Source organism: Camelus bactrianus, chromosome 6 (genome assembly GCF_048773025.1).
Source record: "Camelus bactrianus isolate YW-2024 breed Bactrian camel chromosome 6, ASM4877302v1, whole genome shotgun sequence".
Taxonomy (NCBI): Eukaryota; Metazoa; Chordata; class Mammalia; order Artiodactyla; family Camelidae; genus Camelus; species Camelus bactrianus.
The window spans coordinates 14,417,248-14,489,336 of NC_133544.1; the positions used below are offsets into that span (position 1 = coordinate 14,417,248).

The following is a 72,089-nucleotide window of genomic DNA, read 5'->3' on the forward strand; positions in this document are numbered from 1 at the left end:
CTCTTCGCTAAAGTGCTCCAGTAGGTGAAGTGGGAAGAGACGCAGCGAAGTGATACCCGTGAAGGCTGGAGTCAGATCCTGACGTAGGGGCGTCTAGAAAAGGCTCGCTCGGCCCTCCCACAACACTACAGCGGCTGCGTCAGTGACCCGCGGCCCTCACTCAACATGGCGGCCGAGGCGCCAGCGGCCTCCTGCCCTTCCCCATCATGGCGGCGGCCGGACCCGCCTCCCTGGGCGCCGGAGTCATGTGACCCACACAATGGCTGAGCGCCTACTCCAGGCTTCCCGGCAACGCCGAGTGAAAGCCATGACGGCCGCCGCGGGTTCGGCGCGCCAAGCTGCAGTGCCCCTGCTTCTGTGCGCGCTGCTGGCGCCCGGCGGCGCGTACGTGCTCGACGACTCCGACGGGCTGGGCCGGGAGTTCGACGGCATCGGCGCAGTCAGCGGCGGGGGGGTGAGCTGAGGGCAGCGGGGCGCCCGGGGGGCGCCGGGGGTCCGCCCCCTCCCGCCCCACAAGCCCCCGCGGCGCAGCCCCGCGTTTCGACGCACTCCTGTCGCGGCCGCGCTCCCGGCGGGCGCCGGTCGTCCGGCTGTCAGGATGCTCCTGCTGTGGAGCTGGGATCTGCGGTTGTTCGCTTAAATGAACCTGTAGAGGCAGTTAGGTTTACCAGATGAGGATCCGGAGGTCCACCGAGTATGTCTTAGGTCTAGATAGTGACAAGGCTGGGGCTCAGATCCTCCCTTAACCTTAGCGACGGGGCCTGGGGCCTCGGGCCTTTTCGCCGCGGAGAGGGCAATTTTGGGAGGGTCGCTCCAGAGATGGCCAGGGACCCGGGGAGCATCTGTTTGCCTAGAGGATTCCCAGTGGGATGCTTTGGCTGTGCCTCTTTTAAGGAAAGGAGGTCAGCGTGCGGTTGCGCTCTTTCAAAGGGGCAAGTGGCGGATAGGTTTCTGTTTGGAGGCACAGCAGATGCCCCCAAGGCCTCTGTAGGAAGGTGAGAGGACTGAAACTAGGATCCTCCCTCCCTCCCTTTTCTTTCTTTTCTTTTTTCTGGCCTGCCTGCCTGCCTGCCTTCTTTCCTTCCTTCCGGCAGGCTACACTAGTATCAGCTGATAGTCTGGGATTGTTTACTGTTGGGGGACTGTTTTTCTCTTTGATGATCAAGGCCCAAAGGGTGAGTTGCCATCTGGAAGGGTTAGTGCCTCATTGGTGGATTTCTGTATGCGAGGAGAGGGAAATGTTGGGTCACCAACCAAAACAGTGACTCACCACCGTTAGAGGGCATAAGAATCACGTGGTGTGCTTGTTTAAATGCAGACTCTGGGCTCCCTCCAGCCCCCTGACTTTGTAGTTCCGAAGTGGGGTCTGAGAATCTGTTTTTTAACAGATGCACCAGTTGATTCGCATACTAACTATTGAGAGAACTTTTTTCCCTGATCCAAGGATCTCTGGAGGTAGGGATGAGCTCTTTGTGTGTTTGTATGTGATAAATTTTTAATTTTAGAGTTTCAGATTAACAGGGAAGTTGCCAAGACAGTACAGAGTTCTCATATACCCTGCAGCCAGTTTTTCCCTATTATCAGCATCCCACATTAGTAAGATACATTTGTCCCAACCAATATTGTTAACATTAATGAAAGTCCATACTTCCTTTCATATTTCCTTTGTTGTTACCTATTGCTCTTTTTCTGTTGCAGGATCCTGTCCAGGATACTAATTACATTTAATTGACATGTCTCAGTCATTTCTAGGCTGTGTCAGTTGGGATTAGTTCCTGTTATGTGGGTATTCTAAAACACTTACGTTAAGGGAGACAGGAGGGTTGTTTCGGCTTAATGCAAAATTTTTATTGGCACAGCTAGTAATTTCCTTGGTTCTCTAGTCATGAGGACAGGTGGCTCCTAGGCCTGGGAGCTTGCTACAGTAGCGTGATTATTCTTGGCTCTTAACAGTTTACTTGGCCCTGTCCCTTCCTGTTTGACCTTTGTCTTGTCTTTGTTTTATCCCCTTCTGTTTATTGCCTTTGGATCCGTGGGGTTTATTATGGTGGCTGACCTTTGGGTGAGAGGGGTTTTCCATTTTGTACCACAGATCATAGCTAGAGCTGATTTTATTTGACAGTGGTAAGGCTGAGCTCTTGAATGGGTTGTTCGTTGGGTTGAGTCAGATGGCGCTTGTATCCTTAGATGCAGTTCAAAATTAGCTTGAGTGCTTGCTTTGCTGGGTAGGTGGTTCAGGCTGATCTCAGCTTATCAATAACCAGTGTTGTGGCTGCACCCGCCCTTGTGGTTCTTGTTATGATTGCAAGATGCCCTCAGCCATAACCATCAGAAAACTTTGGGGAAAAAAAAATTGTTACTCACAGATTCTGGAATGCACATGGCACACCTGGGGCCACACAGGGAGATTGCAGGGTCGGGGAGTCTGAAATTCTGCTTTCATTAGGGTCCACAGTGAGGGCCTAGGGTTTTGTGGGCTTACTTTTTATTGGTGAGTTAAAACTTAAGAGTGGAAATTTAAAGTGGAGGGAGAGAAAAAATAAGTGGCCCAAATGATGGTCAGCTAGCCAAATCAACCAAAAAACAGAGGTCTCTCCTCATCTGGGTCTTTACCTAGTTCTGTGGCTATCAACATGTTTGTGATAGCCGGCTCTGAAGTGGGGTACCTCTTTGAAGTGGATGCCTCGAAATCAAGGCTTAAGTCTTGCACTTACATTACAAAAAAAAGGAGAAACCAACTGCCAGGGATTACACTACAAACCACCCTTGATGGCTAGGCATTGGAGTCAATGGTGAAGACATTAACTGCCTGAGTAGCTGATTTGCTAAAAGTCAGGGATAAGGCATGTTATAACCTAGAAGTACACATCTAAATAGGATTATAGTAGCACCCTTATAATTACACAAGCAGTAGCCTGAAATCCAATTTGTAGACATTGTTCCAAGCTTAAAGGGCCCCACCTTGAAACCAGGTCAGTGATCTTGGGGCCCTAAGAATCTGTTCAGAGGTTAGCATAATACTGTGATTAACATCTTGGGCCAGTAGGTGTGAACCTATCCTGAGTTGGTGGATTGCATCGTATCTCATTTAACTACTCTCTTAGAATAGGTCAGTTCAATTTAAGGGTTGTGTTTCAAGAGGCAGTGATGTGGGTGTGCTTATAAAATTAGGCCTATATGGTGCAGATGTCTGATTTAGGCTATTTAATAAGAGGCATTTCTATGGAAAGAAAAGAAAAACAATGGTTAGGTTGTGCGGCAGATTATAAACCTAGTCTGAGTCTTGAGGGTAGCTAGTTGAGATTTCTAGTTGTAGGGCTTAAAGCATCTTCAGCCAGTGTGGAGATAGATGGTGACAATCAAAGATTTTCCTAATTTGCAGTTTGAGTATCTCCGGGGAGGGGTTTTTCTGAGTGTCCCACACAGCAATAGACATGAAGATTGTTCATGCGTGAACTGCTGTGGTGATTTCTTTGGCATTTATATCAGGTTGTCTCACTTCAGCTTGCATGGCTTCAGGAAAAGGGCAGTTTTAGTTCCTAATAATTCCAAGTCAGAAAAGTGAGAAAATGAAAACGTTAGTTTGTAGAGTTGTAGCCAGATATCATAGGAAGTGAGAAGAATTCAGTATTCAGTCCAGTTTATAGGTAGGAAACAAACTGTAAAGACAATTAACAGAACAAAAATCTGATATCCGTAGGATTTACCATAGTTTTCTATTGAAGCATAATTTTTCTCTCTACAGTCACCCCTTTGCCCCAGTTTTTATCAGAGATAATCAAAATAAAGCTAATTTGCTCGCAAAGTAAGTCTAGTCTCATTCAGCCTGGCCCGGTTATATAAGTACAGCAAGAATAGTGATTGACCAAATGGGCTCTCTTGAGTGTGCTCTGCTAGACCTTTGAGCAAGGAATCTCAGATTGGGCTCTTAAATAAAAGTCTCTCTGAAGGCAAGGAAACCAAGCCATGAACTTACCATCAGATTTCACCTGCAATACTGATAGATCTGGGTGAATTTCTTTCTTCTCGAGGTCCCCAAAATATCCTGAGATTCCTGCATCTGCCAGGAAGTGACCTTCCTTACTTATCTGGTAAGGTTTCTGGGAACCCTGTAAGCAAGTTACCAGGCTGATTTTTTCCAAAGGGCTTTATTGACTCCGTTAGTCAACCTTAGTTCCTTAAATCTGTCTGGTCATATTGAATCTGTGTACATTTCTCTCAAGTAGACATTCCAGTGCTTCCAGTTGTGTCCTGTTGCAGGGAGGACAGATTCTTGCTGAACTTATGCAAATAACTATATTACTGTGAAAATAAGAATTCTCACTAAGAGTTTCTGAGTTCTGGAGGGATCATGGTGGTGGTGGGGGAGATTTTTTATTTTTGTTTACAAGGATACACTTTACCAAATTGCTGTAAATCATAGTCAACTTAGGAAAAAAGATTTCCTTAAGTCTGGAAAAAATAAAACATTAAAGAACCACAATGTTTCAAGTAAAAAGTCGTAAGAAATTATAATGATCCTCATCAGTTCATTCAGTCCAGTGTAATTAATTCCTGTTAATCTTGATCTTTTGATAGCAGCTTTATGAATCTTGTTTTACCTTTACAGAGTTCTGTAAATTCTTACCCTGTTCATCAGTATGATCTGAAAGGTACCAGAACCTGTACTTGTTAGAGTCCTTTCTACAAGTCTCCTTGAAGATGAAGCACTTTTGGAAGAACACTTTTGCAAAAACATCAGAGTAAAATCACTGTAAATGACAAAAAGACTTAAAAACCACCATGTTAAAGATTGGCTGGAAGTTTATGGTAATGCAATCGACAAGGACATTTGGTTATTTCTTTGACATTCAACATTTTAAGATAACTAGAATTACAAGTGGTAACATACGGAACATAGCAGATATCTACGAATGTCATATAATTTCTGAAATACGTATAACTACGTATGTCCATACAAGTATAGCCTAGAGCAAGTTTAGCATTACATCTTATTTGACAATGCTTCCCATGAAATTTAACATACCAAATAGGCCTAATTAGTTTAATGTCTCGCTTTTTATAAGGAGAAAGAACAAATCTTTTAGGTGTTTCAGGGCCCCTCTGGAAAATCTCCAAATTAGTTTGAGGTCAAAAGACTTCATTTAGAATTTTACTTTGGGAATTTTGTCAAGAATACCAAAAGATGTTTAAACACTTGATTAAATAGGATCACAGGTCACTGTAAAATAATACTTGGTTATCCATTTAACCAAAATGACAAGGACTTTGTAGGCAAGTACAGAAAGTTACCTATTTTAACCCAACTTAACCCCTCTCCCCCTACCCACAGCTTTTGCTCTTTTAATAGAGAAGACTTAGGTTTTTAAGTAATTAAAGATCTGATAAAGATAATGTGAAGCATAGACTATTATTTTGATAAAACACAGACTCTTTGTTTCCTAGGCAGATTACTTGAAAGGTAAAGAAAAACCTTTCACAATCTTATCAAGATATACCCATAGTCCAATAAAAATTTATCTTTTTAGCAGTTGAAAGAAGATTAAGTTTTAGTTTTACATAAGTACACTATTTATTAAAATTTATTTTAAAAGCTCCTTATAATAAATTTATTTCAACTAGGTTGACTACACAAAGTAAAATTCTCTCTCCCCCTTTCTTTTCCCAGCTTTCTATACCCACTCATCTTGCCTACTTTAGGGCAAAATTACTTTAATTTCCATTAACAAAAATATATCTCCATACCTCATACCTTTTCTTACCCAAAATGCATCCTGCTTTCATTGCGTAGAGTTGCTTCTCATATTATTTCCAGTATTTTTAATTACATATATTAATGAGATTGCTTAACTCTTAGAAACCTTAATTTGTACTGAAGATTAGGAAGTAAGCAGTTGTGAACTGTGTTATACCAGCATCTATAGATTGGCAAATTTATGAATGTATTTTATAATTTCTAGAAGCATATGCTTCTTTTTCTGTAGTACAGTTTTCCAGTATAGCACAGGACATGTTTACTACCAGATCTAAATATCTTTAGTTTCTCTGTAATAAGAAACCAAAAGTAGGTAAACCTATGTTCAGTAATTAATGTTTCAGCATTGTATATTATTTGGAAATAATCTATATAGATAATGAGTGTTCATCATTTAACTTAGTAATACTCTAATATTGCAAGTTACCAAAGAGACTTGGGTGATTATTTTTAAATAGACATACCGTAAAACATAATTATAAAAGTGGGTGCCACAGCCATCAAAGCTTAAGTTAGGCACTTGCATTACAAAATGAAAAAGCCAGTGGGTAACTTGGTCTGTAGTCTGATCACAGATCTGACCTGCAGCAGGGAAAAAACCCCCAAAAACAAAACCAAAAAACCCCTATTCCCTAACCCAACTGATTCTTCTTGATTTTTAAACTTTTATTTCCTAATGTTGCAACCTCACTCATAGGTGCTGGTGTATATTTCAAGGTAAACAGTAGACTAATGAGCTAATGTATTAATTTCTTACTACTACCTTTCTCCTTTTTATTTTTGTGGTTTAAACCTGGAATTGCCAGTATTTCATAAAATGAGGACCCATGTGTCCTAGTATCTTTACTTTGATATTAAATCCATTGTTTAACTTGCTGAAAAATGGAAACCTTTCATTATTTTATGTTTATTAACTCAGTTTTTAAATTATTAAAATGAGAAGAATTGTTTTGTAACTCAGAGTGGGAAACTCTTATCTGTTATGATAGTGTATGTATGTGAAACACATTATTCATCCTAGAAGTTCAGTAAATGCTGATTGAATGAAAATGACTCAACAGTATATTTGCACACCATTTTTAACTTCTTTCTGGAGACCCTGGTACCTAGCACAGTTTGTGGTAGTAAATTTTGGAATGTCCTCACTTAATTTTCATACCTGATATGGAAGGCAGTATGTTACACGCAGACTTAGAGCAGATTGCTAGGGGTCTTTTCCAGGTCCTCCCATTCACTGTATGGCCTTGGGCAGGTTATTTAACCTTTCTGTATCTCAGGTATTTTTCCGAGATATGGTGACACCTGCCTGGTAGGAACATTGTGAGGATAGATGTCAAGACACATAGGATGGCATCTGCCACGTGATTAATTTTGGTTAATATCATTCTGTTTCATAGATTAGGGGAGAGGAAGTTATCCCAAGGACTTTAGATGAAAAACTTGTTCCAGTTTGGGTATACAATGCCTGCCATTTATTGAGAGCTTACTGTTTTCCCAGTACTGTGCTAAGACTTCTTCTTGAACTGCTTGTAAACAGCTCCAGGCCTCATTCAGGGAGCATGATGAGCAATTTGGTAATTTGTTATTGCTTCATGGTACATTTCAACGTTTTGCTATACTTTTCCTAACTGACTATTGCCATTGACTCATGCTTTTGCATTAGGCATGACATAGGCTTGTGATAGCATAATGATGTGGTGTGTTTGCTGAAAGTTGGCACTTTCAATGTTAAGGACAGGAAAGCGTAGAGGATGAAATAACTCCAAAACAGCAAAACACACTGTTCTAACAATAATATATATTGTTAACGTAATGTGGGGAAGGAAGTGTTGTTTACCTTGGGTCAAGGGTAGGTTAGTGTGCACATACAGCATTCATTCACTGAAGAGTGCTGACTTCAGTATCTGAGCCTCTGTTGGTCTGTAAACAGTGACTATATTTTAAAAAACAATTTGTGTGTACAGAGCCTGTCATTTCTTGAGAACTTACCGTGTGCCAGCTACTGTGATAAGTCCTTTACGTATTTCTTATTTTAGCCTTAGGACAGCTGAATGAGTAACATAACCCACTTTATGATAATTTGCTCTTGGTCACATTGTTTGTTTTACGTAATCATGATGCAAGTGCCATCTGACTCAAAGCCTGTATTATGTGCAACAAATGATAACATAAAAGATATTAAATAAATACTTACTGAATAAGGGAGTAAGTCGTGTTATGAACTTGAATAAGACACAGTCCCTGTCCTTGAGAAACTTAGAGGAGAGACAGGGAAGTAAAGCAGTGAGCAGGCTGCAGGGTTAGAAGAGTTATGGTAGAGATGTGCACCTGGTGCCGAGGGAGTCCACAGTCCGCAGGAGAGGCTCCTGCAGTGGGGAGGAACAGGAGGGATCCTTCCTTGAAGAGATGGAGTTTGACCCAAAAGGTGAAAGATGAATTGGAATTGGCCAAATGAGGGTGTGGAATGCATTCCAGACAGAAGAAAGAAAACTAGTTTGCTATAGCTAGATAGAAGGTGTGAGCATAATAAGGGATAAAATGTCAGAGTTAGAATCCAAATAATTAAGGGATTTGAGTATAAAACTGAACAATCTGAACTTTATCCTGAAAGCTCTTGGGGGAGAGGAGGCCTTGGCAGGTTTAAACAGAGTAGTTTCATGGTTAGATTTGTGTTTTGGGAAGATTAATCTGGTAAGTAGTTTGGAGGATAGAATACTGGGAGGCAGGTGGGAGACCCTGAAACCATTTAGGCTGTTCTAATAATTGAGGAGGGCCTAGATGGAGGTAGTGGGCTTGAAGATGAGTGGGTGGATTTGAGAGAGATTAAGGAGGTCTTGGTGACTGAAGATGGATGGAAAGTTCGGTGAAAGGGTGATCCTATGTTTTTGATTCGGGCAGATGCTCTTTTCCTAAGATAGCAGATACATTAGAGGGAAACAAATTTAGGGGAAAATGCTATGGCTGGGGCTCTGCTGAGCTTGAGGTGGCTGGAGAGCAGCTCCACGGGCCTGCTTCTCAGTGCCGGGGGCTGGGAGGGGCTGGGTGTGAGGGGGAGAACAGGGGGCCACCAGCACGTCAGTGGTAGCATGTATGAGAGCGTAATACCGAACGGCAGCCCCGTGAGCGCCAGGTCTGGCCCTTGCCATTGCCATGCACCTGGCGAGGTGTCAGTGGTTTGAACCTAGGGCTTGTCTGGCTTCCAAGCGTAGGGACATACCGTTGTGTCATATTAAGACCTATCTCTTTTATTCCCCTTACCTATATTGCTCCCTAAAGTATACATAATTGGTCAGTTGTTGGTTTTGGTGATTTCTTTGTTCAAGCAGTTATCAGTCATGGTTTGGGTGTGATCGAGTGTTGTTGCCTGGCTCTTCTATTACTCTCTGTCCATGCATTCTGATGCCAGTCTTGTGTGAGGTTTCCTTAGGACAGCTTGGCCTGGGGGGGGGGTCATTGTGTGGTCATTGTGAATAACAACAGATAGCACCCATAAATCTCTAATAAGGATGAGGAGAGAAAAGGATTCTTTAAGCATTACTGATTGCAGTACTTCTCTACAAGATGCTGAGGGGGGAAATTACCTGATATTAATGAATATCCTTGCCATCCTGTCAAGATACTGTATTTAACAAACAGCCTTAACATAGAGAAGCTAAGTTTCATTTCCTCTAATAACCACTGTCTGAGTCAAGGTCCTTAAGATAAACTTGTAACCATGAGATTCATCAATAGTCTTAGCAAGCTTACCTCCCAGCCAACCCTCATCTCAGTAGAGGAGTAACTTGGTTGTTGTTTGGAACCCATGTTTTAGCTGTTGGACAAACAACAGCCCTGTTTGCCTCATAATGGGCAAAACAAAGGCAGACAAACAAATAACCTGGGAAATGACTTTCCACAGCTCAGCTCTGCCCAAGAGCTGGCTGAATATGGGCATGCTAGATGGTGTGCATAAACACTGTGAAAAAGTATTCATGACTGGATTTGTTTTATTCATTCTTTTGAAAACTTTTTTTTTTAGGCAACCTCTCGACTTCTAGTAAATTACCCAGAGCCCTATCGTTCTCAAATATTGGATTATCTCTTTAAGGTAAAGAAAAAATAATTATTTAATGGTACCTGTGATTTTTTTTTAGAAACTGTGGTGAATTTCACCAATAGACCTTAATCACCTTCACCATTCTGGTCTTTAAAAAATTGACAAACTACTTTTGGAATAAGTTACTATTTATTTGAAGTTTTGCTTTGGTTTTCTCATCTGTAAAACCAAAGGCAGTGATTAGTAATTGTCTTGAAGTGTTTTGTCCTTCATACAATGAATCACAGTGTTAATACTGTTACTTCTTTCCCCAGCCGAACTTCGGTGCCTCTTTGCATATTCTAAAAGTTGAAATAGGTGGTGATGGGCAGACAACAGGTAGGAGTATTTGGGGAATGGGATTGTTTCTCCCCCAACCTTTGAATCTGTACCTAAACTTATGGACTGTGATTTCAGAATATAAATGATATCAGCACTTTTGATTTTGGTTATTGTTTAGATTGTTCCTTATTGTTCCTTTTTTATTCTAATTGTTAAAATATTCATTTTTCTATACAAAACAGGATTTGGACTTTAGATTACCTATTTAGTTGAAAAATCAGTAGTAAACACATCCGCAATTTTTTATGAACTAATATTCACTAGACAGCATTTAGGGACAGTTTGGAATTTTATTGAGAAGTTAAAAAAAGAAAGCTTTTAATGTATAAAACATGTAAGGTGTTACTCGCTTTAAATAAAATATGTGACAAAAATATAAGTAATCAGTATTTCAGAGATACAGCTTTTTTGTCTTTTAAAAATAAAATTTTTAACTACTAAATTTTCACTCTTCATTGTCACCATTTTGATTGGCTTTGTGGAGTCAGTTCAAAATTGATGGGCCTCTGGTTTTCAGGAAGAAGATCATTGTCTCAATGATTGTACATGGCTTATTATTTATAGGCCAGATTTCATCATAGTGAACTTTAGAGTATTATCTATATGCCTGTGTTCCTGTTAGTGACTTGCAAGTCACTAGATATGTCTGTATAGTGGTACTGGTATTTAATTTATACTGAAAGAAAAATTCAAATCAAAAACAAAACAAAACCCCATAACAAAAACTATCCCCAAGCTATTATAAGAAGTCATACATTTTATTGTCAAACCTTTTATGCAGAATTGATAATGACGGGTCATCTTCATTTGCTGAAGCTAAATTAGAGGCAGAGAAACAGAAGCAGGAAGTTCTTAGGAATTCTGATGTTTACCTTTTAAGAAGAAGAGGGCTAGGGCCCCTCTCCTTGTGAGGCCCTTCTTAACAAGGGCAGAAGTTTGTGAAATGTGGTAACACGTGGGGACTGACGTCAGTTACCTACCTTGGCACCCTGTGGAGGTTAGTATAGAATTTTCTTACAGTGGGAGTGTGTATTTATTCGTTTTTTCTCAAAATTCTGTTGTCTTGGTATAACAAGGCATGTTACAGCCTCAAGGCATAGGGTATGGGAACTGGGGCTTAGGAGCCCAGGATTCACATCTAGGATTTAGAAGCTGGAAGCTGAGGTGATCTGAACTGAAAGCTGGACACGGGGATTTGAAAACCCCAGTGAGACTAAATCCCGGCAGAATGTAGTCCTAGGAATTTTCAAGTATATGAGTTGATCACATTTCTCTTAACACTGCTTGTAATAGAAAGTTGTAGTTTTGTTATTTATGATGCTTAGGGTAATGAAAGATGAAATAATATGCTTTGATCATCCATCCTCAAGTTATTTAAGATTATTCTTATTTGCCCCACTTTAGGATTGGATCTGGAACACGACTTCCGTGAAATGTGTGGATGTGCAGAGGGGAGGGTGGTCCTCCAACGCTCCATTGATAGTTTCCCTTCTCTTTTGCTGTCTCCCATTCAGATGGCACCGAGCCCTCCCACATGCACTATGCATTAGATGAGGATTATTTCCGAGGATATGAGTGGTGGTTAATGAAGGAAGCGAAGAAGCGGAACTCTAATATTACACTCATGGGTAAGAAGTGATGTTTGCTACACTTTTGCAGTCTGTTTTCCTTTAACTTTTAAATTCTGAATCATGTATGTGGAGTGTCTATTAATCCTGAAGCACTAATAATGCTATTAATACTACCATTGTGGTACCAGAAGCAAAGCATGTGCCAGGCATGATTCTTTCTTTGTTCATGTGTATTATGTCTGATCTTCATCATACCTCTGGAGTAAGGCATTTCTTGTGCCATTTTGCTGCAGCAGTGGAGGCTTAGAGAGGTTATGCCACTGACATGAGGTCGGAGAATTAGTAAATGGCAAAATCAGATTTAGAACCTAATTCTATTCTAGTTTTTGTGTGTGTGATGCTAAACTAATTTTCTCAACAAAATTTCTCATCAAAATTTGTTAAAAGAGCAATTCTACTTATAAAAGTGTATGCTATATGCAGTAGTATATCCAACTATTTGCAAAATTGTATGTTACCTGCAGTAGTAGACCCCAATTCTAGAAGCAGTACATATAAAAGTGTTTGTTGATTTGTTTCCAACCTCAAGGATGTGGTAGTCACTCTTCTAGGCACTAGGGATGTGGAACAATTCAGCCCCAATTCCTGCCCTTGTGGACCTTAGGTTCCAGTGGCAGAATCACTGGATGGTTTCTCAAATGGGACTGCATTCCTTTCACTGCTCTCCTGTAGCAGCATACAGATCTGTTAAAGATTTCAGACACACACAGTGGTGGCATACTCTCATCATTTGAAATCTGATGAGTTTTTTTTTTTTTTTTGAAAAATGAGATTTTGAAATCTGATCTGATTTTCTTCAGACAGTTTTACACAGTCAGCCCAAGTTAAAGTGAGATTAATGAGATTCATTCTATAGACTTGATTTCAAGTTATTTTAAAAGTCATTTTCAATCATTAAATTAAAGGGCAAGCATGAGTTTTTCTAAATTAAAAAAAAAATGAGGGGTCAGTGTGTTCTTTCTAAATGGACTTTTGTAAGAGATTCCAGAACTGTTTTGAGCAATCAAAAGCATCATTGACTTCAGCACATACTCGCCCACTGTGTGGCTGCCCAGGTCAGTTCTTATTTTAAATGCAGAAAATCTGGCATGCTGAGCCCTGTTCTGACAGAGACTTACACATGGTAGGCCTTCAGAGTGTATCTGACATTTCATTGTTTTAAAAGTTTCCGTTATTTTAATGTCACATTTCTTATGTAGAAACACTTAGGCATTCCTCCTGAGTTTAGAAAAATAAGAATTTTGTCATTTTGATTTTGTACTTTTTTCAGTGGTGAACTAGATTGGTAATATATATATGTTAACAGTTAAGGAATTTAATGTTAAACTCATTTTAATATATTTGTAACAGAACTAGGGTTCTAATTAGTACTTCTCTATTCTCCTTAGTTTTTTAAACTTAAAAATAATAACTAGGGTATTATGAGAATGTGGATGTGGTTCTATATCATATAATGTATGTTTCCCTATTGAGTCATTGGCATTTATTTTGCTAACTTTGATAACCTGACTGATGAGCATTTTAAGTAGCCTCAAGTTGTAAGACGATGCGCTAGTGAAAGAAGAATTTGTATTATACTTACCTCCTCGAAGTAGTTAAGCATAAGCCTTTTAAAACTTTGATTTGACCTCAGAGCACAGAAACTGAATATTGAACATCCTTTTAGCAGGAGGTGGGGATGTTAAGTTGCATTGTATGTTACATTTCCTTTTATCGGTAAGTGAGTATTATTGGGGAGGTGTTTGTTTTTGTTGCTGTTTGTTTTTATTTATGTATTTTTCTTGAAAGCGCATTTGGAATTGTGGAGCCTGACTCTAGGGATCAATCAGGAGTTGCTGTGTTCATAGACTGGGAGAGAATTTGAGAATTTGTGCGTGGGTTACAGTCTTTCCTGTAGTCAGATCTGTACTGGCTTTTGCTTAGCCTGTGTTCATTCCTTTTGGCTTATTTTCCTTTGTTTCTAATAGTGCCAGCACCGTTCTGCCCACTCCAACTTTGCGTCTTCCTTTCCGCAGGGCTGCCGTGGTCCTTCCCGGGATGGCTGGGGAAAGGTTTCAACTGGCCTTATGTAAATCGTCAGCTGACTGCCTACTATGTCGTGACCTGGATTGTGGGCGCCAAGCATTATCATGACCTGGACATCGATTATATTGGGGTCAGTAATATATTTAGAACATGATTAACTTTTGGACATTTATTTGAAATTTTTAAAACCTAATTTGGCTCTGTGGTACTTTGCTAACTATTCTGTGTCTGTTAACTATTCAGTGCCTGCCGTAGCCCCTGGCACACACTGCCTTGTCAGTCTTTGTTGAATGATTGAATGGATATTTCATTTTTAGAAATCTCTGAAATCAGTAGCTTTTTGAAAACTACCCACCTAATATTTTAAGGTTTTTAAAAATAATCTTTTAATTAAAATTGTGTTGTCTTATAAATATCTATAAATTTAATAACAGGAAATTCCGTAAGGTAAGAAAAATGGCTTTTCAGATGATATGAAAGATGGTGAAAGAAGAGGCATCTTAATGATAATGTTCACTTTCTGACACAGAACTTTCCATTCTGACTTTTTGACTTTCTGTTCTGCAGATTTGGAATGAGAGGTCATTTGACATCAATTATATCAAGGTCTGTAAAACTTTAAAATCTTTTTATCTTTAAGTTATTAGTGAATAATTCCTTTATGGTTCCATGGAAGTTAGTAGTAGGAACACTGTATTTTTTTTTTTTACAGCACAGTTACTTGTTTTGCTGTTTGTGGCATAAAATTCAAGCAAAATTTTAATAATATTTTTATTCCTGATTACAGCATATGCAATTCCCTGTAAGCCCTGAATTGCCTTTGTCTGGAGTTGTGTTGAATTTTCCTTGATCCCTGTCATTGGAACACAAATGACAGTTGACCTTTTCAGGTGGAAATATTCTCTAGTTTACTTTTTAGTTATATTTGTCTTGTTTTATGTGTCTTTTCTCCAAGAAATATAATTTCGTGGTTATATTTTCTTTCAGTTTGAAAATTTTTTCTTTAAAATTGAGTGTCTTATGTTTTTAAGCAGGTAAGAGCTGCTAAATTTCTTTCATTTATTTATTCATTCAGTCAGCCAGGAAGCATTCACTCAACACCTAGTTTGTCGGGCATTGTGTACACGTGCTTGGACTATAAGGCTAAAAAGTACTGTTTCTGCCCCAAAGGAGTTTCACATTTGGGGGCTAGAGAGTCCCATCTGGACAACTAAAGTATCAGCCATAATTTCTCTAGCAGAGTAAAGCACATTCAGGGCTGTCAGAAGGTGCAGAGAGGAGATGACACCTCTGCCTGTGTGAATGAGGGGAGTCTATTAGAAGAGGTGACATGTAGTCGGAATCTTCAAGGTGGGATGGATGGGAACTCCCCAGGTTGCAAAGGCAGGGGTGTGACATTGGGAAGAAGTGAAGACTGAGAAAAGTGATTTGGGAGAAGAGCAAGTGATGAAAGATGGATTAGACAAGTGGGCTCTGAGTCATTAGTAGGCCAGTATGTTCACTGGAGTAATGGCACAATTTAATCACCAGCTGTGGGGTGGAGAGAGCATAAATTTGAGAGGATTGGTTGCAGGCAGAGCCAGAGCCAACTCAAAGTCAACTCCAGACTCCAGGGATTCCCAGTGAAGTGGTAGGAGTGTGGTGGTGGTGGTGGGGTGCATGGTTATGGGAGGTAGGGCAATGGAGCTCGTATGAGATTGATGCACAAGAGTTGTTACTGGAAAGTCCTGAGTGCTCTGAGTACAGGTCTGGTGAGAGCAGCAAGAGGACAAAGCAGGAGCCAAGTTCGTGCCTGTGGACTGTGTCACTGCAGGGTCTTACTTGTAAAAAGTAATGAACTTTGTATCTTCCCAAATTTGACATTTCCATTTTTTTTTCCCTTTGGGATTATATATCTGTCTCTCTTTGGCTGTGTTTATTTCATTTGAAGGAAACATTAGAAGCATTAGAATTTGGTTTCCTTTTCCTTTTAAAGTAATGATATGCAACTAAGTTGGTTGTTTTATATTATTTACTAATTTTTTTTACTATTTATTTTTTACTATTAAGACTCTGTTGCTGATTCCATTGCTTTCTAATTCATCTTACCTGATTTGAAAGATTAATTGCTGTACTAAGACTCATCATCAGTGTTTTAAACAATTTAGACTTCTTTTCGTTTTCTTTTAATCCTTAGTTTCCAGCAGTAAATATCTCAGGATAGATATAAAAACTTTTAGTTCGCATTTGCCATTTTTGTAGCAAGACTTTATTATTTATTTATTTATTTATTTTATTGAAGTATAGTTGATTTACAATGTTGTGTTAATTTCTGGTGTACAGCAGAGTGATTCAGTTATTTAATATATAGTTTTTCATTATAGGTTATTATAAGATATTGAATATAGTTCCCTGTGCTGTACAGTAGGACCTTGTTGTTTATCTACTTTATATGTAGTAGTTTGTATCTGCTAATTCTAAACTCCTAATTTATCCTTCCTCCCCCTTTCCCCTTTGGTAATCATAGGTTTGTTTTCAATGTCTGTGAATGTGTTTCTGTTTTGTAAATAAGTTAATTTGTGTCATTTTTTTTTTTTAGATTCCACATATAAGTGATGTCATATAATATTTGTCTTTCTGTGTCTGACTTTCTTCACTTAGTATGATAATCTCCAGGTCCATGCAAGATTTATTAGAATCTGTATTCTATTTATTAAAATACCTATTGGGAAGAGTTAAGTAATGGCAAATGCGTTGTTATTCAGATTTGGTAAGATTAATGAATATATATTTCACATACTATAATAAGGTGGCCCTGGGAATAATAAGGATTTGTTTTTAAGAGTAGGAATAAATACAGTGCAAATAAACAGTTTATGAAAAGATAGCAAGGCTGCTGTCTCTTTTATTTTTGCTATTTACATTGTATTTATGATTTACTCTGGATTTCAGTGATGTGGTTTGAAAATTGTGTCTGGAAGATCCCATGTAGTATCTGAGGGTTGTGGGTGGAAATGGATGTGTGAGTCTCTGGATACCCTAGTCAATTCAATCAGAACAGCTTCCCTTTGGTGTATCTTATAAGTTGGATTTCTATCTAATGTGTTTTTGAGAGGAAAGGGAAAGGTTCCTCAGCAAAAACATTTGAAATATATTAGATGCAACTTTGCTCAAAGAATGCTGCTAACTCATTACTGAGTTTGGGATGGTAACTTATTTATAAAACACAACTTACAGACTTGTATATTTTGGAGTATATTTGAATATACCATATAAAAAAGTTAACAGTCTTAGAGGTTATGGTCTAGGAATAGCCCTAGAAAAACTAGATATAGTGATAAATCCAACTGTGACTAAGGCGCTGTCCCTCCTTTCTGTAAGAACAAGAATTTCAGGATGATGAAACTGAAAGCTGGTCTCCTAATAGAGGAATAGGGATTCTCAGTCCTACTGAATCTTGAGAATTGGTCTCGATTTACTATTAAAGATCAGTTCATATTGCTTCCTGAGTAGAATTGATTTAGCACTTATATTATTTGCCTCCTAAAAGAGCACATTGTTGGAAATTTCTTTAGTTTAGAAAAGTTAGAATGTGAAAGAGAGCTTGTGAGTTTTTTTGTTCTTTCTTATCTTAATTAATTCAACCAATATTCATTTGAGCACCTACTGCTATGATCCAGACAGTTCCAAGTGCTTAGAGGTATAGCAGTGGGTTCATTCATCAGAATCTGGTTTGAAATCTGATCCTTCTGCTCCTGGGTGAAATGATGTTTACTTTTCTCTGCTCTTGTTTTACATATTGGCAATCCATACATTTCAGTATATACTATTCTCTGTTTTTTTAGTACATCCTGTTAGTTTTAGTGTTCTGGTGAGTGTGTTTTTCACCTGAGGGTAAGGACCCCATCTTGTGCTTCGTTTAGAGTCCTCATGGGGCCCAAGTACAGAGCTAAATATAAATACCAGAGTAGGTATTCTGAGCTTTGTTGATTTATCTATTAGAGCTTAGCTTGTTACTTTTAATTGTGTGGGTGGATAGTCCTATGGGCAGATTTTATTGCCTGTCCTGTCTACACCTATGAAAGATTTGATATTTCTTATTCTACTTCTAGTATGGTACAAAATATTAAGAACTTTAATATTTCAGTAATGGCAGATTATTTAAAGACATTGGAAAATACTCAAAATGAGACAATAGGTTAAAGCATTTTACCAAATGTTTTGTTTAATTTGATCCCAATTTATTGTATCTGCATAAGAAAATTCTGAAAGAATGCATACCAAAATAATAGTGGTTATTTTTAAAAAATTTCCACCCTGCCACCCAAATTTCTACGACTAAATATAATATTAAAGTCAGAGGGAAAATCCATATAAAACATCTTTACCTCTTGAGTATTTTTTTCTTTTTCCATTCCTGTGAAGTAGGTTATTTTAGTGATGAGGTGCCCCCCGCCCCCACTGAAAGCACGTTTCTACTGAGAAATAATATGGACGCTATTATCCAGAGTGCTGATTTTTGAAGACACTATAGCTCTCTTGGTCATAATTCAGCAGCTAAAAACTCACTTGCAAACTTCCCTGTGTTCTGCTTATCTCTCCGAAAGGTGTTAAGAAGAATGCTGAACTATCAAGGCCTCCAGCAAGTGAAAATCATAGCGAGCGATAACCTCTGGGAGCCCATTTCTGCTTCTATGCTGCATGACCCCGAGCTCTTGGAGGTGATTGATGTTATAGGGTAAGGAGCGATTTGCTTTGAAAACTAACAGTTTCTGATTGCTTGCTCTGGATACCGACTGTTCCTTGGTTTTTGACCTGTCCCCATTTGATTATATTTTTGGAAGGTGGGTTTCTCGTATTTACTTAACTAAAGCATGTATAAATTATATTTCATTCCTTTTTCTTGGAACTGTTATGTATTTTGGTATCTTTCTATGACAGTGTAATGTATTGGTAACTTTTAAAATATTGTGTTAATGTTTGGAGTAATAAAAGCATGGCTTTGTTTAGACCAAGGGATAGAGTAGTATTTACGTTTTAGAAATTATAAAGGCAGTGTCGTGAAATTAGTTCCCAACCCTCAGACTTCCTGTGCTTGGGAGTTCTCTCATGAACACTTACGTAAATGGTATGGTATGATCCCTGACCAGGGCTTCTGTCACATATCCTTAGCAGTATGGCTGTGACACTGCTGCTTAGTCTAATTCTGCCGTTCAGCCCTCTAGGCCTTGACCTTACTGAGTTCCAGTATTATTATTATTTTTTGAATGAGTTTGAATTTTACCTATCATGACAACATACATAAACAGACAGCATATATAAACATTTGAAAAATAGAAGACATGTATATGTGGAGTTTGTTCTTTATTTTGTGTGAAGACTGCTTGATCTACGTGTACGTTTATTTTTATGAAGAATTTTGAACATTCACAAAGTAGGCAGAGTAACATGGTGGATATCCATGTTCCCATCACTCAACCTCCATAACTGTGAGCCTGGAGACAGTTCTCCATCTACACGTCTGTGCAGTCCTCTCTTCTTCCTCCCCACATTATTTCTGAAGCAAATCCCAGACTTTATATTATTTCTTCTATAAAAATGTTTACCACGAATCTCTAAAGACAAGAACTCTTTCTTTTTACAATAACAAAACCATTATTATTCTAAAAATGAGATATTTTCTTGATATTATCAAACATCTGTTACTGTTATTTTATGGTTTTATTTGATTCAATTTGGATCCAATTTGGAATCATACACTGATTAGTTGATATTTAAGTCTCTTCTAATTTTTTGGTTCTTGCTCCATTTTTTTCTCTTTTATTTGTTGAAGAAACTGGATTGTCTGTCATGTAAAGCTTCTCACAGTCTGCATTTTACAGATTTCATCCTTGTAGTTTAGTTTAACATGCCTCTCTCTCTCCTGTTTCTTTTTGAAAATTGATAGAGGTGTGGTTAGACTGGATTCAGGCTTAACTTTTTTTTTTTTTTTGCAAGAAAAATAAAATATATTTAAACATCTCATACATTGAAATTAGTGTATAATTTTTGCCCTTATTGTTGAAAGTTTCATAAATAGCTCAAGTCTTGAAGGGAAAAAAGTTGTGTTGATCTTGAATATATATGACTAGGAAAAATATTTAAATGAAAGTATAAGTCTTACTGTATCTTCAGTAATAAGTTGGATGCTTAATTCATTTTATCTTTATTGATGTGGGTATCTTATGCAAACCAATAATATTTACTGATATAAGTGAAGGTTTTGTTTTCTACTCTACTATACTGTCTTTTGTTATTTAAAGATTTGTGCTGTATATACACAAATACAAAATCTTTTGCTATGTGATTTGTTTTCTTTGCTCTTTTTAAAGGAGATACTTTTTTTTTGTTATTTAGCAAGATTTGATTTTGGTTCTATTGATTACATTTATATTGATACCTTTATGCCAGTGGTTCCCAGCTGGGGATAGTTTTGCCTCCTATAAGACATTTGGCAATGTTGGAAATATTTCTGATTGTCACTGGTGTAGGTGCTACTGGCACCTGATGGACAGAGGCCAGGAATGCTTCTAAACATCCTCCAGTGCACAGGACAACTCCCCCACAACAAGGAATTATCCAGTCAAAATGTCAATAGTGCTGAAGTTGAGATCTGCTTTATGCTAGGACTTTTGTTTCCCTCTCTATTTACATATTGTCTGTTGGTTTACTATAATTAATACTAAGATTATTTTATAATGTCTTATTCCTCCCCTTCTCTCTCCTACAATGGAATTTTAATTACCAGAGTTTCTTAATCTTTGTACTTTTAACATGAGCTTAAGCTTGAACTATCTTGATTTGTCAGCTACAAGATGTAACCTTTTACTCCCAGCCAATTGGCAAACTCACCTTTCACTTTCCTCTTATTTTGTTTCAGCTCTGTTAGTTACACATTGTCAGAATATATAATATTTATACACTATTTAATTGCTCTTTTAGTCTAGTTCTACCATTAAGTGTATTCAGTGCTCACCTTCAAGTCTTTTGCTGAAGTATCTCCCTTAGTTTCTTGGGTCCCAGAAAGCTTACTATCTACTATATCAGGAAGTGCGAATGAAAACAGTATTTCTTGATCTTTCACATGTTTATTACTGTTTATCTGTGGCCTTTATACTTGAAGGACAGTTTGGCTTGATATAAAATCCTTAACTCACATTTTCTTAATTCTTGAGTATCATAAAATTTGCTCCACTGATTTCTTACATAAAATGTTGCTGTTGAGAATTCTGATACCAGACTTACTTTCCTTTGCTTATAAATGACTTGGCATAATTCCTGTATGGCCAACAGATATTTTTTTCTTAACTTCAAAGGCTAGTAGTTTTACATTATTTACCATTTCCTGATACATGGTATATGCCCTTTTAATATCTATATTTAAGTATTATTTCAAAAAGTTTTAGTTAAATTTTAATTTAAATAATTATCCTGCTCCATTACTTTGATTTTCTTTTTAGAAGCCCCAGTTACACATGTTGGATCTCCTTTGCATGTTGTCTTTATTCTGTATTTTTCTCAATTCTTTTTTATCTCTTTATTTCTGGTTGCTTTTACATAATTTTATCCTTACTATCCTCTGTTTCCTTTATTGTGCTTTCTACAGTGTTTATTCTGTTTTGTGTTCCTTCTACTTTAGTCTTCATTTCTAAAAAGCTTTTTCTTCTTTTTTAATAAATATTCTATAAGTCTCATATTTTAGTTTCATGTACCTCTGTTGTCTAATAATTCTGATTCGTTAAAAATTTTAATTGAATATTATACATACATATATACATAGATACTTGTTACTGAACCAGGTTTGTTTTGCACAGTATACAGCAAGCAGAAATGCTGAGATACTGAGGTTTGTTGCAAAGAGAGGCTTTATTTGCAAGGCAACCAAGTGAGGAGATGGGAAAACAAATCTCAGATCCACCTTTCTAAAGACAAGGGACTTAGGATATTTAAGGGGTAGAGAATAAAGAAGCAAGGCGGTTTGAGGTGTGGGGAGTGTGAGGGAAGGAGATTAGAAAAAGGTGCAGTAATTGTGGCTCTGCCTAGGTGTAACTACGGTATAGACCTTTGCACGTTCCAAAGGTCATCAAGGGGGCACTCATGAATGCCGAGTGGAAGGGTCAGTAGTCCCATCCATTCTTAACCAGCTCAGTTCGTATTAGACACAGCTGACTCTTGGCTCAGCTAAAAAAAGATGTAGCCAACTCCGAGTGCCTGGAAAACAACTTGGACATTCATCTGTTGTTCAGGCCACGTGCTGCTTGGGGGACGTGCAAGTCTTGGTAGCAAAAATTAAAATGACCTTGACTAGCGAAGGCAAGTGACAGAGCTTACTCATACCCCTAACATCTAGAGATCACTGGGAACATGACAGCTTGTTACTTTCCAGGCTTTTATTTATTTTTTTTAAAACAAATGTATTTTAGCCATAGACATACTGAACATATATTTAGGTGAGTGACTAGATGAATTTGAAAATTAGTATTTGCTTGAGGCATCAAAGCTTCATATCATGATTATGGAATGAAGTTCTGGGATATATGAATGAATCTAAAATGTAAAAATTTATTAAAATTATATAATTACAAAAATTAGTAGTCATAGTTTCCTAGTTGAGAATTATAGTGCTGGAATAATAATTTATTAATTCTGTTAGGTGCTAGCTTTCTCTTGAGGTCTCTGTGGTGTATTTTTATATTACTGAATAGATGCCTATTTTCAAATGAGTGTAGTGACTCAACAAAATCTTAATGGAACCTCATTTTTCTCTAATTCTTCATTTTATTTTGTTTACTGTACATTTTTTTCTTCCTCATGAAATCCTGGAATGCCAGACTAATGTGCCTCCTTAATTCATGTTTACCAGATATAATGAATTCCCAAATAGGGCTTTTTCTTAAAAGATTCATGACCTAAATAAAATTAAATAACTAAAAACTGAAACAGGTTCTTTACAATCTTTCTTTTAATGTTGTGAATACTGCTACACCAAACCAGGAAGATTAGAATTGTAATATAATGCAATCTCCGTTATTCTGCATATGTTATCATTAAATATCATTTTTGTAAATAATTCTTGGCCTAAACAGTATACGCTTTTGTCCCTAAAGTTACTTAGCTAATGTGCTGTCTTACTCTTGTATTAACTGTCAGTCTATTTTCTGTTTTACATTTGAAATCTCATAATTGTTTTTAGTCAATAATTAGCCTCCACAATCATCATTACAGCAATATTTTACTCTTGGAATAATAAATGTACATTTATACTTCAACTGACTGACTTCTAGCAAATGCTAGCTCCTTACTCTGGGACAGGGTTTCTCAGCCTCTGCACTGTTGATATTTTCGCTGGGTCATTCTTTGTTGTGGGGACCTGTCCTCGGTGTTGTAGGATGTTTAGCAGCATCTCTGGCCTTTGCTCACTGGATGCCGGTAGCAAATCCTGTCCTGCCCTGTCTTCTCCTCCAGGCAGAGTCACCCAGGTTGAGAACCACCAATGCTCTGGGATAATAACTTCTATTTTTTCCCAAAGTGGTTTATTCTTTTTAGTTAAGGAAGAATTCTCTGGGGGTTTTGTTGTTTTTGTTTTTGCCTGGGAATAACTGGAAGCTCTCTTTCTCTCTGTCTGCTAGGGGTGGGAGCAGGGGACGAGACACTACTTTATGTAAAAGACTCCTTGTCTTATTTTTGGCTTCCTTCTTACTCCTTCTTTTCTACTGTCCCAAGCTCTCTGCTTCCCCTGGGAAGTCTGAATTCTGTCTCCATTTCATTCATCTCGGAATGTTCTAGGTTTTGGCCTCCTCTGCTGCCTCCCCCGTCACTTCTTCCCGCCGTATTATGTTTCCAGAAGCAAATTCTCATCTACTGATGATCTTCCTTCCCATTCTGTGTGTTGTTATAGGCTTATCTCATTCTAAGGGCATCCTGAGACACAAGGACGGGAAGCAGAGGCTTATAGTCAGTCTGACATCCATCTGGAAGCTGCCTATTGTTTTAAAAAGAAAACATGTATTTTTTATTCACTCAACAAATAGATGTAAGTGCCATGTTCTGACCTTTTGACATTTCCTCCCACCCTTTCTTTTCTAGAGCTCACTACCCTGGGACCCATACAGTAAAGGATGCGAGGCTGACTAAGAAGAAGCTTTGGTCTTCTGAAGATTTTAGCACTTCAAATAATGATGTGGGTGCAGGCTGCTGGGGTCGCATACTGAATCAGAATTATATCAATGGTTACATGACTGCGTAAGTTTTTAAAAACTCTTAAAGGTTTTTATTTTGAAAAATTTCAAAAGACAGTAAGCAGAAAAAGAATACAATGAATTTACACATTCTCACAACCTAGATTCAGTGATTATAAACATTTGTCTTATTTTCTTCATCTATCCCGATATTGACACCTAAGCTGTATCAACCAAAAAAAAAAAAAAAAAAAATAAGCAGCACAAGTAAGAATAGAGCTTATTTGGGGTGTAAAGACTTGCAATTTGGGAGACACAGATTCTGGTAACCTTGAAAGAGTGTTTCAAGGAAGAGAGAGTCAGGGGCTTATAAGGACAAAAAGCCATGAGGCTGTTTAACGTTGCCTGGCAAGAATTGTGATTGACTCTGATATGAGTCAGAAAATATCTGTCCTTAAGGAATCACAGGTTTTAGGACAGGGGTCCCATAAGTAGTAGATGGACTGTCATGGTTAGTTTAGGGTAAATGCCCAGTAAGTATCTTGAGTTTCTGGCAGGTGTTCTGGATGATTTCACAGGTCAAAAGGTCAGATCCCATCCAGGCCTATATGTGTATAAGTCACACTTCCTTAGTGACCTTCTGGCTCCATTTTAGGGAGTCCTCTTGGCAACACCAACTCCATTTTGACTTTTCTTTCACGCTGTATCTATCTATTCTTCTATATTTCAATATAGTCTGTATTGAATGAAGTCCTACTTGTGAGATATTACTTATATAGAGTAAAATTCATGTAGTTCTGTTTAGACAAGCTGTATATATATTTATTTAGTGAATAATTATAAAGTAAATTATAGATAATTTGACACTTCACCTCTAAATATTTTAGGATGTGTCTCCGATTTTAGATTATCCAAAAGGATATTCACCTACATGATCACAATATCGCTTGAAATTTAAAAGCATAGGAGCATTTAAAAAATATTTCCAATACTCAGTCTATATTTAAATTTTCCTAAATGTCTCCAAAAATGTCATTTATAGTTTTTTTTTAAAGCTAAGTACCAGTACAGCACCATGCATCGCATTTAGATGTCATGCCCCACAAATCTCTTTTAATCTAGAATAATTGCCTTTCTTCTTCTTTCTTTATGACAGTGACCTTTTGAAAAGACAGGCAAATTGTCTTGTGCATTATCTACTTCCCAAGCTGCCTGATAACTCCTCACAGCATCACTTCATTTGTGTTACTGTCTATTTACAAAACAGAGGTTTTAAGGGAGAACACACTCTTTCTCAGGGAAGCATTTTTTAAATGCTTTGAGAAGCTTTAGTTGTAATTAGATTCAAATTACCTTTCTAAAACAATGATAAATAGAACAAAAGCAGCCAATACATACTTTTGTGATGTTAATGTGAGCTGACACATTCTTCTTACAGCCTTTGGTCTTTTTTTTTTCTTTTTTAAAGAAAAGATGCTTATTGTGGAGAGTCTGGTTCTCATCATTTAATTTGGTATTAAGAGTAATACATACTCATGGCAGAGAATTTAGTAACTGTGTATAGGTGCAAAAAAGGAAACAATATCACCGAAAATCTTGCCATGTGTGAAGTAATAGTCCTAAAAAATTTTGGTGTATGTCCTCCCATTTATATTGCTATGTGTAAAATTTTAATTCATAATTGACCCTGTACTACAAAATGTTTAGTTAGTAAGCTGTTTTTCACTTAACAAGGTATTATGAATTTTCTCCTCTTATTTTATAGATAAATATGTATACTTCCTCTATTTCATCATTTTTAATGCTTATATATATTTCATTACTTAAAGCAGAATTTCCCAGTTTGCCTTGTTTTAAGAAGTACCTGAGATACCTGTGTATACTGATTCCTTGGCAACTGCCCAGACCTATCAAATCTGAACCTCCAGGGAAGGATGCTTGGACTCTGTTTAGTCAGTGCCCCCAGTGATGCTGACGCCACGCGAATTTGGGAAACACTGATGTAGACATTACACCATACCTCGCTGATATCCTCCTCTTCCTGGAGATGGAAGTTGTTCTGTTTTAATGAACAGCTTTGCATACCCTGAAATGATTGATATATACAAATATCTCTGTGTACATCTATGATTATTTCCTTAGGGTACATTCTTAGAAATAGAATGAATGTCTGGGTCAGGAGTATATAGACTTTATGGGGGAAATCATTAGGTCTATTTAATTATTTATTACTAGTTTTCTTTTTGTTTTGAATGGAGATACTGGGGGTTGAACCCAGGACCTCGTGCATGCTAAGCATGTGCTCTACCATTTCAGCTATACCCTTCCCTCTGTCTATAGGTATATAGACTTTAAAGGCTTTTGTATTACTGCAAAATGCTCTCTAGATATTTTGTTTTAATTTATACTTCTATCAATAGCCAGAGTAGACACCATGCATCTTCCAATCCATGGCTAAAATCATGAGAACTTTAAAATTTTTCACTGGTGGTAAGGATTTTTGAAAATTGGGTTTATGTTTTGTGTTGACAGAATTAGAAGGCTTTGATTTTCTAAGAATGCCAGTCTGTCATTTTATGCTGGGTGAGGACTTATAAGATAAGAAAAATTAAATTCTATAGGTAAACTCTGTTTTTTTTTTTCTTCAAACTTTGAGGAACTCTGCAGTGCCAGGATCCAGAGCTTACCTTTTGCCCTTGGATTTTCCTGAGAACCAGAGAGTCACAATCTTAGGGTTCAGCACCAGCTGTGCACACTTGAAAGAATGGACCAAAATTCAGAGCAGCAGGCTGATCCAATTAGCACTTGTAGGTGAAACAGAATCACAGCAGTGCTACAGCCCAGACCTTGTTCTGCCCTCTTCATGTGCACAGTACATTTCATCCTCACAGCAGTCACATGAGATAGGTACAGTTACTACTCTCATTTTACAGATGAGGAAACTGAGGTCCAGAGAGATTAAGTGGTGGAACCATTGTTACCCGAAAACTGGATTCGCTTCTTGGTGGGTGTCAAGTCACAAGACACAACCAAGCCAAGCCAAAGAGTGGGAGAAAGAAGGATTTATTACTTTTAGCAAGTATGGAGAACACCAGGGATCTTTTCCCAGGCAGTGTCTCACCAAACAGCAAAATTGGGGAAGTTTAAACTAAAGGTTCATGCATATTCATAAAGGGGTAAGAGTTCCTGCATATTCATGAAGGCGCTTGAGCAGAGGAGAATTTAGCATAGAATTGGGACCAATTGACAGAGTCCAGGTTTTAGTTAATTGAAGTCCTAAGGGTCAGCAAAGGTCAGCATCATAATTTCTTAGGTTCCAATTAGTCTGGTGGTTGAGTTTTCGAGAGAGTTTGGATCCTGCAAAACAGCTCAGGAATGTGCTTCAGGATAAGCTTTACCTTTGAAACAGAACTGGGAGTCTTCACAGCTAATATATTATCTCTGATACAGTTATTTCCCTGGCCTGATGATAGCTGTTTGTTCTTACATTCTTCTATTCCCTTAAAATCAGTAACTGCTGAGACCTGTTCTGCAAGGGCAGCATCGTGGCCAGGTGTAGGTCACAAAATGGCTTAGGCCTAAAATGGCTTCTCTTACGTCAAGAAAGTTATGTCTGATTCTCTTCCTCTGTGGAGCCCCTACCCTCCTACCCTATCTGCCTACACCATCATTCGAACCTAGGCAGTCAGACTCTAAGAGTTCTCAATTTTAAAACTTTGCAACTTCTCAGAGTCAGGTTCATAAAATTATGTCATGAAACTGGATCATTAAGAGGCTGACCATCAAAAAGGAAAGCAGGTGTGGATAAAGCCTTTATTTGTATTTGACTCACCTTTGTGACATGTCTGGTACTGCTCTGGCATGACTCGTCTTCTGGTTACACCATTCCTCAGTGCAAATTGTACAGTTCATATACATTTGTACTGTACTTATATAATTTACCATTAAAAATATTTAGATGCATCCAGCAGTTTTGGGTGGTCATTTTTTGATTATCTATCTATCCATCCATCCATCTATATTTGTATAGACTCTGATAAGGTCTATTTTACTATAGGCTTCTAGACATTCACATTTTTATTACAAGCTGCTTTGGTGTTTCTCTTTTATCATATGAATCTTTTAGCACAATTGCTTGGAATCTGGTAGCTAGTTACTATGAGCAGTTGCCATACGGACGTTGCGGATTGATGACTGCGCAGGAGCCGTGGAGCGGGCACTATGCTGTAGAAGCTCCTATCTGGATATCAGGTATGGTTAGGATTCCATCTCTCACTCCCTGAATTCCTCTCTAAGAGACAAAGCAGAAAACACTTAGAGGGGATTATACAAACAGTATGTGTGTGTGTGTGTGTGTGTGTGTGTGTGTGTGTGTGTATGTGTGTTTGTTTGTGTTTGTGGTGAGGTATGTGTTTAAAGTATGTCTCTAAGCAAGATTTTTCAGTGTTTTGTAAGTATATTTTGGGTAACTAGAGTACTTTCCGTATTCCATTCTTGATTATTCTAAGACCAGGCTCTTTTTTAGTTGATGTGTTTTTCTCAGAGATTTGTAGTCATGACATTAATCATATAATCATGACATTATTCTAAACTCCTTAAATTGTTCCTTGAAAAATATGGAAATATTAAGTTGGACTTACGTATCCTTGTTGGTTAACTCCTTAAATGTTGCAATAGATGGTCCCACATTGTTAGATGAACTAATGTACATTTGTAGTTCACTGGTTTTGGGGGTTAATTTTGTCACCTCTCAAAATGGGACATGGAATATTGCTCAGTACATTTCCAGGGCCAGCTTTGGAGGTGTCTGATAAGTACATATTGTGGAAATAAACTTGTTTGAAACCAGAAAGCATTTTTGAAATGCTTTGTTAACGTTTTTAAGCTCTATTTATTTGTAGTTAAATTAGGATGGGTTAAATAGAGATGAACAAGGATTGGGGTGGTATAACTTTATTTTAATCTTGGGAAAAAAAGTTTAATCATGAAAAAAAGGTTTAATCAATATTCTTGAACTGGTAGAGTATGGTTCATTTATTTTTATTGGTCATTCTAAGAATCTTCCCATAATTGTACCATTTAACTGGACTTATTATTCAAAAGTTGAAATATGAGGTTGGCAAGTATTTTTCTCCAAAACAGAAAATAGCTGTTAGACTCAATCAGATCTGGGGTGGAAAATTTGTCCTTCTACCCTTCTAGGTTCCTTGGCTGATCTAATAATTAAATTGACATAAAGAGCAACAGGAGAAAAACAAATTTGATTTTGTATGTATGGAACTTTCATAAAAATCTAAGACTCAAAGGCAGGCAGGCAATTGAGGCTTATAGCCTCCTGAGCTATGGAACGGGATAGAGGCCTAGGGCTTCCCAGGAAGAGAAGAGCAGATGTTTGCCTTGCCATGGAGGTGAGTCTGTCAGACAGAAAGTTATCTCTGGTAATAGCTCTCTTTCTAGGCCGGGTTTCCTGTCTAAATTCTTTTAGGCAGTTAAGGGAGAGATAAAAGTTTTCCTTTGGACTGCTGGGCCTTGGTTGTCATCAGCTCAAAATAATCCACATGCTAAAGCGGCATGTTTTGGGGTGGCATGTTCTGTTCTTTTTCAGACTCGAATCAGTAGACAGCTTTTTATTTTTTGAAGAAATTCTGTTAACCACCTACTTTAATCTTATTTTGGTCTTTCTCTGCTTTTCTGTAGCTCACACCACACAGTTTACTCAACCAGGTTGGTATTACCTGAAGACAGTGGGCCATTTAGAGAAAGGAGGAAGCTACGTAGCTCTGACAGATGGCTTAGGTAACCTTACCATCATCATTGAAACTATGGTAATTCTTTGTTGTTTTTATTGGATTAATTCACTTTGTCAGTGTTGGAAAAATGGCGTAAAACACAACTGAACACCTTTCTTAAAAAAACAGCTTTACTAAAATTTAATTAACATATAATAAAAAACATGGAAGGGAGGAAGAAACCTTTTCTTATACCCTCTTGGGTTCAGTAGCTGGGACCCCACAAATTAAACTGACAAAAAAAAGATTAACAGGGGGAAGAAAACAGTTTATTTGTGCTTGCAATATGCATACCTGTGGGAGAAACTCAGTGATGAGTAACTCAAAAGGATTAGAGTTTCGGTTTATATACCTAGCTTAGTGGGCAGGGGGGAAAAGGACACTTATGGGAAAGTAAATGACTTTATGGAATGATAAATGGGTTTTCAGGAGAACAAATAGGAGATAAAGTTTGTGGATAATGTTTGTCTATACCGGTATAAGTACTCTTCCCTCTCCTTCAGGGCCATAGACACCCCTGGAGATTTGGGGTAGGTTTTATTCCTGTTCCTCCTTTCTGGGAGTAGATCCACCCTGAAGAGGAATTTATGGCAGCCTTATTTCCCAGAAGTTGCTGCTTTTAGTCAGATAAGGGAAGCTCAGAGAAGACATCTTCTGCATCTATTGAGTCTCAAATATCTTCAACTTAAAATAATTTTTATACCAAAGTGGCATATTTGGGGGTGGCATATTCTAATCCCCTTCAAACATATACTAAAAATGCATAATTTTATAACTTTTAGCATATATATATATATATATATATATATATATATATATATATATATACAATAAACCATCATCACAATCAAGACAGTGAACATATCTATCACCTCACAAAAGAGTACTCATGTTCCTTTATAAACATTCCTTCTGTGCCACTCCTGCCCATATACTGTGACTTCCCTGATCATTGCTTTCTGTCACTATAGATTAGTTTGCATTTTCTAGAGTTTTATATCAATGGAATCATACAGTATATGCTTTTTTTTTTTTTTTTTTGTCTTGCTGCTTTTACTTAACCTTATTTTTGAGATTCATCTGTGTGGCGTGACTCTTGTCATTGCTGAGTAGTATTCCACTGTAAGGACATACCACAGTTTGTCCATTCAGTTTGTAGATGGACATTTGTGTTGTTTCTACTTTTTTGGTTATTATACTTAAAACTATGAACATTTGTGTCCAATTTTTATATGAACATGTATTTCTTTTCTCTTGGGTAAATACATAGGAGTGGGATGGCTGGATAATATGATATGTTTATGTTTATCTTTTTAGGAAGTCACCAAACTGTTCTCCTAAGTGATTGTATCATTTTAAATTCCCATCAGCAGCATAATAAGAGTCCCAGTTTTTCTTTATCATTGCCAACACTTGATGTGATCAGTTTTAAAATTTTAGCTATTAATAGGTATGATGTAGTATTTCATTTTGGTTCTAGTTTGCATTTCCCTAATGACTAATGATGTTGAGATTTTCATGTGCTGATTTGCCATTCATATATCTTCTTTGGCAAAGTGTCTATTCACATCTTTTGCCTATTTTTTATTGGATTGTTTTCTTATTGTTGAGTTTTGAAAATTCTTTACATATTATGGATACAAGTCCTTTATAGATATATGCTTTGTATAGATTTTCTACCAGTCTGTAGCTTTTGTTTTTATTTATTAATAGTTAATAGTGTCTTTGAAAGAGCAGGAATTCAAAATTTTTATGAAATCCAATTTATTCATTTTACTGTCATGGAACACGCTCTTGGTGTGGTATCTAAGAAGTGAATATCCTTTTTAGCATATGAGCATCCATTTGTTCTAGCACCATTTGTTGAAAAGGCTATATTTTCCTCTACTGTATTGACTTTGTACCTTTGTAAAAAAAAAATCAGTTGTCCGTATATAGGTAAGATTGTTTGTGGACTCTAATCTGTATTTATGTATCTTTACACCGACACCATGATTTGTGTGTGTGTGTGTGTAAAATAATTCCTAGAAACAGATAGTATTAGCCCTTGAACTATGTTCTTTTTCAAAGATGTTTGGCCCTTCTAGGTCATTTGCATTTTTACATGAACTTTAGAATCAGCTTGTCAGTTTCTACCAAAACAAACAAACAAAAAAAACCTGTTCAAATTTTGATTTGAGATTGCCTCAGATCTATAGCTTAATATGGAGACAATTGATATATGAACAACACTGAGTCTTCCAAACCACTAACAAAAGCATATCCTCAAATTCGTTTAGGTTTTCTTTAATTTCTCACAACCATATTTTACAGTTTTCAGTTCACAGGTCTTTCCTATCTTTTGTCAAAATTTTTGGTTAAATTTAACATTTTCAATTCTATTATAAAATGATATTTTAAAGAACTGTAATTCTTTTAGTTGCTAGTATTTAACAATACAGTAGAGTTTTGTATAATCTTGTTTTCTGCAGCTTTGCTAAACTCATCTATAGTTCTGGTTGCTTTTTTGTAATTTCCATTAGATATTTTTGTATATAATATGAAAGTAAAAATAATTGTATTCTTTCTTTCCAATTTGGATATCTTTTATTTCCTTTTCTTGCCTTATTGGACTGGCTAGAATTTCTGAGACAATGTTGAATAGAAGCAGTGAGAGCAGATATCCCTGTCTTGTCCTTGAACTTAGGAGGAAAGCATTGAGTCATTTACCACTAAATATGATGTTATTCATAGATAACCTTTATCAGGATGAAGTTAACTTCCCTTCCTAGCAATTTTTAAAGTCAGGAATAGATGTTGGATTTTGTCAAATGGTTTTTATGTATTTATGGAAAGCATCATGTGGTTTTTCTTTATTAAAATGATAAATTATATTAATTGATTTTTAATTGAAATTTAATTCACATAGTATAAAATGCAGTCTTTGAAGTGTATAATTCAGTGTTTTTTTTCAGTATATTCACTGAGTTATGCAACCATTACTACTGTCTAATTCCAGAACATTTGGGGAATTTCATTTCCCCCAAAGTAACCCCATACTCATTAGTAGTTACTCCATTTTCCCTCCTCCCACATCCCCTGGCAACCACTATTCTATATTTTGTCTCTGTGGATTTGCCTATTTTTGACATTTCATATGAATGAAATCATAGAATATGTGGCCTTTTGTGTCTGGCTTCCTCCACTTAGCTTAATGTCTTCATGGTTCTATGTCAGTACTTCATTATTTTTATGTCTGTATGATATTCAGTTGTATGAATATGCCACATTTTATTTATTAATTTCTCAGTTTATTTTCATGTGGGTTGTTTCCAGTGTGTCCCAATTAGGAATAAGGCTGAGATTGATTGGTGTGTAAGTTCTTCTGTGGACTGTATTTTTATTTCTCTTGGGTATATATCTAGCAGTGGAGTTACTGGGTGGAATGGTAGCTCTATGTTTAACGTTTTGAGGGACAAACTGCCAAATTGATTTTCAAAGGTGCTGTACCATTTTATATTTCTGTCAGCACTGTGTGACGCTTCTGATTTCTCCTCAGCCTCACCAACAGCTGTTACCATCTGTCTCTTTGATTATAGCCGTCCTAGTGGGTGTGAAATTGTATCTTATTTTAGTTTTGATTTGTATTTTCCTAGTAACTAATGATATTGGGCATCTTTTCATGTGTGTATTGTCCATCTGCATATCTTCTCTGGAGAAATGTCCATTTAAACCTTTTGTCCATTTAAAAATTGGGATGTATGTCTTTTTATTATTGAATTATAAGAGTTCTCTGTATAATTTGCAGACATTTTCTCCCATTCTTTGAATTTTTTTTTTACTTTCTTAATGGTGCCCTTTGAAGTACAAAAGTTTGATGAAGTCCAGTAGATCTATTTGTTCTTTTATTTCTTGGGCTTTTGGTGTCATATCTAAGAAATTATTGCCCAATCCAAGGTCATGAAAGTTTATACCTATCCTTTCTTCTAAGAGTTTTATAGTTTTAGCTCTTATATTTACATCTTTGATCCATTTTTTAAAAATATAGAGTTAGAAATGTGTCTAACTTTATCCTTTTGCATGTGGGTATCTAATTGTCCCTGCACCATTTGTTGACTATTCATTCCCTATTAAACTGTCTTGGCTCCTTTGTTGATAATCAACTGGCAATAACTGTAAGGTTTTTTTTTTCCCCCATTGGACACTCAATTCCATTCCATTGGCTTATGTATCTGTCCTCCTGTGAGCATCACATTGTCTTAATTACTGTAGCTCTGTAGTATATTTTGGCATCAGGAAGCATGTGTCCTCCAACTTTGTTACTTTTTCACATTGGCTATTCTTGGTCCCTTGTGTTTCCGTATGAATTTTAGGATCAGCTTGTCAATTTCTGTAGTGAGACCAGCTCAGATTTTGATAGGGATCATGTTTAATCTGTAGATCAATTTGGGGAGTATAGCCATTATAACAGTTTCAAATCTTCCAATCCATGAATGTGGGATATCTTTCCATTCATTTATATCTTATATAATTTCTTTCAAAGATGTTTGTAGTTTTCAGTGTACTAGTCTTGCACTTCTTTTTGTTAGTTATTCTTAAGTATATTTTGATACAACTCCAAATTGTTTTATTAATATCATACTTTCTTCTTAGGTGCATATATGTTTATAGTTCTTATATTTTTCTGCTGGACTGACCTTTGTCACTATGAAACGTCTTTCTCTGGAGACATTTTTTTTCTTGTTTTAAAATCTGTTTTGTCTATTACTACTCTGGACATTCTAGTTTTCTTGTGGGTTCTGTTAATATATCTTTCCCCCTCCTTTTACTTTCAGTCTATTTGTAGCTTTGTTTTAATTAATTAATTAATTGGTATATGGTTGATTTACAATATTGTGTTAGTTTCAGTCATACAGCATAGTGATTCTTTTTTTTTTGCAGATCATATTCCATTATAGGTTATTACAAGATACTGTGTATAATTCGCTGTGCTATACAGTAAATCCTTGTTGCTTATCCATTTTATGTATACTAGCTTGTATCTGTTAATCCAACTTATTTGCAGAGGTGGATTTTGACATCAGTGTTTTAGGTTTATTCTGACCTCCAGTGAGTTCTTCCTAGCTGTCTCTTTTTGTGGTTCTTCTTGTCAAACTAGCTGGGCAGGGGTTTGGCTTATGCATCTAATGAAGCTAATCATCTTTTTATTTGCATTTCACCAAAACCTTCATTATTTTTGAAAGCACCCCTACTCTTGAACTTCTCCATGCTCTGTTAAGTACAATCAGTTTCTTTGGGGAGACTTTCTGAGCTCTTTGTTTTATGACCTTTCTGTCCCCCTGGACAAAATCCCTGAGCTCAGACTTGAAGCTGGGTATGGTGCAAGGGTGTGTTTCTCTCCTAGTGACATCTCTGATTTAGGAGCAGGCTGCTGGGTGGAGGTTTGGGATCCCTGTATTCTCAGTGTGCCATGCTTAAGGTGAGTCCATGAATAGGAGCTGGGTAGAGGAAGGGAACTCCCAGCCTCTTGGCCACACTTTCAGGTGCTTAGCCTTGGCATCAAGTAACTGAGGGGAAGCGGGGTGAGAAATGCTGACATCCTGCTTCTCCCAGGAAGATACTGTCACCTTAAGTTGGGAGGTGGGAGGGAGGGAGCACTGTGTTCTGGGCTGCACCTACTTGGCATGGAGTTTCTGTCTCTCTGGCTAAGAGGGACAGGGAAGGAGTAGATTGAGGATTAAATGCTATAGACTCTTTCCTTTTAATTGAAGCCTAGTTGGTTTACAATATCTTGTTTTTTTCTGGTGTACAGCATAGTGATTCAGTTATACATACATATATATATTCTCTTTCATTATAGGTTATTACAAACTATTGAATATATATAGTTCCCTGTGCCATAACAGTAGGACCTTGTTTTTATCTGTTCTGTATACAGTAGTTTGTATCTGCTAATCCCAAACCCCTAATTTATCCCCCAAGCCCTACTCTTTGGTAGCCATGTTTGTTTTCTATGTCTGTAAGTCTGTTTCTGTTTTGTAAATAGTTCATTTGTATCATTTTTTTAGATTCCACATTTAAGTGATATCATATGATATTTGTCTTTCTCTGTCTGACTTCACTTAGTATGATCATGTGTAGGTTCATCCATGTTGCTGCAAATGCCATAAACTCTTGATATTCTTACTGAGTTTTGGTAGATTTTCTTGAATGTTTCTATATTTGCTGCATGCCCTTAGGATCATTTCCAGAGACTTTATTATTATTATTTAAATAATTTTCACCAGTTTTGCTGGGAGCAGTTTCATGGAGCTCCTCACATTGCCATTCTGGAAGCAGATCTCTCCTTAATTCTTTAGATGTGGTTTCCTTCAGTTCTTTGAACATATGTAAATACCTGATTTAAAGTCTTTATCTGTAAGTCTCCTGTCTAGAAAGTAATGCCTGGGCTTTCTCAGACACAGTTTCTTTCAACTGTTTTTATTCCTATATATGGACCATTCCTTCCTGTTTCTTTGCAAATCTCATGACGATTTGTTGAAAACTAGATATAGTACATGAAATAATATGGCGGCTCTGGAGATCAGATTCTTTTCACTCTCTAGCATTCCTGGTTGTTGCTCTTTGTCATGGTTGTTGCTGTTTATTTGCTGAGTGACTTTCCTGAACAAATTCTGTAGTTTTTAAGCTTTATCATATGTGACCACTGAAGCTTCTGCTCAGTTTTTTTAGTGGTCAGATCATGACTGTGCAGATTTCCTCATGTTTGGAACTGGCAGGTGTCCCAGCCTTTGCTGATGGGCTCTGTGTGCATCGTTGGGGCATTTCTCAATGCTGAGGCAGGCAGTTTACAACACTGCCTTAGCGTTTACTTCCTATTTGAGCAAAGCTCCAAGATTGACTTGAATTTCCCAGTAAAGCTGTCTGGGACTGTAATTTTCTTTGGGGGAAGGTTGTTAAGTACAACTTCAACTTTCTTTACAGATACAGGGATATTCAGATCGTCCATATCTTCTTCAGTGAGCTTTGGGTTTTTGTGTCATTCAAGAAATTTGTCCATTTCATTCACATTGTTAAATTTCTGGGCACAAAGTTATTGATATTATTCCCCATTATTCTTTTGGATATCTATATACTCTGTATTGAAGTCACCTTTCTTATTGTTGATAATTGCAATTTGTGTTTTCTTTCTTTTTATACTGATTTTCTGATTAGTCTGGCTAGAAGTTTATTCAGTTCTATCGATCTTCTCAAAGAACCAGCTTTTGGTTTCTTGTTTATTCTCTCTTGTTTTTCTGGGTTTTGTTTAATTGATCTATCCTTTCATTTTTATTATTTTCTTTCCTCTGCTTACTTTGGTTTTATTTTAAAATTAATTTTCTAATTGAAATATAATTGATTTATAATATTATATTAGTTTCAGTTGTATAGCATAGTGATTCAATATTTTTATAGATTATTATCCCTTTAAAGTTATTATAAAATAATGGCTATATTTCTCTGTGCTGTATCCTTGTTGCTTATCTATTTCATATGTAGTAGTTTGTATCTCTTAATCCCATACCCCATGCTTATTTTAGTTTTAATTTGCTCTTCTTTTCCTAGAAACTTAAGCTGAAGTCTCAGATCCTCTCATCTTTTCTAATCTAGGTGTTAATTGCTAGTTTCTTCTAACTACTGCTTTAGTGGCATCCCACAAGTCCTGATGTGTTGTGTTTTCATTTTTGTGCAGCTCAAAGTTCTTTCTAATTTCTTCTTTTATTTTTACTTTTCCTTTGAGCCAAGAATTATTTAGAAATTTGTTATTTATTTTCTAAATATTTTGGAATTTTCCCAGAGGTTTTTCTGTTGTTCATTTCTGATATAATTCTATTGTAGTCAGAGAACATACTTTGTGTAACTTGAATCTTTTTGAATTTATTGAGACATCTTTTATGACTAAGAATGTGGTGTACTTTGGTAAATGTTCCTTGTGCACTTGAAAACAATGTACATTCTGCAGTTGCTGGATGAAGTGATCTGTAGGTGTCAATCCAGGCACGTTACTTGGTAGTGTTCTTCAAATACCTATATCCTTGTTGATTTTCTGTCTGTTTGCTATCAATTCCTGAGGGTAGGGTATTGGAATCTCTAATTATAATTGTACTTTTAAGATTTCCCACAAAGCTTGGCCCAGAACCTTATATTGTAAGTGCTCTGTGATTGTTGAATCCCCTAAAGTAAGGATTATGTCTCAGAATTCTTTTGATCCCAGCCCATAGTAGTGATGTAGTGACTATTTTTGTAAAAGATGATGTTGGCAATGAGATTTGTTGTATGCACTTAGCTTACCTCAGTTGTGTATCTGAAGGTGTATTTAGATGTCTTTTCAGTGAAAACATCCTGAACTGTATTGATGTATTTTACTTGAAAAACAGTGATAAGAATTAATTTGTCTGTGCCACCAAGTGATTCTGGAATTCAAAGTTCAATTCAGTCAAAATGCCATTGAGTTTTACTTTGACTAGGCACACGCAATAGACATTCAATGAGAGTTGTTAATTAAAAAAGAACCTTAAAAATTTGAAATGTACTTGTATTTATCACCTAATGTGTACCACTTCTGTTAATCTGGGGCATTAAATGTTTGATTTTTTTCCCCTAATATGGCATGTATAGCATTTGGATAACTTACATGATTTTTTTTTTCTCCTCAGAGTCATAAACATTCCATGTGTATACGGCCATTTCTTCCCTATTTCAATGTGTCACAACAATTTGCTACCTTCGTCCTTAAGGGTTCTTTTGTAAGTAAATGTGTGGAACTTTTACTCTGGTTTTGATTTGGGAATTTCTATATTTTCACAGACTAGCAGTTCTTATGTGAAGTCTTATATTATAAACTATTAATATGAATAGAAAAATGCCTTGGTGTCTTCTCTCTGCTGACTGGTTTTAGTGAAACAGTACAGAAGTCACTAGGAGGTAAAGCTCTCTGTGGCTGTGAAGAACCTTAACAAAGGTTACTTGCAGGAGAGTTGTTCTTGTTGGTAGAGCATCATTTGTGTAGTCGAGGGAACTTTCAAACATTGATCTTTGTAGTACTTTGTACCAAAAAAAAAAAAAGGGACACAAGATTCGTGTTATTTCTACCTATTGTTAGTTTTGAATACGAAAATATAGTGCCCTTTCTGACTATTAATTGCATAAGAATTGTTTTTAATGCAGGGAGATTCTTAAAAAGCTCTTTATACAGATATAGTAATGAGTACTTTTGAAGCAAAGGCACTGAAATCGTAAACATTTGCCAAAAGTCTGTAGTATTTATAGGAAATAAAGTATTTGCTTGAATAATGTCTTCCTACTTTCAAAACGTTTACTATGTAAGATTTGAGGTGGGTCTTTTGGAAATAGAAATAGAATGCGCTTGTCATTGGCTCATTCTTACTGGTACTGATTTTGGAAATCCTCAAAGAGGAGATGATGAATTACTCAACTGTGCCTTTTGTGTGTGTTTTCTCCTTAGAGTGAAATACCAGAGCTACAGGTGTGGTATACCAAACTTGGAAAACCATCTGAGAGATTTCTTTTCAAACAACTGGATTCTCTATGGGTAGTTTTGAATAAATTCCTATAATCTGAGCATTGCAACAGTAAAAGGAAATAGACATTTGGTTAATGAATTAATTTTTAATTTCATAATTGATTTTATGGCTGAAGCATAATAGAGATAAAGTTGCTCTCAATTTTCTTTTTTTCTTTTTTTTTTTTTTTGGTAGAAGTCCTCTTGAAGGCAGTATAGAAGTTTGGTAGGTGTGTTTGCTCTTGGTATTTAGTTTGTCTTGGTGCATGGTACCAATCATCACTTGGTAGCCCAGGGTAGAAATCTGAGTCTCATTTGAGCCTGTCTTTCCCACTCACCCTTTGTGCACCATCAGTGACCAAGTACAGACACCACCACCCACATAGTTCTCCTACCCGTTCCTTATTCTCCATTCCCACTTGTTTCAGTTCCTCATTCTCTCTTGGATTTCAGAAACTACCTTTTGTATTCTCAGACTCTAATCTGACTCTCTCCACGCCACGCTGCTACCAGAATGATGTGTCTAGAATGCACATCTGATTTTTCTCAGTCCTGTACTCAAAACGCCTCAGCAATTTTCCCTCTAGGTTCACATCTGTTAGTGTAGCATGTGACCCTTGTTACCACCTCATGAGGTAAAAGACTGATTTTCCTTCTAGATGCGTGTCCTGCCAAACTGGCCGCTCTTCACAGACTGAACTTCTTGCCTTTTTCAGAGCATGGCGTGCCAAGTTAATGGCTTCTGTGACTCTGCACATGCTTTTTCTTCCCCCTAGAATGCCTTCTGCTCATATCTTTGTCAGCCTTCAAGACTCTTCACATGTATTGCTTCCTCTGGAACCCTCCCCACCAGTCTCAGGTTGTGGCCACTGAGGGATATGTGCTTACCTAGCAGACACTTTTCCCATCACACTGGGTGCCTCAGGGACTGGGCCTCTGCTTTATTTAGCTTTCTGTCCCAGGTGCCTCCTAGAGAGATTGTTAGCACACAGAGGTTTCTCAGGAAATGTTTCAAAGAATGAAGCATATCACTTCACCTGATTGACAGAAAGCTGCTACTCTTTCTGGTAATGAACGCTCTGTGACTCCCCTACTCAGTGTCAATGATTATACGCTATTCCTGGTGGGACATGTAGCCGATGGGCTGTGTGCAGAAGCATGGCGCCTGGCCCTGCCCTCTGGGGGCTGAGCAGCACGGCTGTATCCCCACCATGGGAACGCCACCCCCCTCCCCACTGACAGGAACTCTATTAAAAAAAATATATTAAATTCTAAAAAAAAAAAGTGTAGTTTCTACTTTTTGCACAACACATTACTAGAAATAGCTCAATAAAGCTGAATTTCCCCATAGGAAAAATACTCTTACTAAGTCAGAACATGGTGTTAGATAGTTCATAGATCTGACCAATAATTTATTAAAGCAAAGGTATGATATAAACCCTTTTAATTCAGAGTAGGAAAAAACCTCAAATTCCATATAGTGGACGTACATTTAATACCTACATCACTTACGCAAAGCATTCAGTGTCTACATTTACCATAGGACAGCTGTGAGCAGGGAGTGTTTCTTGTAGGTCACACACACTGAGCTCAGAACTTTATTTATTTTTTTAAAAATATTGTATCTATTTATCATATTACTTAATTATTTTATTTTAGCAGGGGAAGAGGTAGTGGGTTTATTTATTTTTAGAGGAGGTACTGGGGATTGAACCTAGGACCTTGTGCATGCTAAGCATGTGCTCTACCACTTGAGCTACACCCTCCCCTAGTGGGCTCAGAACTTTATAAACATTATCTCACTTAATCCTCACAGTCCTGTGAGGTATGCATTCCCCCCTCATTTTAAAGATGAGGAGATTATGGCTTAAAGAGATTAAATAGCCAAGATCATAAATGGGACATAAACCTAACTTACTAATTGAAATATATATTGAACATATCATGAGTGGGACTTTTTTTCTTAGTAGTAAAGGATTTCTGTGTTTAACAGCTGAGTCAACAGTAAGATTTTATGAATTTTTCTACCTTAGTTAAGTTCTAAAATGTAGATAAGAAGAGCTCTTAGTTACATGTGTTGAATTATGCACCAGCTTTAGGGATCTGACAGCCTAATGGAAGAGAATAGACTAGTAGAAATAGATTTGGGGGTCCTTTAGTCTTCCTTCCGTGAAGTAAATTCTTTCAAGCTCCTTTCTACAAAGTTTAATTTTATGAAGTCTTTAAAATAACTTAAAAAAGATTCCGAGAGCCTTGATACTGAGTGTGTCTTTCACAAGTAGTTAGGAAGTTCTAACAGAAATGAGTTTGGCTTTTCTTTAAGCTTATTTTTTCAAGAGTCATTTGGCCCAGATGAGATCAGCCAAAGCAACTGGCTTGAACACGGTGTTGTTCGTTTCTCAGCTCAACAGCGGTGGCAGCTTCACGCTGGAACTGCAGGAGGACGAGCTGTTCACACTCACCACCCTCACCACGGGAAGGAAAGGCAGCTACCCGCTGCCCCCCAAGTCCCAGCCCTTCCCCTGTGTCTACAACGATGACTTCAATGTCGGTAAGTTTTGGTACTCAGACGTAACTTGGTGTCCATCTTCAGTAATAGTGGACGGATTTCTACCTGTCCCGCCAGTGCGTGATGGGGTGGCTGTGAGAGGTACATTGACTTAGGTGTAAGTCTCTGCATGGTGAACGGATGTTATTCTTGGGTTACTTCAAGATAAATTGCAAGTTGAGGGCCCTGTAATTTTCAGTGCCAAAAAAAAATGGTAGAGGTTATTGTCAGAATGAAAGTTATATAGATCCTACTTGACTTACAATGGGGTTACGTCCGGATAAATGCATTGTAAGTTGAAAATATCCTAAGTCAAAAATGCAATTAAATACACCTAACCCACCGAACCTCGTAACTCAGCCCAGCCTACCTTAAACATGCTCGGGACACCTACACGAGCCTACAGCTGGGCAAAATCGTCTCACACGAAGCCTATTTTATAATAAAGTGTGGTACGTCTCATGTCCTTTATTGATACTCTACTGAAAGGGAAAAGCAATAATAGTCTGGGTCCAGAGCGGTTCTAGACTCTAACTGTGTTGGCTGTTTCCCCTCGTGATCGTGTGGGAGGCAGAGCTGTGCTCACTGCCGCTCACTGCCACTGCCACTGCCCAGCATCACAAGAGGGACTGTACTGTGTATCGTGAGCCTGGGAAAAGATCCAAATTCAAAATTCAAAATTCGAGGTACAATTCTACAGAATCACACTGCTTTCACACCATCAAAAAGTCGAAAACTCGTAAGTTGGGGACCATCTGTAACTCTAATAACCTTTTCTGGGTGAAAGTTAAGATCTGTAACATTGCTACTGTCCCATTATCCGTATTTCATGAACGCCGTTATTGACGTCTTCCGCATGTGAGGAGACTAAAGCACTTAAATGCCTGTCTTCCCACAGTGCTCGCAGACTGAGCGCCACGGGCAGTGAAGCTGTTCTTGGGTAACCCAGCCCACTTTCTGCCCTCTGGCTGTGCCTGGGAGCTTGATATTTGTGCTCTCCTGGTTTTCTCGGAAGATCTGTCCTAAAGCTAGTAGAAAAGCTTTTGATTATAGGTCACTTAGGAGAACCGTGTGAGAAGTTTGAAGGCACGGTCATTGTGGTTACATTCCCAGGTCACTCAGTAAGCGACGAACTTGTTGACTGGTAGATGATGTTGTCTGGCACCCCTGACCTCACAGACAGGGGCCAGGTGCCCTGTTCTCTGCTCCTAAAACCTGTAGCTGTAGGAGAGAGGTCGGGAGGGAGACTGCCGTTGCTGGAGGGCAACTTGAACTTCCTGTTGCTGCCCGGCCGCTTGTTCCACGAGGTTGGAGACTCCTCCCTCCCGCTCCAGTCCCTGCCACAGGGTCTCACCTTCCTTTCCCAGGAAATGATCTCCTGGTTGATTGGAGTACCAGGCCCTGCGGACTCTGTCCTGGACACACCGTGAGCCTCGGGGGAGCCTGGTGCTTTGTTCCCTTGCAACTCTGAAGTGGCCTCATAGACGACCCATTAATGCTAACCTCGAGAGGGGCAGCAGTCTGTTGCTCAGCTGTCTGTTGGCAAAGGGAACGCTTCTTACCTTCAGTAGGCGAGGAGTCTGTGTGGGATTTGGGATATGCCTAATTAATGACTAAAAAACTTCTGCCAACACCAAAACCGTGTATTCTGTGACCTGAAAACTGAAAGGCAACTCCAAGTCTTCAAATCCAAAATGTAATGCTTTATTGGCTGCAAAATAAACTAAAAACTAAAGTTAAAAAACTATATGCCAGACCTTAGAGCTACAGTTGACCCTCGAACGGCACAGGTTTGATGCGTACAGGTCCCCTTACGTGTGGGCAGTTTTCAGTGGTAGATACCGCAGCTCTCCCTCGTCTGTGGTGGGTTGAATCCAAGGATGCGGAGGAACCTCGGATGGGGAGGGGCCAGCTGTGAGTTATATGCGGATTAGTCCTCATGTTGTTCAAGGTGCTTTATAGGGTTTTTGATGTCTGAAATGTTGTGGCGAGTCTGAAAACATTTGAAAAAGCATGAAGTGCAAAGTGGCTATAAGATATTACAACTCAAATTGATCTTCTATAGCCTTCGTCATTGTAGGACTATAATTTAATAAAACTAATTTAGACCCCAAACTGGTTTTTGCTCCATTTTGGAAAGAGAAGAGAAGTTGCCATTTGTAAATTCTGAACTTGGCAGTCAGCCTTTTCTGACATTCTCTCAGCTGCTGACTGTGACCAGTGATTTAGAACCTTGTTTGACACATATTAGAAACAATAAAACTATCTCATATTGAACCCTTGCTAAGTGCTAGCTTTTATACACACTTTATATACATTCTTTTATTTAATTTTCTTGTCCTCTGGCCCTTGAAAATGAGGAAACTTGAGACACAGGGCAGTTAAGAAACTTGCGCATGGAACCAGCTGAGCTGGAATTTGAATGTAGGTCTGCCTTATTCCAGAACTCATCACCTTCCCTCTTAGGCAGTTGCATGGATTAAATATGTAAAGTCTGATGTCAAGCTGACCATAGTGATATTTAATAATGATGATATAAAAGTCAATCGCTCTTTATTAGCCAAATCCCTAAACTTTTACTGGTTATAAGTATCATTTACTTATTTAAAACTTTTCAAAGTATTTCCAAATGTACCAGAAAATGTCAGAAAGGAGAGACTCTGTAAGGATTTGATACTGAACAGAACTTATTGTGTCCTGAACAGATTACCCATTTTTTAGTGAAGCTCCAAATTTTGCTGATCAGACTGGCGTATTTGAATACTTCATGAATATTGAAGACCCTGGAGAGCATCGCTTCACACTGCGCCAGGTTCTCAATCAAAGACCCATTACTTGGGCTGCTGATGCGTTCAACACGATCAGTGTTATAGGAGATTACCAGTGGTATGTAAAACTGACGTCCTTCACATTGCTCTGGCTGGAATAACCTTGTAACGTTGTCAGGCACATTCTGAAGCCAGGACTTTTTAACGTTCTTCCTTGTCTAAGAACCTAACAGGTTTGTGGTAATTGCTGAATATCTGGTCACAAACCAGCCAATTATTCTGTTGCCTCAGTGGCCTTGCCCAATTTAATAATAATTATTGCAGGATAAGACTGATCTTAGTATAGAAATTGAGGATTTGGGGACTAATTATAATTTAAAATTTATTTATAAGCAGACTTTGTGATTTGCCTGTTGCTTTTAAGTTTTTGTTTTTGCTGGTGAATTGATATGTTGATCTGGTGTTGCCACCTGCTGGATCCACACTTGAATTGCACTGTTTGAGCCTTGGTGGAAAATCTATTTACCAGGTGACAGTAGATGGCAACAGTGAAAAGCAAATCAGCTTTTAGTTGGCTGGTGCACTCCACTCTTGTCTTTGGGCATTTGACAAAGAAAGAAGATGTATTTATTCTTCACTCAAAATATAATGGCCAAACCAAAACTTCACCTTCCCCTTTAAGTCAGTTATGAAATGCCAATGTATTGACTTACTATAACTGTTATAGGTGTATCTTTTCTATTTTTTCTTTTAACTAGTGTAATTCCAATGTGAAACATAAAACACAAGCATTCCAGGTTTGGTGATAGTAACTATTAATGCCGAATCACCAGTCTTATCGTGACCAGTCAAGTCATAGCTTAGGAATTGGACAGGAAAGGGAAGATAATTCAGAAAAGAACCTTGAATTGTTCCCCTGTGGGATGCTGCAGAAAGTCTTTATCCCTCCGTATTGCCTTCCTCCCTATTATAAATCCCAACTCTAGTCCCAAGCTCTAATATTAGTCTTGAGAAGTCTAGTCTTCTATGCCTGACTTCCAAGACCCTTTAAAATCTGGTCTCATGCTATTTACTGTGTGTTGTTTGCTGTTACCTTGTTCTGGATTTGAGGCAGCTGGATCTGTTCCGAGAGGCACAGACATCCTACGGTCATTGCTGTTTTCTGGCTGTGATGCCTCTTTATTGCAGGGGAAGGAGGGACTGAAAACTGGGCAACGCTAAACGCTGCTGTGAGCTTTCCACAGCCACCTTATGGCAGAGGTAGCATCCTTTTTACCTTACAGATCGGGAAACTGAGGCTTCAGGGCTAGATTTACTCAAGATCCCATTCTTTGAAGTTCCAGAACCTGAACACGAGGCCAAGTCTGTCTGGTGCTGTAGCCCATGCTCTTTTGAATACACCTCACAGCCTTGTTTTAATCACTGTCTTCTTCCTGAGAGTAGGAGAGGGAAAGTCAGGTGCTATTTGAGTAAGTCGGCGCCACGTGTGCACAGTGCCATCGGTTCTTAGAACTGCGTTTATGGCAGAACTTCCTCTCTCATATTTAGATTTAGTGAAGTATCAGCACAGTAATTTGACTATAAAAGGTGGACTTTACCAAAGCTCCTTAGGACTTCCACCTTGTTAGTGAGCCTTGGTTGAGATCTGAAGACAATCACAAAACTATCTTTTGCTGCACACATCTGAACTCTGCATCCTTTTGATCAAATTTGCTTTAATATATTGGCTGGTTTTTGCTCTCTCAGCACTCTGAGAGATTATGGCTGTGGAAGACTGAACCAGACTTTTATTCAGTTTCCTTCATTATCTGTAAAATTGCCTGTAAATTCTGATGCAAGAATCACTTATTTTGGAATGTAAGGTTAAAAAAAAAAAAGGAAAACGTTTGATCTTCTCTTATTTTAACTCTAAATAGAATAAGTTTGTGGTGCTGACAGGACCTGTACACTTTCAGGCTTTGGATGAACCAGCAGGGAGGTGGGGATGTGCTGGGCGAGGCTGATCCGCAGTGGTTTCGTGCTGGGGATGCTCTGCAGAGAGGAAAGCCCCCTCTGCTGTGGGAGGACACACGAGAGAGACTGGGCTTTAGTTACGTAGCATTTGATTTTCCCATAAAGTAGTCCAGCTTTGGTTAAATGACTAAATGTGAACTTTCCTGATTGCTGTGTGCCTGTTGTAGGTGCTTCTTTTTTATATTTTCCTTTACGTAGTAAAATTGCACTGTGCAAAATTCACTGACTAGAAACTCTGAGAAATGTAAAAAGTCACATAATTCAAGATTCAGTTTTTCCCCATTTCTAAAATATATTTCTTGGCATTCTTAGTTTTATTTTAGATAAATTGCTTGCTGTACTGCTTGGCTGTGTGCAGGCTTTCTAACTCTTTCCCATTTGCAGTTAGAATTTGAGTAGGAGGGGAATTATTTTCCTTGCTCATGTTGGATCGGGGTGGTGCATCGCTGCAGAAGGCGTCTAGTAGCGTTTCTAGAAGGAAGCCTGGAGGAGAGCTCACTGTTAAAGCTCTGATAGTTCCTGGCTGGCTGAACCTTTCCCCTCCTTTGATATACTGGTGTCAACCAGAGATCCCTGGACCAGAGTTTGCCTGCCTCTGTGTAGATAGAGATGCTCTATAGGGGGAAGTGGTTCTCAGAGTGGAATTCCCCAACCAGCAGCGTCAGCATCACCTGGCAGTTTGTTAGACATGCAAGGTCAAGGGGCCCACCAGAGACCTACTGAATCAGAGCCTGTGGGGGAGCCAGCAGACTGAATCGAACGAGCCCTCTGGGGTGATTTCAACGCTGCTCAAGTTTGAAAACCCCTGCCTATAGAGTCAGGGTAGAGTTGACTGTGTCTTTGCAGAGAAATAATTTTAGATCTTTCTTCTGGAGTTTTTAAGTCTTGTTAGGATTAAACGTAAAAATTAGCCCCAATGTAGCTTATGTTCTCCCAAAGGCTCCTAGTAGTCTTCTTGCTTCTCTCTGCTGATGGAAATTTAATAAACCTCTTTGCTCAGAATTATGTGAAAACTTACCTTTTATGTATTCCTAGAGAAAATGGCTTTTATTATATTTTTAGAATGAGAAATTGTTTTATTATAGAGAGATAGGAAATATGTTCTTAGTAAACTTGAAAACAGTAAATATTATTTTCCAGTAGTAAGTCATTAAAAGAGTGATGAAATGACTTGACTTTAATCCTGTAAAGCTTAAAACCATTATCAGTGAAGATTCTTGAAGGCCATCCCTGCCATAAGTGTAGGCTTAGCAAATCACGTACTCACCTCAATGAGAAGTTTGGAAGCATGTGGCTGTGAAATGAGCCATTTGTGCTACATTGGAAATGACATAATTAAAAGCACTAACACTCCCTTCTGCAGGTCCAATCTGACTATAAAGTGTGATGTCTATATAGAGACCCCTGAGAAGGGGGGTGTGTTCATTGCTGGAAGAGTGAATAAAGGTGGCATTTTGATTAGAAGTGCCAGAGGAGTTTTCTTCTGGATTTTTGCAGATGGAACCTACAGAGTTACAGGTGATCTAGGTAAGTAGCTTCCTCTATAGCACGTGACTCACTATGTGATATGTTGCTGTATCTGTTTACTACTTAAGGGAGTAACAAAAGAGCTTTATACCCCAGTGTGCTGGACATTTAATTGGGCAGAGATTTAACACAAGTAAGCAAATACCAAACAATTCAAAATTATAGTGTTAATTAATTGGTACAGAGAGAGGCAGCACAGTGAAAGAGAAAATTGTGCAAAGCTTTTCGGCTATTGTAGAGGAGAACTAGGCTGCCAGGGTAGGACTACCGTAGGCTGGGGGTGAGGTGGTATCAGTACCGAGAGGATGCCTAGGAAATACTATAAATAAAAGCAAGACTGTCAGAATGTTGCAGGTGTGCTTATGGAAATGTAAGGGGAAGGACTGATTTGCTTACAATGGAGAAATCCTACTTCTTGGCTTAGTCAGTAACTTGAAAACAGCTTGACTTTTCTCGTTCATCTGAATAGTCCTTGTCTTAGTAGAATAGTATTTTATCCAGAATGGGCACTTTTAGAGCCTGTTCAGGTTGAATTCCATCCAGTTCACTTTGGTTTGTGCACACACTGCTTTGTTGAAACTGGTCTTTATTGCTGGTGACTCTTCTTGATTCACAGTCTCTTGAATTTTATCCTGCATTAATAAAAACTCTTCTGTCCTAAAGTTTACTCCTCTTTGCCTCTTCCTGAGGTGAAAAGGGCTTCAATTATAAAATAACAATTAAAGAAGGAGTGTGTAAAAAAAAATTAGAATAGGAATTGCATAATCATAGCATGACCGATCGAGAAGGTACCTCACATTTTCCAATCCAAAACAGAGTGCCAGAGAGGACAGCTGATTGGCCCAAGGTCTCAGAATGAGTTAGTGGCGGAACTGGGACTAGGAATTTAAATCTGTGTCTTCAGTCCCCACTGCTCTGTGTTTTAAATTGCCCATCGGACGTCTCATTCTGGGTTTCTCTCGGACATTCAAATATAATGCATTCAAAAATGGTTATTTTCTCTGCGTAATTCTCAGTGAATGCTGTTACCATGTGGCCAGTTACACTAGCTGCAACGCTTATGGTACTTTTTGACTGTTCCTTCTTATCCTCTGTATTTAATCCAATCGGGTGTACATATATATACCTGAACTGTACACACTAATACACTGTTGTACCATAGTTAGTTTGTAAGTTTATTCTCTAGTTCTTTTGTGAGCTCATATATAGTATATGGCTTGGGGTTGGCTCTCTCTGCATGTTGAATGCATGCCTGAGTGAAGGATGTTTTGCTTTAGAATCAGTTATAGTTATGGAAACGTCAATTTTATTAAGGCTGATTCTGCTGCATACAAATGCACCTGAGAACCCCCACTGAGTTCTGCGATTCTGTGATTTAGATTTTAAAGATGTATCAGGATAATCTTTTTGTGTTACAGCTGGATGGACCATATATACTGTAGGACGTGCTGACATTACAGCAAAAAAGTGGTATACGCTCACTTTAACTATTAAGGTGAGTATTGCTGATCAGAACGCCTGGAGGTAAACTGCTCTTTCCTTGTGACTTTTTAGCATGTTCTGTTACCAGATGGGAGGGGGAAAGTGTGATAAGTAGTGGAAATAGGCAGAGAATCTGCCACGATACCAGCAAACCACTGTCCCTGGGATGACAGTGTGTGTCTGGGTAAGCCCACGTGAGAACCATCGACAGCTGACTTTATCACCCCCACTATTTTTTCAAATTTTGTTTCTGTTTTTTAAACTCAAGAGTAATTAATAGATAAATTTAATAATTGAACTATTTTTTTCAAGTTTTCTTAAACCAAGATTCTGATTGGAGCTAACAGGTATAAAAGCAAAGCCACATAAGTTTATTTTTGATGGTTAAGAATGATTTGGTCTTCAACTATAAAGACAATTTTTTTTAGAAGTTGGTTTCCATGACTCTTTTTTTGTCAGAGAAGATTGACACCGGATTAACTGTAGTATCATGGGAATCTAAAAATATGTGTCAATTTACTGGTTGATCATCGGTAATTGATTGACATGCTTCCAAGGGATGCTGTGTGGAGAAAGTCCTCTGTATAATGTACTGCTCTTGGCTAAAAGAGTCCTGTCATAAGTTTGTCTAGGTTACAGTAGATGTTAAAAATGGAATTCAAATAGCTTTGAACTTGTTCTCTTACTCAACCAGCAAAAGTGACTACTGATTTTTCTGGCAGTAACAGTAACATGCACTGAATGTCGGGTTTGGGTGTAACATAGTTTATTTAACTGTGTCACACTTGATGGGCATAACCTGGCTCCCAGTTCTCCCCTTTTGCAGTGAACTGAGGCAGTAAGGGCTGGCTTACTTGCAGGCAGAAGGGAGGGATCTTTTACTTGCCTCTTGGGGTACCCATGTGCTGTTGTTTGTTTAGGAAGATACTAGGTCTTGGAATTGGATTTTAAATTTTAACAGCTACTTCCCTATTGCTAGCCAAACTATATCAATTTTTATAGCAGTTATAACATATTTGATATTATCGATTTTAAAGATTTTTTTTCAAACTAATAGACATGATTTTTATTTCCTAGATAATTAAGGAGGTCACACATCTTCTTATGTTTATTGGCTATTTGTGTTTTTTTTTCTTCTCTGAAGTTACCCATTCACATTCTTTCCTCATTTTCCTATTGTGTTGTCTTTTTCTGACGAATTTGTATGAATTTATTATATATTCCGGGTAGTAACCTATTGTCTGCTGTATATGCCACAAATATTTTCTTCCATTCTGTCTCATGTACTTCAGTTTTGCTTATGGTTTTTTCATGAATAGAAATTTTAAATTTTGGTACTGTCACATATTTCACTTTTTTTATTGCTTTTTTGCTTTATTTAAGAAGGCCTTACCTTTTCTTAAGGTTAGAAACATTTTTCTGCCTCCAGCTAAACAAAGTTTAGGATTTTTTTTGTGTGTGTTTAAGTTTTTAATCCACCTGGAATTTATTTGTGAATCATAAGGAGAAAAGCCCTATATATATATATATTTTTTAAAACAAATGGATAGCCAACATCATTTATTATATAAACTGTCCTTTTGCTTTTGATTTAAAGACCACCTTTTTGATACAACAACTCATCACATGTGCAGAGGCTTATTTCTGAACTTTTTTCTGTTCTTTAATTGCTTTGTCTGTTACTATCCAGTATCACATTTTAAATTGTGTCTACTTTAGAAAATCTTTGATTATGTGGTTTACTCCCTTCCTTCCTTCTGAGTCTTTCCTGAGCACCTTATGTAGCATAGTACCCCATGTCCCTCACTGCCCCTCTTTCCTTCCTTTATTTTTCTCCGAAGCTCTTACTACCTCCTGGCATCATGCATGTTCTGTTGATCGCTTGTGTGTTTGTCCTGCTCCCTTCACTAGGACCTGCTCCTTTCACGACAGGCACCTCTCTGTTTCAGTCACTGCCGGCTCTCCGGCACCTAGAAAAGTGCCTGGTGCACACACAGAGCAGGAGCCCGGTGCATCCTTGTTGAATGAATGAGTGGTTATCTGGTGAGGCAAGCTCCTCATTATTTCTTTTTAAAATTACCTTTTCTATTATAGTATATTTACTCTTCTATTGGAATTTTTAAGACATCTTTTCAGTTCCATGAAAAATGTTGCTAGTATTACACTGAATTTATACATCAATTTGAGTAAAAATAATATATTTGTTTAGAATAATGTGTTTCCCTCTCAAGAACATGGTCACAGGAACATGCTGCATCTCACCATTTATTAAAATCTCCCACTATGTCCTTCAGTTTTATTTTTGTAGTTTTTGCACATTTCTTGTTAGGCTTATTTTTAGTAACTATGAATTTTTTGAAATCATGAATGAGACTTAAAAGGTAAATTTCCTAATTTTCTAAAGATACTTTGCATACATAGTTAACAAAATCAAAGGGGCTTATTGAAAACAGCTGCCTCCTGCCTCGCCGCTTGTCCCTTCCTCCTCACCCCACTCTGTTCTGTTCCTCCGACACAGCCACTTTGAACGATGTTCGCTGTTTCTTCGGGTATCTCTCTAATACAGTGGGATTTACTGCTTTTAGAAATCAATTCCCATCTTGCTACTGGGATAGATGGGGATTTTGCTGACTTACACCTGCTCCACCCACTACCCCATTATTTCTTGCTCCGTCAACTCTGGGCAGTTCTGCTTCTCCCTTGCATTTCAGCTCTGCACACGCACTCCGAGAATCTTTCTGCAACTCTCCAATCTAAAGTGGTCCCCCAGGCACTCGTTGTAACATCAACCTGTTTTAATTCTTCACGTGCTACTTATTGCTAAGCTCTTATTTATCATGTGTGTGTTTGTATGTCTCCGTCTGCTGGAATGTAAGCTCCCTAAGAGCAGGGACCTTGTCTTTCTCATTCATCCTAGATTCTCAGTGCATTAAGTAACATTTGGTGTATAAAAATTCACTCCATAAATGAAAAACAAAACATCTCTTATGATGTTCATTTTCCAAATTACTGCCAGTATTAGGATTTTTTCATTTTAACGTTGGCCATTTTTGAATTTTTCTCAACACACACCAGATGCTCTATCTCAGCACTGCTGCTTGATGGTTAGAGCAATAGACTTGAAAATATTTTGTTGCTCAGCCTCTATTTCTCATCATAATATCATGAAGACACACCGTTCTTGTGCATGGAGTCATATATATGTATATATGAGTAAATATTTGCAAGTTTGGTACAGTACCTGTTATGTGGTAAGCACTTAATGAGTCAAATTAATACTCTTAGCAGTGGGTGTGTTTGGAACCAGACAGCTTTCATCTTTCCTTACTGGCATATGCTGAGACTTCCAGCAAGTTATTTCACTTTTTTACCTTCTGTTTCTTTATCTGTAAAATGGAAGTAGGTTGTTTTAGAGTCAAGTATTTTTTATTTTTTCACTGGACACCTTGTTATCAAGCATCTGTTACGTGCACTGTTCCCGGTGCTGCGGATGCAGCCGTGAGCAAGACGGATGAGGTTCCGGCTCTCTCGGTGCCCGTTTTCTTCGAGGACGGGGGCTAGTAGACTCTTTCTGTAAAGGGCCAGAAAGTGCATGTTTCAGGCTTTGTGACCCATGTGGTCTGTGTTGCAGTTTTCCAGCTCTGCTCTTGGCGGTGGGAAAGCAGCCACAGACAGTAAGTAGGTGAATCGGGTGGCTGTGTTCCAATAACATTTAGTTTATGAAAATAGGTGGCTGACCTGGGGGCCATAGTTGGCTGACTCCTGCTCTGAATGAACAAGTAAATACAATTATGAAAGAAAAATGGGATAATGAGGTAAAGAAGCTCCCCTGCCAGATTCTCTAGTGAGAGGTCCAGGAAGACTGTTTAGAGTTGGTGATGTTTGTCCTGAGATGCGACTGGTGGGAGGAGCAGCCATGCAGAGGGCACTTCTGTGACCAGCCTCGGGAGAGGAGCAGCTGGGAGGCCAGGATGGCCGAGGCCTGGGGAGCGAGGGCAAGGGGAGGATGGGATGAGGTGCCGTTAGACACAGGCTTCGCGCTTAATGTGATTTGTATACTTGAGTCCCTTGGCTCAGTGTTAATATTCACCATTCACTAAGTGGAAGAAGATACTCAGCCTGCACTTTGAGGGCTGAAGACCACTGCAGGTGTGTAGTAACAGAAGGGCGTGTGGCTCTGAATGCGGAGTTGGGCAACTCCAAGTCCAGCCCTAGCGCTGCTGGTAAACCTGTGACTTTGATTTTTAATCCTGTTACTTTGGCAGTGGCTCCATATATTAAATAAAAGAACTAAATGAAGGCCCATCCCATGATAATTCTCTGACTTAAGAGCAGATTTCATTTTGGTTCTTGGCCTAGTACTTTGGGTCTTCAGCTCTTCACCCTTTGAAATTAGCTAGTTTTACGTGTAGCTATAAGGAGTATGCTGTGAACATACGCTCAGAAGCATGCTGGACGGTGATAGTAAGGGTCCATGTGCATTGTTCGCTGTGTTCCAGGCGCTTAGCTAAGCAGGAATGGCAGCTGTCTGCGGAGGACTCTGTCAGTGATCAGTGAGTTGTTCCTGTGGATTCTTTCCTTCCTCTCCCCGTCCCCTCTCCCACCCTCCAAATCATCGGGTTAACTGATGGCTACTATTCTTCTAACTTAAGGGTGGGCTCTTGATGTGACTTTGAAACGATACTCTGTACATGGGGATAAAACAATAAAACTAAGGTTAATTACTACTCCCCCGGCAGGGCCGAGGTTCCTGAATGAAGATCTTAAACAAACATTTTCGCTTCAGCAGTCCTGTCTGAAGAGCTGGTGGCTGTAAGCCACCACCCATGTACTTGCAACTACTTATAAATAACAGATGTTTTTTATTTTAGTGAGCTTTTGTCTAAAATTTTATCATAATGTTAGGAAAAGTGTTCCATTTCTTCCAGTTTTACAGCACTTTGGTGGAGTACAAGAAAATATTAAGATTTTCCTTGTGCCTTCAAAACTGTTTATATAAATAGATAAGAATTTCCTCTGGGAGAATTTTCCCTGCATTTCAAACTTTTGCTCAACCTTGTGGAATCGTTTTGCTGTGGTTATGTCTTAAGTGAGAAGGCTGTTTGCTGCACTAAGTAGGTGGGCCATCCATTAAGGGACAGACTCCAGAGGATCATTCTCACGTGTCTTCACGGGCTGTGTTTCTCCCCGCTCCAGGGTGGCTTCTCGTCTGGCCTGCTGAATGGCCGGCCTCTCTGGAAGAATGTGTCCGTGACCTTCCCGAAGCATGGCTGGGCCGCGATAGGAACGCACTCCTTTGAGTTCGCACAGTTTGACAACTTCCACTTGGAAGCTGCACACTGATACTCATGAAGTGCCACAGAACCCTGCAGGGATTTTCTTTTTTTTTTGGTTTTGGTTCAGAGCCAATTCTTGTTCTGATGGATCAATAGATGAGCCTTTTGGAGGCTAAAAATAATGAAGAGAAATGGGGAGAAAAAAATATTTTTGCTAGACCCCCTGGAAGATTTTTTTTTAACTAATTCCAAGGGGAAATGGATGAACCTCTGACGTGACCTGTTATGTCCTGCAGACAGGACCCTGTGTACGTCGGTCCTGTCCTTAGGAGTGGCTTGGGTGTTCAGACCTCAAAGCCTCGTATTAAGCTGAGGGAGCTCTCGTCATCTTATTTGCAAGTGACCATGCAGATGGCAGCAATGTGATCATCACTGTGATGCACTTCTTCATGCTGACCGCGTGTCCGAGGGAGCTGGCGACCTCCTCGCAGGTGACGCTGCCGCACCAGGAAGCTGAAGGACACTGGAAGTGCCGCTTTTTGAAAACCACTTCAACGTGTTATGCTTACACACTAACAAGTGTTTTTCTTTTCCTTTTTAAGATGATGCTTTTGAATTATAGACATGATGAGTGGGATGATTTGAAAAATGCCTCATTAATAAACTACCTCCAAAGCTATTTCTACACTAATAAATAGCAGTGGATTAATTGAGTCATCTGCATTTTTTATTTCTTTTGAATCCAACTTTTGGTCTTGTGACCCTTGTAACTCTCTGTGGCTGAAAGGAGGACGGAAACCCCACATAGCCAATGCTGGAAGGGGGTCCAGAGGTAAATTGTAGCAGTTTTCTTGTGTTTCATTTCATTGTGCCTTTAATGATCTGTCTTCTCTTGTGGCGCTGGAGACAGACTAAAATAGCGAATGAATACATTTATCACCTTGTGCTGGGAAGAAGAACCCTTAGCCTTTTGCTAGTTCACAGAATTGGATCATCCTCTAACATTTTGTTTAGTTAGATGCATTTATTTCGTTGAAGTACAGATATGTTTAAGCACGGGTGAGCAGATTTCTAATGCAGTGTAATTTACATCTAAGCATTAGTGTACCTCGTAGAAACAACTCAGTTATTCATGTGGATAAAGTAAATTCTGGAATTCTTTATAATGAAAGCTTAAAGCTTTGTTGAACGAATTCTACAATTTTTGAATTTGTAGTGGTTTAATGTAGGCTAAACTGACATGAAATTTTGTATTACTGTTAGAGACAAGAAACTAAATATTAGAATAAATTAGATTACAGAGAAAATTTTAAAGTTAAAACTCAAGTCTAAGTGATTTCCAGTTTAGGTCCCTACATATTTTTAAAAATTAACTTTATTGAGGTATAATTTACATACAATAAAATATTCCCATTTTAAGTGTACAGTTCAGTGAGTCCCGATAAATGGATACACCCAGGTAACCAACACCCCAACCAAGATATTGAACATTTCCATCACCCCAGAAAGCTCTCTTGTACACCTGTGCAGTCATTTCCCTCACCCCCGACCCCAATGTCAGGCAACCACTGATCCGATTTCGATCACTATTGGTAAGTTTTCTTTGTTCCAAAACATTATAAAAGTGACATCATGCACTTGGTATTCTTCTGTGAATGGTTTCTTTCATTCAACATAAAGCTTTTGAAATTTGTCTATGTGCCATGTATATCGACGGTTTGCTCCTTATTTCAAAGATTATTCCGTGGTATGAGTAGAACACAATTTGTCCCCCAGTTTTTGGTATTGCAAATACAGCTGTTACAAACATTTGTGTACAAGTCTTTGTGTGGACATATGTTTTCATATTTTCTGGGTAAATACCAAGGAGTGAAACTGCTCAATCTTTCAGAAAGTGTGTGTTTAACTTTATAAGAAATTGTCAAACTGTTTTCCAAAATAATTGTATGATTTTACAATCCCATTAGCAATGTTTGAGAGTTTTTGTTGCTGCACATTCTTGTCAAGGCTTCCTATTGTTACTCTTTCCAATTTTAATCCTTTCTTGTGGCTTCATAATATGTACATTTGATATTGAGCGTCTTTTCAAGGGCTTATGTGTCATTCATTTATTTTTGGGAAATGTCTGTTCAAATCTTTTGCTCATTTAAAAAATTTTGTTCTCTGTCTTAATATTGAGTTATAAGAGCTCTTTATACATTTTGAGTAGAAGATTTTTTTTCTCCAAGTCTATATCTTTTGAAGAGTATAAAATTTTAATTTGGAAGTCCAGTTTATCATTTTTTTCTTTTATGGTAGGTGTTTTTTTGGTATCCTCAGACATCTTTGTTTACCCCAAGTTCACGGTAATTTTCTCCTAGAAATGTAATATATTTAGCTTTTATATTCAGATCTGTGATCCACTTTGCATTACTTTTTGTACATGGTGAGAGGTGAGGATTGAGGTTCATTTTTCCTATATGGATATTTAGTTTTTCCAGCATCATTTGCTGAAAAGACCTTCCTTTGTCAAAAATCAATTGACTGTACAACCAGTAATAAACTCTGTATTCTGTTCTACTGACCTATGTGTCTATCTCTAGGCAAATACCACACTGTCTTCATTACTGTAGTTTTATAGTAAATATTGAACTCAGTTTATCCAACTTTGTTCTTCAAAATTGCTTTGGATAATCTAGGTCCTTTACATTTCCATAAATTTTAGACTCATATATTTCTGTAAACAGCTTTCTGGAATTTTGATTGGGAGCACATTGAAATTATAGATGGGGAGAGTGGATAGCTTAATAATATTTACCCTTCAATCCATGAACATGTTACATCTCCCTGTTTTTAGGCTTCTCATAATACCTCTCAGCAATTTCTATAGTTTTCAGTGAGCAGATCTTGTACATATTTTATTAGATTTATCGTTAAATATTTTAGGTTTTTCAATGCTGTTGTAAATGGTGTTTTTTTTCCTTATTTCATTTTTCAGTTCTTTGTGCATACATTGAAATACAGTTGATTTTCTTATGTTGACCTGCAATCCTCCTGCATTACTAAATTCACTTATTCCAGTAGACTTTTCTTTTCTTCCTTTCTTTCTTCCTTTCTTCCTTTCTTCCTTCCTTCCTTTCTTTCTTTCTTTCTTTCTTTCTTTCTTTCTTTCTTTCTTTCTTTCTTTCTTTCTTTCTTTCTTTCTTTTTCTTTCTTTCTCTTTCTTTCTTTCTTTCTTTCTTTCTTTCTTTCTTTCTTTCTTTCTTTCTTTCTTTCTTTCTTTCTTTCTTTCTTTCTCTTTTTCTTTCTCTTTCTCTTTCTTTCCTTCCTTCTTTTCTTTTCTTTTCTTTTCTTTTCTTTTCTTTTCTTTTCTTTTCCTTTTTTCTTTCTTTCTTTCTATTGAAGTATAGTATGCTGTGTCAATTTCTGGTGTATCCAGTAGCTTTTTTTAAAAATAAATTCTTCAGGATTTTTTACATATATAGTAATGTCACCTGTGAATACAGTTAGTTTTACTTCTTCCTTTCCTGTACGTCTGCTTTGTTTCTGATATTGTTGCCTTACTGAACTGGTTGAGAGTTCCAGTACAAGGTAGGGAAGCAGTGATGAGAGCAGATGTCCTTGCCGTATTTCTGATCTTAGGGGAGAAGTGTCTGTCATCATCAAGTGTGATGTTAGCTTATAGAGGGTTTTTTGTTGTTTTTGTTGATTCCCTTTGTCTAGGGAAAGTTACCTTCTATTTCCAATTTGTTGAGAATTTTTTATGACTAGAGATTGACTTTATTAAATACTTTTTCTACACCTAATAAGATATTTCTCCTATATTTTATTAAGGTGGTATATCCCATTGTTTGAGTTTTAAATATTAAAATAACTTTGTATTCCTGAGCTGTATCATGACCAAGTGGGGCTTATTACCCTGTTTATATAGTAGTGAATTTGATTTGCCTGTATTTGGTTAAGGGTTCTTTTTGTCTATGTTTATGCAGAATACTGATCTAGCTTTTTTTTTTTTTTTTTTTTTCCAGTATCTTTGTTTGGTTTTGGTAACAGGATGATGATTTGTAAAATCAGTTGGGAAGTATTCCCTCCTCTCCTTTGTTTTCTGGAAGGTTTTGTGAGTTTCTTAAATCTTAGATCAGTTGTGTCAGTCAGGGTAGAGTTAGGAGACAGAAGCCACACTAGGAAAAAACTTAAAGGCTTATTAACTAATAGCATGATTAACTACTAAGGGGTAAAGAGAACCCTAAAGAATACAGAAATGGTGGATGCAGAGATCAGCTGCTTCCTTGGCTGGGGCAGGGGACTCAAGGAAGGAGCAAATTTGTAACAGGGCTTTGCTGCAAGACTGAGATTCAGGTCTCGTTGGAAAGGGGGTGGCTGTGACACTGTGGATGGTGTAGAAGTTTGCTGAGATGGCGCATGCTGGTCCTGGCAAGCAGGAAACTGTCTTCTGGGGTATGTTTGAGACTCACTGGAAAGCTGCCTCCTCAGCTGCTGCTGAAACTCTAGAAACTTCTCCTTTGTGATGCTGGTGAAACTTCCTGGGAAAGCACCTGGAGTGTTGATGACAGTCACTGGAGGGTAAGTACCATTGGCTGTCCCCGCTCTCGCTGGAAGGGGTGCATCACAGGATGTCCCCAGTGCTGCCAGGAGCCACACACCACAGGAGCAAGAAGAAAGCACGCTGTCTCAAGGGTGAAGGCGCCTTCCTTCTCCATGTCCCTGTGGTACCATGCTGGCGGCAAAAGAGAAGTGTTTATGGGCCCAACTCCAGTGTCACAAAGCAGGTCAAAGAAGAGGCATTGGGGGCTGAGAAACTGACAGAAACAGGGCTCTTCAGTTAAAAAGTTTTTTTTTAACTTTTTTTTTTTTATTGAGTTATAGTCAATTTACAATGTGTCAATGTCCAGTATAGAACACAATTTTTCAGTTATACATGAACATACATATATTCAATGTCACATTTTTCTTTTCACTGTGAGAGCTTTAAAATTTTTTATGTCAATTTTGGCAGTTTGTGTTTTTCAAGGAATTTTTCTATTTCTTGTAAGTTATTTGTTGGCATAAACCGGTTTATGATATTTACTTATTTTAACGTCTGTAAGACATTCCTGAAATGGACAATTTGTGCTTTTTCTCTTTACTAGTATAGTTAAGAGTTTTGTCAATTTTATTTATCTTTCAAAGAACCAGCTTTTGGTTTCTTTGATTTTTTTCCTTTTATTTCTTTGCTTTCTGTTTTATTGATTGCTGTTTATACCTTTGCTATTTAGCTTCTTCAACTTACTTTGGGTTTAATTTCCTCTTTTCCTAGCCTCTTAAGATGTCAGCTTAATTTTGATTTTGGGTCTTCTTTTTCTTAAATATCGGCTTTTAATACTAAAATTTTGTCCAAAGATTAATTTAACTGCCTCACATATTTTGATAGATCATGTTTTTATTTTCATTGAGTTCAAAATTTTTTTTAATTTCCCTTGTATTTTTGATCTTTGTGCTGATTAGAAGCGTGGTGTTTAATTTCCAATTATTTGAGGATGTTTCAGATTTCTTTTTTGTTATTCATGTTTAGCTTCATTTTGTTGTGGTCAGAGAAGATGCTCTGATTTCAATTAAAATGTATCTAAACTTGTTTTAGGATCCAATTTATCTTAGTCAATGTCTCTTGAAAAGAATACAGATTCTGCAGTGATTGGCTGTAACATTTAAAAATAGTAATTAAGTTGTGTTGGTTGATAGTGTTGTTTAAGAATTCTGTGTCCTTACTGATCTTCTGTCTGCTTGTTCTGTCAATTACTGAGAGGGGGGTGTTCAAGTGTCTGCATACAGCTGTGTATTTTCTGTTTCTCCTTTCAGTCCCAACAGTTTGATTCTTTTGGAGCTTTTAAAGCTTCATCAGGGCAGGTCCAGGGGAGCCTTTACTCCAGGTCTGGAGTAGCCCTGTTTGTAAGGCATGAAATTCTCTGGGAGTTCAACGACTTCACCATATAACTCCACTATAGTTCAGATCTTGGACGTCTCCCAGCCCTGTGAGAATTTTGATAGTTGTTCAGCTAACGGGTCCTTGGAAACTTTTCGCTGGTAATTCTTTGCTTGGCTCATGGAGTTTCACGCCATGAATATGCAGCTTAGTCTAGAGCCGAAGATGCAAATGGACCCCTTTGTAGGTTTCTGGACCTCTCTTCCTGCATAGCTCCCTCCTCTCAGGTGCCCTGCAGTGCAGATTTCAGATGTCTCAGCCTCCGTGAACTCTGATCCTTTTCTCTGCAGCTCTCCCAGACCGTTGCTTCCTCCAGACTTTGTATTTGCCCTCTGTGTACCGGAATCTGGTAAATGCCTCCACGTCATAGAAACTGGTGCTCATACGGCTCACCTCATTTACTTCCCGTCTTTCAGGGATCACAGTCCTGAGGTGTGTTGTCCACTCTCTGAAACATTTGCTTATAGTGAAAGGACTGGTCCAGTTCCAGTTACTATTCTTTCATGGCTGAAAGTGGAACTCTCTACTCATTTAAGTCTTAACTTTCATGGACCTTTTCTGAAATCTTTTAACACTAATAATTTGAACCACATATCATGACTTCGATGCTGTTTCAGGTATAGCTTGATCTTCTCAAGTAACTTTTAATTCTTTAGGTAAAGAATGTGTCTCATGCTTTGACATCCCCTGTATTGGTGCACACTTTTGAAGAGTTGTCAGCAAAGACTTGATTTCTGGTCGGCTTTGATTTGATATGCTCAATTTTTATGAGACCACTGGTAACCATGAATTGTATTTATTGAAGCAGAGAAGCTAAACCTTTCAATGAAAACACTTTGTAAATGGCCAGAGTTACTTCACGTACTGTCTTGGGCTGCTGTGACAAAACACCATACGCTGAGTAGCTTATAAACCACAGACTTGTATTTCTCACAGTTCGGGAGTCCAAGATCAGGCACCAGCATGCTCGCCTTCTGGTGAGGGCCCCCTTACTGGTTCATAGCGGATCCTTCTGTGTCCTCACACCATGGAAGGGGCTAGGGATCTCTCTGGGGCAATTTTATGAAAAGTAACAACCCCTTAACCTCATGACCTAATCACTTTCCCCCATTATAATACATTCATATTGGGCATCAGGATTTCAGTGTATGAATTTGGGGGAGACATGAGCATTCAGATCATAGCACCCACCTGGAAGTATCAGCTGTGGGGGCACCACTTAAAGGACTGAACTGGAGCCTTAAGGTCTGGGTTAAATGCCAGCTCTATTGCTTATCTGACCGGTGGAATCACTTAAGCCTTCTGGACTGAAGCCGCAATTTCTAGAAAACAAAGAAACGCGGCTGGTCACTGAGACAAATTCCAGCTCTTACCCTGTAATTCTGTGACCTGTAAATCTGTGTTTCTTTATTTAATTCAAATCTTGCTTACCTGAAGAGGTAACTTCTTTTTCCTTAAGTCCATATGGTTTGCCATTGTCTCCATACTTAAGCTGATCAGACACTGCAGTGGCAGATTCCATTCTTCTAGATACGTGACCTGCTTAAAGAAGCCCACTTTATCAGTCTCACAGAACCATGAGTAATATTTCAGACTGTCATGGGGTCCACACCTTGTGATAAGTTAGACTGCAGTCAGCGGTAGTCAAGAGGCATGATTTAGGCACCACAGTTTTGTTCATGGGTGGATTCCTTCTAACACTTAATTTTTCTTTTATTAATATTTTACTGTCATTTGAAAGAAATACCTGTTTTCTTTGTATGTCAGAAGTATTATAATTTGATCCTATTAATCTGAAAATAGCCTTTTTGCTTAATTCAAGCCCATGGATAATTTGAAACATTTAATACATGTTCTCCTTCACCTCCACCTCCTCCTCCACATTCTCTTCCTTTTCTGGCTTCTTTTTTCCTCCTCCCTCTTTCCTTCCTTCTCCAATAAGACAACTGGATATCCATATAATTGATACTTGTTACTCAACTGGAAAAAAATGCAGATACTTTGAGAAACTGTGGGGAATGTTGGGCAAGAAATCTGAAGTGATTTTGTTCCAACAGGATATTTATAATTTTCACATTCACTGGGGGAGGGAAACGTTATGAAATTGAGCGATTTGAAAATTATACTGAAAAGACAGTTTACTACTTTCTCCACCTGTTTAACAGATTGCACTGATGAACGTTTTTGAATTGTGTGGTGTGCTCTGAGCACGATGTGGGGAGCGTTTTTAAGCCCGTGTTAAAGACGTTATGCAGGGTGGTGCCAGGTGCTGTGGGGCTCAGTGTGGACTTTGGCATCTGTGACATTGCTGCCATGGGTTCACTGCTCTATTTGGTTACAAACAGGCTATCAGCCAATCAACTGCAAGACCCTGCTCAACACAGGGAGAAGATACTGCTTCCTTTAAAGTAAGAAGATGATAGTAAACTTACCTGTGAATGGCTCTTCAGTGTGGGGGACGCCGTGGCATCCTCCCAGGTGGGCTGGTGCAGTTTCTGGCCCTGAAGGCTCGTGAGGTTTCTCAGCTGCTTGTGATACCGTCTGATGGGGGTGGGGATCTGGTCATGTTGTTGACAGATGGAAGGATTCAGGGTGCCTCTATCCTCCTGTCTCTTTCCAACTGCTTGGGAGACTAGGTATGTGCGTGGCTACTCCTTATGTGTAACTGGTAACAATCTCAGACTCATCTGAGAGTTTACTGCAAGACTGGGTAAGTGGAAGGTCAGGTACAGCCGCCCCTGACCAGTATGGCCACAGACCCCACTGAGGTCCCTTCCTGCATACCCTCTACGACAGATTTGCATAAACTGTGATTATCTTTACAAATTAGTAAGGTTTGCGAATAAAACTACCTAAGATGCTGTAGTGGTTAATTTTATGTGTCAGCTTGGCTAAGCCATGGTACCCAGATATTTGGGCAAATATTATTCTAGATGTTTCTGTGAAGGTGGTTTTTAGATGAGATTAACTTGGAAATTAATAGACTTTAAGTAAAGCAGATTACCCTCCATAATGTGGGTGGGCCTCATCCAGTCAGTTGAAGACCTTAATTAAAAAAGAGACTGATCTCCCTGGGAGAAGAGGGAGATCTGCCAGAGGACGGTCTTTGGACTTGAACTTCAACTCTTCCCTGGGTCTCTAGCCTGCCCACCTACCTACCCAGCAGATTTTGGACTTGCAGAGCCTCTCTAATTGTGTGAGCCAATTCCTTAAAATAAATCTCTTTTTCTAGACATATACATCCTGGTGGTCCTTTTTCTCTGGAGAACTCTGACTAATACAGCTGCCTTTGTCCTAGAAGTACATTTTAGAATTCTTAAATGAAAGTAGATAAAATCTTCCATTTGGAGTAACTGCATTACATTTTCTAATAAAAATGTAACTTAGAACATAAGGATTTTTGGCTGTTCTTTATAGACGACAGAAGAGTGCATGGGAAATCTTCAATGATCATAAACATTTGTGAATGAATGTTGGATGAAAAGCATGCAATTAGTCTGTGATGACATTTTCCCCCCCAGCAGTGTAGTGGGTGTAAGAACCATTCATCTCATCCTCTAGAGAGAATGCATATGGCTTGCTGGGTTATGGTGATGTTTAAGCAAAAAGCTTATTTAAAAGATTGACTTTTGAGAATAACTCTTTTGCATATTTCAGTAGCATTTTTCTTCCCACATATTCCTTTCGTTTTGTTGTTCATGAGGGAAAAAACAAGGCCTGACCCTCCCCATTTAAGAAGATGTACTGGAAAGACCAATTTACATGTCACTAACTGCAGTTTGGTAACGTCCTAGCCAGCGTCACCAGGGAGGCTGAGAAATAAGGTCTTGCAAGCTGGGCACGTTGACACTCCAGATAAAACTGGGTTCAGTTGCCCAGGAGAAAGGGAAAGTGAATGTTGGAGCAGGTAACTACAAGCCTCCGTGTGTGTATCTTTGTTAATGTTACTTAAAATCTCAGTCTGCGGAAAAGCATTTTGCTGAGTTGTTTTCAGTACTGCCGTGTTAAATCCGGCAGACCCGGATTATCATTGTTTTAGGGAAAGAATTAAAATTACTGGAAAATGTTGGAGCTGGCAGGGATCTTAGACAGAGTCTGGCACAGTCTCTGAACTTTGCAGGGGAAGAAACCAGAGCCCAGAGAGGCGAAGTGACTTAAGTGGAAGTTACAATGCCCTGGGAAGTCTTCTTGGGAGCAGGAAGTTGGTCATCTCTGCCTGTATCTACACCTCCCCGATCCCTGTCCCTTCAAGTTTAATCAAAGTCAGAAAGCTATCCAGCCCTTCAGGGCAGCATTTGTTTCTTTCCATGAAACTTAACCGTACAAATACCTGCCATTTGGGAGTCAGTAAGCCCAAGTAAAAGGTTGCAAATTCTTGCTGTACCACTCACACTGTTCATTTTTAGCAGCAAAAGGGTCGTTCCCATTCTTAGCATCTTGAAATAATAACAGCCGGCATTTATTGAGAATTAGTTCGTAAGCTCCACGGAAGCCGGGATCAAGTTTGATTTTCCGCATCACCATATCCTAGCCCAGCCTAGTCCTTGATGCGTACTGCATAACACAGCAAATAAACAGCTGTTGGATGAGTGGACGTAGTGTTTACGAGGCGGCAGGCACTGTCAAGCACTTTTCATGAGTTATCTCATTCCATCTTCATAACTGTCCCATGAGGAAGGTAGTATTTGAAACTAAAATTTGAAAATGTGTCCAGGGATACAAACACAGTGAGTGCTGGGACCTGGACTAGTCTGTCTGACTCCATCCTGAATTACTAGGGAGGCTGGAGTTTGGGGGGTTGACATTGATTGTCATGTGAAATGTATAAAATTACTCTTAGATTAAATATGGAGAATTTCAAAAGCCTGACTAGCTGACATGTCATGCAGCACTAAAGGTAAGTGACTGAGCCTTAGGAAAAAATGGAAGAATAAAATAGGAGAAGACTGACCTGCTGGGTTAGTTAAACATGGTTGGGTTATTTTGCGGGGAGTGGAATGAGGTTGCGTGGCGAATAATTACGCAATAAAGTTTCAACCCTATCTTGATTGAGAGTCGAGAGACTTTCTTCTGAGCCATATATCCAGTTTGAAACTGCCATCCTGCCTTGTTATCACTTCTAGGTCATGGATGAGAGTCATAGAGATTTTACTCCCAGGATTTATCCTAGGATGCTAAATCTATCTGAGAGGAAATGGTGCGTTTGCCCGGGAGGAGAGGAGAGCAGTGAGCTACAAGAACCGGCTCTCTGCGGTTTCTGTGCCGCAGGCACTGCTCTTCCACCTTGTTGGGACAGAATTTTTGTATATTTGTGTATGGAATTTTTTTTTTTCGCCTGAGGCATTTCTAATGCCAGAAGCCTGTGTTAGGTGGTGAGGACGTGACCCTGTTTCTCAGACCCCTGCAGAGACACCTAAGACATTGTGTCTGAAAACAGAATCTCCAAAGCAGACACATGGGACCCACTGGGTCTAGGGCCGAAGTCTTTGAGGGAATGTGGGATAGAGATGGTGTGGCCACATTCCTTTGAAGGTTTTGTTTCTTCTCTCGCTCCACATTTATTCTCGACCTTGGGTGCGCATTAGCATCATCTGAGGAGACCTAAAATGCTGACACCAGGGTTCTACCTGCGAAGGGTCAGGTTTAATTAGTTTGGAGAAAAGTCCAGGTATCACCATTTATTTTAGAAGCATCCCAGGTGATTCTGATGTGTGGTTAGTGTTGAGAGTCATTCTCGTAGCCTCTCAAGGCTCCTGCCCCACTGACAATGGCTTTTCTTCGCCTTTCTCCCCTTCCTGCATCCTGACTCATGTAGCACTAGGGCTTCTGCTCATACTGGATGGCACTGATAAGGGCGGTCAAAGACTGTGCATTTGATTGGGTGGGGAGGGCAGAGCAGGGAAGTTGTCTATGAAAAGCACAGAGCGAGCTGTATATAACCATGGCTTATTTTTCTTTTTAATTAACAATTAATAAATAAACCTATGGAAATAAATAACAAAAACTAAACAAATGGGAACTAGAAAATTTTTATGGTTTTTCTGTCACCAGTAAATCCGAACACAGATTATCTTCTAACAAGTGGAAAAATTAGGCTAAATGAATACATTTCTAAGAAAAGGCTTTAATAAAACTGACTCAAGAGGAATTAAAAAAAAAGAAAATGACCAATTATCATGGAAGAAATTGAGCCATTTGCTGTAAAATACCAGGCACTGACAGTTTCCACTTGGATAATTTTAAATTATTGAGGATCAGATGGTTCTTAGGCTATTTAAAAATGTTCTAGAACAGAGAGAAAGAAGTCAAGCCTCTGAATTATCTTCATGAAGCAAGCACACCATTGGTATAAAATAATGGGTAGGGTAGCTCTTACAATTATTTAAGAGATCTAGTCTTTCCTAAGAATACTGATATGAAAAGCCCCAATAAAGCTAAGCAGAGTCTAGCAATGTGTAAAAGAGAGCACCATGGCCAAGAGAGGCTTATTTTAATAAACCAAAATGGATTAATACTGGAAATCTCTTCATGTAATTCTCTATTTTGATGGATAAAGGAGCGGAAAAAGTATGTTGATTTCAACAGATGTGGCAAAGGCATTTGATAAAAGTCAATATACATTCTAGATAAACAAAACAGTATAATAGTAACAGATCATATTAAGAAAATTTCCATAGGTTATTTTTCTTTTGCTTAATGGTGAAACACTGGAACAGGGTTTTAAAGTGAGAAACAGACAGGATGCCCACAGCAATAACCACTCTGACTTAACAGATGTAATAGGTTTAGAGCACCACGTGAACCATGCTGTCTATGTTCCAGGCAAATCATTTAATCCTCCCAACACCCTGCAAGTGACATATCACCATTCACATTTTGCTAACGAGAGAATAAAAGCACAGAGAAGTAACTTGCCCAAAGTCACAGTGCCAGGAAATGACAGAGCTGGGAATCGGAATCTGTGCCTACACTGTGCCCCCTAGGAAGGAAATTCTTGATAATAGGAGTCTTGAATAAGTGGAGATTGGAAGATAATTTTGTAAGGACGGCATCCCTCTACATTTATGGATGAATTAAGCCATTCTTCAGTTGTAATTCCAACAAGATTTTCTTATCTTGAAGAAAAGAATTCTGAATTCACTCTAGAGGAATAGATATTCAAGAAGAGCCAGACAAGATCTGCAAAGAAATATAATGAAAAAGAACTTAAAGTTGTAATGCAGTGAGCATGGTGATGGCCCAGGATTAAATAAATGGAGGATGTAGAACAGGGGTCAGCAGTCTAAGGCAGGCAGACCAAACACAGCTGTGCCCATCCACCTACACATTATCTGTGGCTGCTTTCAGGTACAAAGGCAGAGCTGAGTTGTTGCAACAGAGACTGGCCAGTAAAGCCAAAAAATATTTACTGTTTGTTCCTTTACAGAAAAAGTTTGCCAACCCTGGAAGTGGAATAAAGTCCACATTCAAGTGTCTATAGGTGACATTTAAATGTCCCTGGGATTATTTGACGACAGCAGTTGTCATATTTCTTGCGCCCCCTTCCTCCTGCAATACGCACATACAAATTGCAAATAGTAAGCAATGATTATACTGAAAGAAAATGCAGGTTTTACCAGCTTGCCATGGAAAAAGTGTTTTCAGGGATGCTATAAATGAGGATGAAGAAAGAGTTTTAAAATATGACCACAAACAAAAAATTGTTTAAATGGCAAGGGAACTGCCAAAACAATATTGACAGTCAAATGGCAAGCTTGGGAAAATATTTTGAGGCATGTTTAGCATAGTTTAGCATTTAGTGGTCAGGGTTCAGTTGCACATTACAGAATCCACTCTGGCTTGTTAAGCAGGAAGGGATTTAATACAAGGAGTTAAGTGGTTACTGAACTGTTGGAAGAGTGGAAGAGGAGATCTCAGAGCTGGCCTGCCAGGGCAGGTGCTGCTGTGGTTCTCCAGGAAGCTGCAGAGGAAGACACTACATCTCTTCCCGCGGCCATTGGGTCACAGGGTCACAGCTGTGAGCCCAGGACCAGGAAGCTGCAGCCTGAACTGTTGACTCACAAGCCTCACTGAGCCCAGCGACCCCACAGCAGCAAACATGAATGCCACACATGCCCGGTGTGCTGACTCAGTTTCTTAGCCACGGTTCCTGCCAGCATGTGCCAGTTGTAGAATGACAGTGCACTTGAAATCTTAGCTGCAAGGGAGTCTGGAAAAGTGTGGTTTTCAGTTCTCCTGGAACAGGAGGAGGTGAGGGCAGATGTGGAAGGAACCAATCTACTGCCCATAATTATGCATCCTGGCACATACACAGTGAGAGCTGTGAGAAGCTAACCAGGAAAAGGTATGTGTGCTCATTTAAAAAACAGGCAAAGGGAAAAACATGTAACTCAAAAGAAGAAAATTGAGAGGGCAATAAAAATGAAAAGCTGTCAGTCTTATTATAGTCAAAAACTGCAACCAAAATCACCAATGACAAACCTGGTATTGGCCAGGAGGTGGGGAGAAGAGGCACCTTTGTGCTGCTGTAAAGTAAGGAAACCTTTGTCAAGGGCAGGTCAACCCCCTGATCTAGCAATCCTGCTTCGAGGAGCATCCATCAAAGAAGGAAATCATGTCATAAAGGTAGCAAGAGGCATATCCAAGCATCAGTGTTGCCATCAGAGAATTGCTCTTAGTTGCAAAATATTGCAAACAATCTAAATGCCCTTCAAATGGGGACTGAGAAAATAAGGGACGGTTTATTTACACCACAAAACAGCCTTTGAAAAAGAAGGGCATGCTTCAGGGACCTTGTCATGTGGCAATTAAGTGTACAGGCTTTAGAACTAGAGAGCCTGGATTTGAACCCCAGTTCTACCCCTTGTGAGCTGTGAGATCTTCGAACGTTATCAGTTTTGCCATTTGGAAAACAGAGGTAGTATCAGTGAAGTAGACATAATAATAGATAATAACCTTCTTGGCTGGGGTTTTATGGGAGTTAAAGGAGTTAATGCAATGCCTCCTTTTGAGCTCTAAGTGAATATTAGATGTCATGTTTGTTCCTCAGCATCAGTGACTATCATATGACATTTCAAGGGACTGATTAAGGTTTCAAAAGATCAAGTACATTATGATCCATTTGTTTAAAAAGCAGTGTACATGTGAGCACACACACAGATAACGGAGGCAATAAGAGAATTTTTCAGAGTGTGATCGTGATATTAACCAAATCCTCTTTGAATGGAATTTTAGGCGATTTTACTTCATCTGCACTGTCTTCGTGTATGGATATCTATGTGTGTTTATAATGTACCATGTAGTGTTTTAAAATAATTTGTTTAAAAAACCCCCCAAAAGCCAGGGTTTAAGTTCCTTCCTTTTATTATTTTAACTAAAATAAGGCACAGCCCATGACTGGCAGACAGGGCCCCAGGGTCCCTGAAGAGAAACAGAGTGTTAGTCATGAAGAACACGCTGGACCATGAACAGCGGGGAGCCAGGGTCTCCTAGCAGGAGTGAGGCACCAGCTCAGGTCACCATGGCAACCACAATGGAAAGTTTAAAAAGCAGTTTTGAGGGAAGAAAGCGCCTCTCTTTATCATTAGGGACATAAAGATAAGAAGCTTATATTATTTATATTTATGACAGCAACCTTTTTTCCTCCATCGCCAAAGTCCTGGAGCAAGAATTCCAGTCCTTTGGCCAGAGGTTCAGACAGCTAACGGATGATTCAGCACATGAGCTCGTTTTATAAACAGTGCTCTTTGGCAGATTCTTCATGTTATGATGACCTATGGACCCTGGAGATTACTGTTCAATAAATGTGTTGGAAATGAGGCATCCAAACAGTGGTACCTTCTTCAAACCAGAATCAGCAAGTCTCCGAGTTATTTGGAAGATGCTTTGGAGGCTGAATGAGGGGAGAACTCTCACCCCTGCAGCTCTGACCTGTGATGATTTAGCTTCTGCCTGACCCCTTGAGTGACAGGTGTCCCTACTCATCGAGAGATATCTTCATTGTAGGAGTTATAGTCATTAGCAATCACTTGTTTTCAGCCCCAAATCTGCCTTTCTGGAATTGCCACCAGTTGATTATAATTCTAGGTCAGAATCAACTCCCAGAAAGTGTAATTCTTGTCCCACTTCAAAGCCCTTCGAATAGAGAAAGGTCAGTAGCATAGATGTTTTGGAAAGTGGTATTTGTTTAGCCTTTGGTAGGGGATTTCTGGAGTCCTCAGCTCCTATGCATGAGAAGGTGAAGCAGACGCTCTTTTAGAGTCTCGTTTGAAAAACTGATGCAGTCTCTCCTCATCTCACCTCCCCCTGACATTTCCCTCTTGATCCAGCTATGCTCCAAAAATCAGGACAAATCCTCTACGGAGTGAGGACAAGGAGAGACTCAGTAGGACTTCCTGTGGGAAGGGGCCCTTGAGACAACCCTCCCTCACAAGGATCCACAAATGTGCTCCCGAGAGTCAGTGTTGCAGCCCCACCCCATGGCGAGGACTGCCGCCTCGTCAGGGTTAGACAGAGAAGCCGAGGCCAGCGATGGAAAGGGCTGGCACTTGGCCCAGGCAGCTCAGCACTGGGCGCCTGGGCTCCTCCCTGCCTTCCTGCTCCACCCGCACCGCGCAGGAGCCGGAGCCGGGAAAGAGACGCAGGGAGAGTGGGGGCGCCTTAGGGTGGGGGTCTAGCCTGCCCTGCAGTGGGGGCTCTGATTCAAGTGTGAGTTGAAGAGTTAAAATGAATTCGGGGTCTTCAGGAACTGGAATGACACTGTTCTAATGATTAGAAGTGACCCTAAAGTGATGGAACGAACGGACGGTTGAGATATTCCCACAGTCCCCTTCTCGCCAGCAGGGAGATGTTGGCAGAGCTGGTTCTTTGGGGGCAGGGCAGTTACTGTGCAAAATAAGTCCACTTCATGATTATGCCACTGGAGAGGGACCACCAGGAGTCAGCTACTTTGGGCGTGTTTGTAAAACAGTGGACGAATCCACAGAACTGCACCGTCATGGAGGCTGCCTGGGAGGCTGGGTCATTCTCTTATTTTTCAAAAGTCACCTAGAAGTCACTTGGTCTGGTGAACGAGGTACGGGGAGATGGCTCTCACAGTGCTGTGTGTGTGTGCGCAGGGCTTGTGGGTCTGCAAAGAGTGGGGTCTTTTTCCTGGTCAAAGG

General features: G+C 38.7%; 1 protein-coding gene across 4 annotated transcripts; it reads left to right on the forward strand.

The window, feature by feature from the left end:
• The first annotated feature begins 219 nt into the window (after window positions 1-219).
• On the forward strand, window positions 220-55,681 carry GALC (galactosylceramidase). Of its 4 annotated transcripts, none has more exons than XM_010968664.3 (17): window positions 220-454; window positions 9,774-9,842; window positions 10,106-10,169; window positions 11,687-11,800; window positions 13,819-13,958; window positions 14,396-14,434; window positions 18,415-18,545; window positions 23,933-24,088; window positions 28,151-28,275; window positions 29,722-29,849; window positions 38,489-38,578; window positions 39,298-39,384; window positions 41,758-41,905; window positions 44,608-44,788; window positions 48,047-48,210; window positions 49,629-49,705; window positions 54,889-55,681. In XM_010968664.3, exons 1-17 carry the CDS (start codon window positions 260-262, stop codon window positions 55,033-55,035), a joined length of 2,055 nt encoding a protein of 684 aa, XP_010966966.2. In that variant the 5' UTR covers window positions 220-259; the 3' UTR covers window positions 55,036-55,681. The 4 variants fall into 4 exon arrangements, with proteins under 4 accessions (XP_010966966.2, XP_045361657.2, XP_010966968.2 ...); XM_045505699.2 differs by lacking the exon at window positions 220-454 and adding an exon at window positions 1,068-1,455; XM_045505701.2 differs by lacking the exon at window positions 10,106-10,169 and having other exon boundaries at window positions 398-454.
• The last annotated feature ends 16,408 nt before the right edge of the window (window positions 55,682-72,089 follow it).

What these genes read in the sequence shown, in the direction of transcription:
- GALC (XM_010968664.3), top strand. Translation starts at nt 260, where the DNA reads ATGGCTGAGCGCCTACTCCAGGCTTCCCGGCAACGCCGAGTGAAAGCC. An exon ending in TGGACATCGATTATATTGGG is followed by an intron (nt 13,959 to 14,395) that starts GTCAGTAATATA and finishes TCTGTTCTGCAG; the next exon opens with ATTTGGAATGAGAGGTCATT. An exon ending in GTTATAGGAGATTACCAGTG is followed by an intron (nt 44,789 to 48,046) that starts GTATGTAAAACT and finishes TCCCTTCTGCAG; the next exon opens with GTCCAATCTGACTATAAAGT.